This window comes from Galendromus occidentalis, unplaced genomic scaffold, assembly GCF_000255335.2.
Source record: "Galendromus occidentalis unplaced genomic scaffold, Mocc_1.1 scf7180000075780, whole genome shotgun sequence".
Lineage (NCBI taxonomy): Eukaryota > Metazoa > Arthropoda > Arachnida > Mesostigmata > Phytoseiidae > Galendromus > Galendromus occidentalis.
In genome coordinates this window covers 197,521-268,277 of record NW_003803770.1, presented here as the reverse complement: position 1 = coordinate 268,277, position 70,757 = coordinate 197,521, and the positions used below count along the sequence as shown (strand labels likewise).

Genomic DNA, 70,757 nt, shown 5'->3' with positions numbered 1-70,757 from the left:
GTCCGCCTTCCTGGTCACTAATCAAGAACCTCTGACAGTCGGCAGATGCTGAAGAAGAAAGTTCCTATGGTCTCGATGGCTGCCGGTGGATGTCGGAGCCGGTGTAGGAACTGGTGCCGGTCGCGGTGTTGTTGAACTCTCGTGCTGTCAGTGCTGGACTGACACCAGCACGCAGTCAGACATAGTACGACGAGCACGCATCCAGTGACCGTCGCTTTCCTGTCTCAATGGAAGCACCATCTGGGAGCGAGCCGCTATGTGAGGCACTTTCTCCGTGAATTCATACAATATGCGTACTATCGGAACCAATGCCCAGACTAGGGAATCCCACGGTGCGAGCATCGCAAAACGTCGATTTGGTGCCGCTCAATTCGAAGCTCCATCAACCCTTCATATCGAGCGGTCTCCGTGTAACTCGGAATTGCGGGCTGAGAGCTCTCTGAGCGGAATATGAACGCCCGGCCGGTCGCCCAGTATACATTCCCCGATGGGGCATCGAAGATGTGCCAACCACTCGATGACACGCCTTTGGTAGCAATATCAATTGATACACAGCCGATCGATGGGCAAAAAGCGAATTCCCCCGATTGAAATCTGGAAGGAATTCTACAAAACAGGATAATGAGGGCTGAAACCTTGGAGCGTGGACAGTCCCGTTTGACCATTATGCGGAGCCTGATTTGGGACTGAGCACGCGTTTCGTCGATGGATGACAGTCGTTACGCTCCGAGCCCGGTCAGATATGGAGGTTATGCCGACGAAAAAAAAGAAGAGAAACAGGAAACCGATCATCGGTTACTCCCACCTCGAACTCACGAGCTCAGCAGCCTGTTAGCTCTAGAAATATCTTTTGAGGGAGTTTCGGATGGAGAGAGAGTGACGGGAGTATTCGAAGTAGGGAGGTGGGTCGGGGACAAGTTAGACTCCGCCAATGGTTCAGCCTGTAGACAGAGTGACCCGAGCCGTCGCGTGCAGCTTGTCTTGTTTTTGCGGGACTTCCTCGTTGCGGAGCGAGAAGTCGTCGTCTTCTGTCCGTCTGTCCATCCGTCCGTTCGTCCGTCTGTTTGGTCTGATCGGTGGGTCGGTCGACCATTCCCCAGCAAGCGATGACCCGACAGTTCAGGTTGGGGGAGTTCGGTCTCCCCCGATCCTCTGGTTGCCGACACGGCGATCCAATCCAGCGGTGAAAGTTTGCTTCCTCGTGCCTGAGCTGTACCTCATTCGCGTGCCTCCAGATGGTGCTTCACACGGCTGGGTGTATGACCTACGAGAGTTTTTCTACTCCTGAGGAGCAGATACCCGGCGAAAGCCTCGACACCGGGCCGACGACGTCTGATCGAACGTATCCGTGCCGAGTCGTGCGAGTCCCTCGTCGACACACATCGGCTTCTGGTATGCAGCGAGTATTAGCCAATCGAAAAGAGCCGATCGGAGCTTCGATGATCCTTGACGTGTTCTAGAAATTCTGTCTGTAACTTTCAACGGATTTCCGAGCTCGTATTCTGGGAAACCGGAATCAGAGCAGGCCTCCGGAATTCCTTTCGTCACGTGCTTAGTTTGTCGCTTAGCAATCGTTATGATTTTGGCTCTGTGCCCGATCACCAAAGACGGCGAAGGAGGTACGCGCCAGTATCCTCACCAGATACGGTGGCCAATCGAAGGAACATAAGAGAGAGTATTGTGCCATCGCTCTAAACTTCAATGGAATCGTGGCAGCTTTCTCCTCGAGAAAGTTACTCTGCCCCAGATAAGAGCAAGCGTCGAAGCCAGCCGATCGCTTTGCGGCGAGCGGTCGGCTGGTTGGCACAGGCGTTAACTTTACCTTGGCATTGAAAACGGCCTTCGAGTACAAGAGGGAATTTCTCACTTCGCTTCTCATCCTCAAAATTTCTTTCCGACATAATCGTCCTTGACGCGAGCCTGATTTCATTGAATAGCTCGTTCGAGACCGGGTGCTCCTCTTCTTTTCCGTCTCTCCACTCTGTTTTTTTCTAGACCGGGTTCGAACTCCACATGATTATATGACTCCATCGCGCGTGGCAAGGTGAAGCACACGACCCGAGCCCGGAGGGAGGCGCACTTTGCCACCGACTGAGTCATTGTACAGTTTTCAGCAGTCTCAGAATCACCAGCAGGGGACCAGAGCTTCATCTCATGTTCGCTCTCTTTGTTATGAACGGAGAGTTTGGTTTGGGGAAGTTGAGTCATGTTCGACAGTATTGGTTTATGCCGGGAGGCTTGTCGGAGCTCGTGAGACTCCGGGCTGTCAACGAACGCGTGTGTGAGCGAGCGAGCGCGCGCGGAAAACTACGTAACCCGGAGCAGCGACCTGGAGTTCAAGGCCCAAGGACGTTCACCCAAACCTCGAGAGATGGACCGAAGGACGTCAACCCCTGGGCGATCCCAAGGACAAGTCCTCACAGAATTTTCGACGCCTGTCCTCTCAACCTCGTAGTCCACGTTCGTCGGGCAGGCATGCGATCGAAGTACACATGACAATAATTTATTTAAAGCACACGCATTGCGAAACGAGAATCGAAAACCCTTCAGCGGCGACGCATGATGAAAAGAAAAACACAATGCACAACGACAACAGCGGCGGTATCACGAGCGGATTCGTGAATTTACATGAGAGGTAATCTCCATTTTGTTTTCGAATGCCGCCGGTTAGCTCCGATTCCAATGTCGAATGATCCAAAGCCGATCTTCTAAGAAAATGCGCAGGTTTTCGCCAACCGTTCCGAGAAAGTTATCGCCCTTCTCCGATGGTCCTACGCGACCGCGGATCACCAAGGATGCCGAAAATCATTTAATAGATCGTTAAGCGGATAGATGCTTCTGTGAAAAACCGACGCTCCGATTTTCTGGACGGGACCGGCTCCTCAATGGGCGGGTGACGATGCATGGTACCCCCGGGGTTTTCGGATTAGGGGTAAGACGAGAGAGGAAGAGACTCTCGATTCTGCCGTGGAGCGAAGATGACGCATCGAAAGTTGAAAGAAAGGGTTAAGATCTTCACGAAGCAAGCGCTGGGTGATTTGACAAGATCTTAAATTTTTTTGCATCGAGACCTGAATCACAGCGGAGAAAGTTTTTCGTTTCTCTCTCGCTCGTCACCATTGCGGCCGACGGCCGTTGGCTGAGTCTCCGTAGTGGTTCGGGCGCCGTCCGTTGCTGTTCACCTGAGCAATTTTTGAATGGACACCTGCCCTGCTTGTCGCCGGAGTCTGAAACCGTTGCTTAACCTAACTTGAACCCTGGCGCAGCAGATGGCTGTTGCGAGGGATGGAGTCGAAGCTGGCCCACACTTTCGATTTTTTAAAACATTTCTCCCGCGCAGCGCGCATCCACTCTCGCTTCTCGATTATTTCTCGTGGGGGGATATTTGAACTGCGTAACATGCGATGTGCTCTCTCATTGCTCCTGGGAAGCAGCGGCGGCAGAGCCTGCATAATGCGGACAGATCATCATCGTCATCTACCGATGAGTGTGAGAGGGTTTTCAGGGGGATTCAGGTTCAAGGACCAGATGCGACCTCAGAGGTCGCGTGGGTGGCGGGTGCCTTCGAGGTGCTTTTGGGGGAGGCTGTGAAAATTTTTTGCTCATCGTCGTGACCTCACCTAATTGGCTGCTCTCTGATGCGGGCTGATGATGACTTAATCGCGGCCACAGTTCGACTCTAATCACTGATCTCGAGGCATCAGGCCAGCCGGTTGCTTGACCGACCGACCGGCCGGTCGATGTGATTTCTGGCCGAGCCACAGGCCGGCTCGATTTTGTTTCCGCGTGCCACGGGCCAGCGCGTGTTCTAAGGTCAACTGTGCAGCCTGTAGCTCGGTCGTCTGCAGCACAGTGAATTTGGAGCCACATCGCGGAAGTAGCTGCTTGCTTTTTATGAAAGATTGACCTCACCGATCCAGACCGCAGCTATTCGACGCGTGCCTCTGAGGTCGCCTGCTGGTGCCGACGACTTGTTTCGACTTGAGTGAAAGATACTCGGATGGACGGTTGACATGACCTGGGTATGCAGGAGCAACTGTCTCAGCGGTCCTGAGCGGTCCCTCGAAGGATTAGTTCCCGCGATCCTTTGGTCATTCTCATATGAGCGAGGTCATCCGGTCGGTCATCCTTGCTCCTTTCGTTTCGTAGTATTGACATCATGCATGCAAGTATTCATTCTGCCTCTTCAGGTCGATGAATCAAGGCTATTAGTTCCGTCGACCGTCTGCTGGCTCGGCTCTCCTTTTCTTCGTCTCCGGCATGAAGATCGCCATCGAATGACGGTGGCAACGGCCGCAAAAGCCGCAGCATCCAGCGGCCTTCAACGAGAATTTTCGTCCTTGGCAATGACTTTGCTTCTATCGGCCGCGACAACTGTCGACCGAATGACTCCCTGACTGAATCAACGCCCACGTCGGCGTCAGTTTTGTTGCCTCAAACGATGACGGTAGGGAGCGATTTGGGATCGTACCAGGTGAATGTTTACGTGACCGTAGGTAGAGTTCTCTACGGAGCGATAATCGTGTTTTTCAAAAGGAAGCAGCCGACAGGAGACTAAGATTTATCCGCAGAGAAATCCTCTCGGGGAGAGCCATCTCCTCCCGGGAGACTTCACGAGGCTAAAATAATAACCAGAGCAGATCCTAATTGGATGCCAGGGACAGAAAACCCAGACGGTCAATCCACGGAGACCGAACGAGCGGCTCAGAATAAGTTTCTGGTGGCCTTATCTCTATTTGTTTTCCAACTTGAGGCTAACTTGAGTGAGCTACGATTCCGAGATGGACGTTTCTGAGTGAAATCAAGGTCGCCGCAAGCGACGTGGTCGACTTCCGAAATACTCGTTTTCCAAAGAATCGCGAGGACGACCGCGTTTTCCGAGAGGACAGTCCCGCCCATCATCTCGATCTTCGCGGAGCTGTACCGACCTCACCGAATTATACATGAGCTCACTAAAATCGACATAATCGTGGCGGGGAACAGCGGCGACAACAGAAACAACATTTACGGCTAGAAGAGCGTCATCATCTTCACCCGCAACAGCAAGAGGAGAATCATCAGCTCCGAGGACAACGACCGCGTTTGAGTCGACGCCGAATCCCACGACACGGTGGAGTTTCAAGGTCTACGATCATGCATGCTGAACAATTTCGTCAGCCCGTTTTCCACTGTGCGTTCGTCTGTCCCGCCGCCGCCCGACCGACAGGCACACAGAAATAGCGCCATGCGAGCACGGGGACTGCATGGAGACCGGACTGAATTATTGCTGTCCAATACCCTCCGAAGTTCGATCCGACCTTGGAAGAGGCGTTCAACTTTCGCGATGGTTGCCTTGAGTATGATACATCCACATGAGTCGGCGCATCCGACAAGTCAGTAATTTCAACTCCTTCGGTACCCTCCTCTTTCCATGAGATCGATAAGTCCATCGAGATTCTGGAACCTAATCGGGAGCGAACATTCTGACCATGCTTTGTCAGCTTTTCGGGGTCTGCCTGAAGTTAATACGAAGACACCGAACATCGACTACTTTGTGAAGCCACGTGGTCGGCTGCCCCACGCGGTCGGGACTTCGCGCGCGCCTTTGTCGGTGACCGCGTCCAAGGTTCTAGGGGACAGAAAAAATCCGAAGAGCCCGATTGTCGCCCGATCGTCGACGACTATCACGTAATTCGCGCCTCTAGAAACCGGCTAGAAGCAAAGAGAATCAGAGAAACTAGAGGAACTCTTCCCTTTCGGCTACGGACTCCTCGCAGCCTTCCGGAGTTTTGCAAACGACGGTCAAGCGCTAGCGAGCACGAGTTACTTCACGAGAAACAATAATTCTGTTTCCCTCCATTCTGAATCGGTTTCTTCTGATCGTATTGCTCGCCTTACAGACTGTCTCAAGGGATATTCACCTAATCATCGTGGAGAGCGAGGATCGTGAGAATCTGACAGCGTCGGGCTGGTATACGGTCCCATTCCCGATGCGCGACGATGTGCCGTTTCTGCCTCTCAGCGTCGAGTTGGTTTTCCGCAGGAATCAGTTCGTGAAGCTCTAAGAACGAAAATGATGCCGCGTAGTAGATCACACCACGTACTCATTAATCATGAGTGAGGAGCTGATGAGTCATCCCCAGGATCACGTTTCATCATACCGCATTCATCGCCGCAATCGTACCGCACGTAGACGGAGAGCTGAGCTCGAGTATCGATCGACGTATCGTAGCTTTCGGCTTGAGTTGGTTTCCTGACTTCTGCCGTGAGTTTTATCGAGAAAAAAAATTGTGAAGGACGCTCTTCACGATGAACAAAACGCTACGCACATCACCGACAATAATTGGATTGCGGAAGGAGCAGAGGAGACTTCGTAAAGGGACCTTCATGACGTAATGCTCTATCAATGGCCTCGACACACGCTTCCGGTACGTCGAGTCAGCGAGCCTTGTTCAGTAGCATCGGCGTCGGGCGCCCCAACATCAGAAGTAACAGAAGAGGCAACACAACAAGAATCACGAGCAGCTCGAATACAACTCGAGGGATCGACACGAAATACAAATCGGATACAAACCGTTCGAGAGCAGCGAGTAATCCGCGCACAAGAATACGCCGTTCGAGTCTCCGTCGATGGGGATCTCTCGACGGAGCCGCTCTGAAACCCAAATCTTTTAAGAATGCCGTTCGCTCGGAGGCAGAAGGCCATCCCGAGCTTCGCTGCTGGCTATTCTCTACCACCTTCGCTGACGAGTGACTAGCTGTCGATGCAGTTGGCCGGCCGGCCGACCAGCCACCCACACGAACCGGTACACAATACATCATTCGGATCGTCCGTTCGTCCGCTTGTTGTCTCCGTCTCGCTCGTTCGCGATCCTCTCTCCAACCCGTTGACCTGGAGTTCGAGCTCTTGCGGAGGATGGTGGATGTAGACTATTACACGCTCATGTCAGCAATCTGGTGACCTCGATACATTCTCTCCGATTGATAAAATATGCGACTGCCCTATACCCTTCAAAGTTCCACTCCTCGGACCTCCGGCGGACCTCCGGCACTACCAATATGCGAGCTCTGTGATCGCACGCAGGGAGTTTCTTTTTCTCGATAACTGTCGAAGCGCGAGCGTCACGCGCGCTCTGTCGCTGGCGCATTCTATTCCCAGAACAGTTTGACTTGTTTATTGAATTGATATCGAATGCGCGTTCCTCGCGCGATATTTATGGTTATGAAGTGGAGCTAACCAAATGATCGAGGTGGATTCATTCTCCGTATACCCTGACTTCAATGCGGTCTATCCCCCTCTCTTCGTCCTACCGTCCGTCTACGGCCAGAATCTACGCACTTCTCGTAGCTGACATCGATTATTAAGCGATTCTTACGTGTTCCTCTCTCCTCCAAGGATCAAGTTTCCTGAATTTTCTCGAGATCCAACGCCTGGGGAGCCCGGTACTCGATGCGCTCTCGAACCGAGAAGGCCGGGCACGAAGTGCCGCCGTATCGACAGAGCGTTACGACCGATTGCAGCATCCTCGGACACGCGTCTCACTCGGGCGTCTATTTCACGGGTCCAGGTTCATGATTCTCGTGCACAAGCCCATCAGCGGCTGACCGGCTGAGCGACCGATCAACTTCTCCACTGATTCGATTGCTAATGTGAGTGAGCTACTATGTGTATCTGTGAGTTTCTTTGTGTACAGTCTCGTGCCGGAAAGTCTCCCACTCGATGCGTTCGTCGGAGCACCCGGCCCGGTGGGGTCAAATCCAACAGTTCCCGACCGACTGAGTAACGACTCGATGACCGCTCTCAACCTAACAAAGGTCACTAGCTTTTCACTAGCACTCCGAGACTATCGATGGAGCGAATCTTCGCTGGAAACTTCGTGTTTCATCAAAACACTTCTCGAGACCGATTCCTGCGTCTGGGACGGGTTGGGGGGATATCGAGACGGGGAAGGTCTCGTGGTGATTCTCCACTAGAGCCATCCGGATGGATGGAGGCCTGATCTCAGCCCTCGGATCGATTCCCTCTGTCCTCAAGGGCTGGGAAAAGAGCTCGCAAAGGCAACAACTTTATCGGCAGCGGAATATCATCCTCGTGTTTCGAAAAACATCTCATCCTCTAGAGAACCGTACTGTTGAGCAACCCGTTAGCGAGGAATGGGCTTCGGGTACCTCCGGCGGAGTAAAAAGCTCCTTTAGAAAAACCTAGTCGCATTTTCGCTGAGGCATCCCAACAAGGAGGAACCGGTTATCCAAATGATCGCGCGTGACCGTTAGGGGTTCGGCAGGCCGGCGGCCGGCCGACCGGGAGCTCCGGCTAACAGCAGAGCATATCAGTCGGTCCACAACGGATTTTTAAATGTCCCTCGAATCTCAGAGCAGCGATACGAAGAGCGACATTGTCGCAATCCAAAGAGTCTTTGTGAGCCGGTCAGGGGCTGAAAACAATGGCAGAGAAATGCGGTTTTACCTGACTGTCCCGGTGCAGTAATGCGACTTGAAAAGTTTCCGAGGGTCAGTTTTGTTCGAGTACGTCGTTGGGCCTCCAGAGGCCTATCGGTGCAGCCATCGATGGCAGCCTGTTTGCTGGGCCACGTGGATGGCCGGTTCGCCGTTTGTTTGCCTTTCAAGAGCATCAGGGCAAGAAATAAACTTTGGGGTGGCCAGAACAATCGAGCCAGCTCATTGCATGATCACACTAAAACACGAGCCGGCTAAGGTTGAAACTCTTGCCTTTACTTGTGGTGTCAATCGACGAGATTGACGTTGCGTCGCCTTAGGTAGATAAACGAATGACTCGATCGAATTTTCCGCGTCTCGGTCAGATGAGCCATCGAATAGATGAGAGTGAGACTCATTCGACGTATTGTGTTCTCAAGGCGTGCGCCTTCGGCTTCATTAGCGAAGAAAATCGACGTCGACATCGGAGTGTAAACATATTTGATTTACAGGATGTTTCAAAAACCAACAGACCGAACTCTTAAACAAAAAGTCGTCCGCGGTCTCCGGGACCTTCGAGATTGCGGCCGTAGGTTCGAAACTCGACGACCGCAACTCTCCTGGGAAATATCTGAGTGAGAAAGGATCGAGATGAGCGGCAAAGTCTATCGGAGCTACGTCTCCGCGACAGAGAGGTTCCACGGCGCGATAGAAGAGAGCGCTCTGACGGCAACGTGAGCTCGGCATGAATACGTTTGTCCGAACGGAATCGACGATGCGCGGATCACCCAACCTTGTTGTTGGGGATAAACCTCGTTCGAACAGACATCCGGCAGTGACTGACTGACTGACCGACCGACCGACTGATTAATTGGCTGACTGACTCTGCCCGATTGAGTCACTTTCCTCCAATTCTCTGCGGAAAATTCTTTTTCGCGAGAGTTCTCCTCGCTCCGGGCGAACGATCCGCCCGGTTTAGCGCGCTCGGCCAGGTCGTGATCCAGCTCTCACAGATGCCCGTCTCGGTCGTCACGCCCGTCGGCCGGTACTACTAGCCCGGATCGAACTCTTTGGGTCAACATGCCGTTCGAGAAGAGATCAAGCTCGAGTAATTATTGCCATCTGCAAATACGGCCGCAACACATACATATGTGTAAGCCATAAAATAAGTCGTTGCCATCGATACGCCAACTTGCTGGCGAACATCACGAGAGCGTCTCCCGGCACGCGTTCCGGAGGGAATCGTTTGACCGGCCGGCGTCGACCATGGTTAAGAGCACAAGAAATCAACGACTAGGGAGGTAGATCGCTGTGGTAAAAGATTTTCCCTGACTGAGCCTCCTAAGGGCCTCTTCCCCCTAGCCGAGAGAGCATTGCACTCCTGCCCTTGGGATGGTTCATGGACCTTTGGTCAAAGACTGCGCTGCTTCGAGCGAGCGAGTGTACGGCAACGGCTCAAGAAGAGAGGGCTGCTCGCCTTGGCCTGCCTATCTAACGGTGGGCCTAACAGCCGGTCCCTACGGCCGAAACATCCGATCCTCCCGAAACAGTGATTTTCTATCGTCTCCCTGCCCGCCCGGGAGGGTGGGGTTGCCGGGCTCTCTTCATTAAAGCCGAGCGTTGGTCGGTTGCCTCGTAGTTGTCGTCGTTATCGCCGTCGCTATCGTCATCATCGGCTTCAAGGAAACGAGCAGGATGGCGGACGGACGAGAGGCCAAAAAAGGACAAAAAAAAGAGTTCGTCCCTCGATGTTCGTTGACCCCGGACCAAGTTTCTCCAGCCTCCCAGTTGTCAAGGGGACCGAGGGAGAGGGAGGAATGCCCTTGAACTCGAAGCAGGCCATCCACCTGGTCGTGGGAGAGGGGCAGGGACAACAATTTCGGATCATGCGCAGATCCCGACCGAAAGCACGCAGAACTACAAAGCGCACGGGCGGGCAAAATTTTCATCACATCTGATTCCCAATGTACGGATTCGCTCGCACGAGACAACTTCCAACGTCGCGACGTCGAATGCGCGAATAAGTCTCCGGTATATTTGGAGACGGCGACGAGTTCAACAAACTAATGCCAGATGTTATTTCGAGAGACGCTAACCGGGCAAGGGCCCTCCGCGAGCAGAAACTGTTACGACGGCTGACGCGGTGACGGTAAAGAATATAGTGTCACAAAAAAACTGAAACTAAAGCGGTTTAAAGAAATCCGAGAGGGCCTCATCAAGGTGCTTCCGGCCGCCGCACGTCCATCATCCTGTATTGGATTCCGGATCATCTGTCATCCTGACGTTGGGGGAAAGGACGAAAACGTCGGTCCGATACGAAGTTCGTTTCTGATACGGGAGCGGAATCGTATCGTTTTCGCGACGGTCGTTTCGAAAACCTTCCCCGGGGAAGCCTTCTCGATGACCGCAGATGAATCACGCATCACCTGATGTCACTGCTCTTCGAAGCGGGGAAGCGACCGAGGTCCTAATCAATTGTGTGATTCTGGGTGCGATTCTCTACGAATCCGCAGAGTTTTCCCATCGTTTCGACGGCATTGGACTTACATGGTTCCTGGATTCCTGGAGCCGTAGATCTCGATGAGTGGACTCTCGTTCGCTGTGACATTCTTTGCCTCTCTTGGCTTTGTGATCAGATACTGAAACAAGAGCCGCCAACGAAATATCCGATTGTGGGTTGCTGGGGCCCTTTAGATAGCGAGCATTGATGACAATGACCCAAAGCCCTTCGAGATCGCTTTGCAGGTTATTGCACCGGGCAGCGTTTTTTCCCGGAATTTATGTCGCTCTTTTTCGCTGTCGGCCTCAGTCTCCAGGCGAAAAAAGTCAAATCATCCGGAGTCGTGTTTTAATTCCGAGATTAGAGTCGAGTATCGTTCGATACGCCGCTCAGCGATCCCTTCGGGAACGCAACTGATCGAGCAGAAAAATGTTTGAGCTCAACTCGAACGTAGCTCAGGATGCAGGAAGCGTTCCGAACGGGTCCTGTGAGTTGCACGACGTCGCCACCTCGGCGAGAGTGACGCGGAAGAAGCGCAACGAACGGCGACCTTCTTCGGATATCTCCCCTCCCTTCCCTTTCCGCGATCGTTTCTGGACATGTTCTGCAGGATTTTAGGCAGAATGTCCCTCCGGGAAGGAAGTCTCGCGAACCGCGAATAGCAGCTTCCTTCGAGGGAGCCGGCGGATCGTAAAGACGGTACAGGGCTCATGGCTCCTCGATGCATGCTGCATCCTTCCGAATTCGAGGAAGTCTCAGGGTCAACTCAGATGACCTGTCCAAGTTGATGAACTTAGCTCAGCCAGTAGTCCAGTAGTATCGGATCCAGCTGTGGTTTAGCGACTGCATGCGGTGGGCGAGCTCGGGTTAGATTGAGGACATGAACTCTGTCATCTCGGAGAGGAAACATCCTTCATCCTGCTGCACCCTATCCGACCAGGTAGCTGTTTGGCTTCCTCGTGCTCTACTTCGCTTCCCGTCGAGAGGCTCGAGCGCTTCGCATTATTGGAGATTCACGGCTTGGACGTTCAGGCATTTTGCCTCGAGATCGATCTTAGTCCTCGGAAGAAGAAGAATATTTTATTTAAGAAAAATTCCCCGATAAATTGTTGTGGGTCGACCAATTATGGGTCGCGAAGAGAACCCGCGTCTCGAAGAGCCGATATGCTCCAAAGAGCTTCGTCGTGAAGTCGGACCCTCGTCGAGTGCAGGCCTATCCTCGCTGCGGAAAAACGTGAATCGCAAAACGCAGATCTCCCAGTTTGAGGACACCGTCAACGGCGAACATCCCGGTGGATAATTATGAAAAATCGAGGAAGGAAGGTCGAGGGAGCGCTCCCCGTAAAAAACTTTCGAGGCCTCCCAAGAGTGATACGGGGGGCATGAGGATCGGTACCGTCAGCTGGTTCGCGACGGACCCACGTGGTTTCGTTTCGGTCCTTGCTACCGCCACAGTCGTCGCGTCGGTCGGGCCTACAGCACAAACAGCAGGGAGAAAGCGGTGGCGGCATAACATCGCTTTCTGTGTATGACTGAGTCTTAGTAAGAGTCTGTCCGTTGTTGTCGTCGACGTCTTTCTCGTGTCGGTGGTGACTGCTGCTCAAGTGACTGACTGACTGACTAACTGACTGACTGACTGCCTTGCGGGCTCGCTTTCTTGGGTACGAGTGCCCCACTGGGTCGATGAACCTGGCCTTGAAAGCTTTTCCTGCCGACAGCCAGCCCGCTCGCTCGCCCGCCGACCATCGAACGTCTCCGTCGGCAACTGCCGAGCAGTGTTGTCGGGGCCCCTAACCAGTAACACTGGTATTTTTAGTTGGAAACAGTCAAGCCTAGAAGGGAGCGGGATAGATGAATCTAATGCAAAAACCGTTGAAGTATGATCCGACGAGAGATCAATTTTCCGCGAGTCGACTCCAGCCGGGACCCGGCAATACGGAGAGCGGGTCTCGTGAGTTCACGTCGACGTCTCATTTCCGATGCCGCTGCCGGGAGCTTCCCGTTTCGATGATAATAGCGAAACGTGTAACTTTCGTTCGAGATAAGGTGCAATAAAGGTAGGATGTTTCTGTCGGTGAAGCCACCGTCGTCGACGTAGACGGCTTGTGGACGCTCACCGCCCATTCACTTCGGACCAACTTGTATGCGTGCGCGTGTGTTAGGGGATTCGTCGAGAAGAGATATCTAGGTAAGAAGCAGCCGCGGACGTCTCGAGTCCAACTAGAACATAGTGGCAGTAGCAGTAGTTTCGGTTTCAGTCAATAATCGCTTTACGACTGCGACGGGGTTAGCAGAAGAGTTCGATAGTGCGTTGTGTTCTGTCTCGTGGAGCCTGTCGGTGCCGTTCTCGTCGTTTCTCGACTCGCCTGTGGAGCATCTGGAGCCATAAACCCACACCGTCTCCTGCGGCCTGTTCGCCTGCATGCCGTTCAGCCTCCGTGCTCGACCAGAGAGCCATGTCAACCCTTCGTCGATCGGAACTATGGCTCGAGCAGATCCGCCATCGTGACCCATATTGGGTTCCGACTGCGTCAGGCCACCGCCTAATTGCCGCTAGGCTGCCGTCAGGTTGCCGTCAAGTCGCGGCCAGATTGCCGTCGGGTTCCCCCGTCGCCAGCGCTCTCTGCCTCGAAAACCATGTACGTTACGCGCTACGGAACTTCACGAGGGAGGGGATCTCGACCGGGGATTCGGGCCCCGGTCGCACCGGAGCCCGCCAGGCGTTGGATGAATAGATTCTGAGGCATGGAGTCGACTTGTCGCTCAGGTATATCCAGGGCCCTCGCCTCGCAGCGAACTCTTTCACTGTGAGACTGAACGAGAGCTTTATTTCACCGCACTACAAGATTTTAAAACGAGATACACTTGATTGTCGGAAACGAAACGCTATGCGGAGAACTTGCTTCCGCAACCCTGACCGTGAGCAGCTGCTCACTTTTCCAACTTCTGGCAGAATCCTTCCGCTCATGATCGATCCACACGATGGGACACTTGTCGCCGAGATCGCGGTCGCCACGTTCTCCCGTCAGAGAATTAATCCCGGCGAGTCTTCGCGCCATTTTTTTTTATATTCCGATTTCGGAAGTCACGTGAATTCCCGGAATTCGAAGTTACCGACCTATCAGCTGGCCGCTCTCACCGATAACGACCGCTATCTTTCTGGGCTAGGGCAGCGAATAAACTCTGAGACGGATCTTGGTTGACGATCGCTCGACGCAACAAGTTCTTTCCTCGAGAATGAATGCTAAACGTTGAATGACGCCCTCTCAAGCAGATTCTTTGATAGACGCCGCAGAGACTTGTGTAAGTTTTACATCCGGCGACCGTGTTTTTCTGTCTTTTCTGTATTTGTGGGTGTCGTGCCAGAATGAACGACGGCCTTAGTCAAAGTCAAGGTCGCTCCGTCGAACAGATAGAAGCGTCGCCGCTTTCACCCTGAACAGCCGGAAACACTGAAGCCATCAGTGCACACCGTCCGTCAGAGTAGTAGGTCTGGCATGCAGGAGGTAAACCGAAGTCGACTTGCTGGCAAACGACTCGACAAGCGAAACGGCGGTCACAATTTTCTTTTCTGGCCCAATCCCCACGATCTCCAGTGACCGCTACGCGTCGGTACGGTGAAGAGATCATATTTGGATGCGGATTGATGGGGAGAACAAGAAAATTCCTCCGATCCAAACGAGCCGGAACTCAGTTCTGGCTCTTCGAATTCTCTCAATGGAACTTCCTGGCACGGAAAAGTCAAGAATCGAAAGCGTACGCCAAGCGGACTAGGGGATTTTCAAAAGAGATTTATCGGGCTTCTGAAATTTCTCTCCACCGGCTGTTGCTCTCGGCCGCAACACCGAGACCTTCGGGGAGAAAGAACGCTCCGGCTGCGCGGTTACCAACTGCCGGTGCCCCTTCAAGGCCAGGGGCGATGCCCCCGCTGCCTGACGTTCCAGCATCGGAGCCAAGCAACCGACCGAGTGACCGCGCGTCGTCGCCAGAACCGGCGTTGGGGATGAAGTTCTCGCGATCGCGCACCTACCCAGAACCGGCGGCTTGGTAAAGTGTATTTTCTGTTTCTGTCCAACCGTGTTCTCTCTACGATCGTAGAGAGCGAGAGACGCAAGCGTGCGACCCAGGTCTGCCCTGATCGGTGCCAGTTCAAGGCTACAACGTTCGCGACGCCGCCTCGGCTGCCGCAGGGTTTAGTGAACTTTTTCCAGAGCGCGAGTTTCATCGCCAACAAGAAACGAAACAACGACAGAAACCGAGAGCCTTGAGAAAAGCAGACTCTCCGCATACATGCATTCGGAATCGCTTTTCATGGTCGACGAGCGGAATCGAAACGAATAAGCGTCACTGCTTATAGAATCGGTAGCGTAAACGGCAAGCGATAGTTGTTCGGCGGTTTAGGTTGTTGATCGGCGGCTTGGCCCGTCTGCCCGTCAGTCGGTCGCTCGCTCGCTCGGCCGAATGGCTTGTCGATGACGCTCCTACGCGGGCCCCTCAGCAAAGCAACAGCACAGCAACGGCAATGCTCGTTGGAAAAGCAGCGCTCGCATAGGCCTCTAGGGGCAACGCACTTCTGACTGCAGCCGTCCGTCCATTCGTCCCTCCGTCGGTCCGTCCGTCCGCCCGCCTGCTCGTCCGTCCGTCTGTCGGTCCGTCAGTCAGTCAGTCAGTTACTAAGCCAAGCGGCCATGCTGCTGCTTGTAAGCAAAGCAAAGCACTGCTCGGGGCTTCAGCTGGCGACGGCCGACGGAACCGTCGCCGCCAGTGGAGCCGGTCCGTAGACAGTTCGTAAGGATAGCGAGCAGAGTTCGACGCGGCTCCATCCGTTCTCCTCGTCGGCTGTCACGGGTGCCGCCCCTGTAACACTGTGGCACACTGGTCGGTCCGTTGGGCTCACGACACACAAACACACTCACGGCACTGCTCTGCAGAAGAAAAAATCGGATGTACATACAGCAGAAAAGCGCCGAATATGCTTCGAAGCCGAGACACTGGACCATATCTCGAGCTTTGATGTAATACCCGGCTCAGTGACTGATGAGTGATAGAGTGTCGATACGCGCGTGCGACTCATAGTTGTTCTAATGCGCCCTTAAATATACGTATCAGCGGACAACTCGAAACTGAATCGGTTGCTAAATCGGGTGTTTACGGCGGCGGCGGTGGAATCGACGAGCTTAAGGCATGACGCCACGGATCTACGAGTGGGGCTATGGAAAGCGACGACTCGCCTTATACATGCAATCTCCTATGACGCGGCTTCAATACGAACGCTTATCGTCTGGATATCTTCGAGCTATGCCCTCCCTGTCCTCCTCGGGAAACTGAAGCACCTGGCGTCTACGGAAAAACGGGATCGTTTTGTTTTGATTAGGCGAGGAGGCCGAGTCCGAATAGATATTTATCCACTGAGGAGATATTGAGCGACGCTTTAGGATTTTCTTCCCCATCAAACCTCGAACGATATGCAACGTCGGATTTACGTAACGAGAGATCCATTCCACATGGTCGTCATGACGCATGCTCCGGCGGAAAACAAAACAACCATCCCGACGAGCGAGCGGTCCGCGATTCTCTGTTTGGCCTAGTTCGTGACGACCGACGGACGTCTCTCAACGTCAATGCTCTACGATTCGCTTGCGCTCTCTATCCTCTTCGAGAGGGGAAATTTCAGCATTCCAGTCAGACAGCGAGTCTAGCCCATCGGAAAGTCGAATCGATCGCGCGGCATTCTACGACGCTTCTCCTGTTTCCTCAGGAAGAACGACAGAAATGGCAGCCGTCAGCGCCATAGCAGCAAAAACGGCGGCATCCTTGAACCAGGCGTTCGGCCCTGAGAGGTCGTTCCCCAACTCGAGGACGTGCTGAGCTCGCTCATTCGCCTTTCTACGGTCTGTCTGCGCGAGGAGAAGAAGCACGATATCTCGCGAGACTCTGCGTACGAATTCGATATAGGCCAAGGAGTACTTGTTGCTCTGTCCTCTTCCCTTCTCGGTTCCTGGTGGGATGGCTATCGTCTGCCCATCAAGGACGTCGATGCCGCAAGCTCAAAAACTGGGATATTCAGGATCAACGGCGCTACTGGAAACGCGGGCCGACTCCTCTCACTACCACGAGCTGCAGGTCGAGGGAATCTTTGCGGGACCAACAGCGGGCGAGCGAGCGAACGCTATCGAGGAGTCCTCCGGACAGCGAGCTCAATGAACCGTCAGTCATTCAGCTTGCGCGGATTCGCGAAAACAAAAATCAACTCCACGCCTCTCAGCAGCGTCACTGAGCCGCTGAGCTTCCCGCGCGTCTGGCCCGACCACCGCGAGCTCGTCGCGCTCGCGCTATCGCCTTACCGAAGAGCTCCTCAATCGGGACAAGGAGCGTGAATCCTGAGAGAACCGATGCGGCCTCGAAATCGAATGTTCGAACGCAAACGTAATGTTCCCTCCGTGTTCGTCGTAAACTTTTCCGTGATTTTTGAAGGTCAGTTGCATCACTCCAGCGAAGGTTCTCCCTCCTTCATTTTCTGGAGAAAACGCACCGAAAAATCTCAGCTCGTCGCGGCCGCCGAGGCAGTCAGCGAGTGAATCTGCCTCTTTCAGACGGCGCCTTGTTTCTAGGAACAGCTAAAGCCCGCTATCGGCCCGAGGGAGTTCAAGGGCAACGCCCTGAGCCGTCGTCGTGCTTCCCTAGCGGCAGAGACGGCAAAGAGCCCCCGAGAGCCTCGTACCCCGACCCGTTTTCCCGGCTGTGTTCCCCATCTCCATAAATCAGGCCCCCGTGCAATCGACCCTACGCCCGTCAGGCAGACTCGGAGATCCAACGGTGCGGCGAGCACCCCACCGACCGGCCGGCAATACACCCACCGAGCCACCCACCCCACCAGCTTCCATTGAACGCTCCCTTCCTCCCTCCCTCTCCTTTGCCTCGCTGTCGAATGATCCCCAGCAAAGCAGGACCGCTGGGCGCGGTGGGGTGGGCTGAGCGCGGCCCTGGGCCTTCGTGCACGAGCCTTCAGAGAGACAACCGGGAGGCCGTGGATAGGCGGGCGAGCGGGCGAACAGACAGACAGACGGCCGGACAGAGAGCCAAGTCGGCAAATCGATGTGGCCCTGAAACTTCGGGGGCATTGTCCTCTCCTGCCGGCTGGTCGGTGTTACCACGGCCTGCAGTCCACAACGAAGCGGGTGGATCTGTCGGGGAGATTCTAAAGATGGCAAGCAGCAAACGATTCGAGCTTGTCCTACCAGCAGCATGAACGGCGGTAGTCGCGAAAGGAGCAAAATAGGCATCGGTAGCTGAGCGACCGACCGACGGACCGACGACGCCACTCGAAGGCTCTTTGCGTGCCGTCGACCGCGATCCTCTCTCCAAGGCCAGAGTTCGACGTCCTACCCAGTGCGAAGAATCGCCGTGGGGCATTGCACTTAAAACAGGACACAGCTGCAAGGACAGCGACCTTCGACTCGTCACGCCTAGCCTTTCGCTATGTAGATCCTGGAGTAGACGCGCTTCGGCTTTATCCTCGTGGCCGATATGATGTGTAGTACGTACGATAGCTCGGTCTAGCGCAATGCCGTCGGCTTGGGAGCTTTAAACTTCCATTGGTAACTCAAGAATCCGCTCCCAATGCGAGGCTCTCAGATAATTCCATGATAAATCGTCTCGAGTTGGCCTCTGTCGATTCTTCAGAAAGCGAGCGCCCACAAAGTGGGTCGCTCGCGATCTCGAACGAAGTCACAGTGGTCCCCATGACGAAGCGTTTCCCGAGCGACCGACGGAGATATTCCCTCGAATAGTTTTCCCAGATCTCGGGGAGGAATTCCGTTCTTCGCACTCCGGATCTCCGCAGATCCTCGCGCTTCCCGACGTCGACGTCGTAGTCGTTGCCGTCGTTGTTGCTGTTGTTCTTGTTGTTGTCGTCGTCGGTCTTCAGCGGCCGATGTACTTTCACTGCGAAGACCTTGAACGGAGGCAGCCATTGAACTCGGTCATCAACCTCATGGCAGCCAGCGGCGAATCAGAGAGGCCGCCTTAGCTACGTCACGCGGCGAGCCCTTTCCACCGAGCTATAAAAGCGTTCCACTCCTCGCCTCCATGCTTACTTTCCGACAATACCGAGACGACAAGAGATCGCCGACGGTTGTTTTCATCAGACATTGTTCACGTTGTTCTCGTAGTCAGCGTAGACTTTGAGAAATCGTTCGTGGATTTCTCTCAGCGTTCACCCGAGCAACGATCAGGCAGAACACTCAGCTGCCAAGTGGTTGTCACAATCTGAATCATCAAGTGGTGCCCTCACTCGACTCCAAACTGGAGCAAAACCGAACCTAGTGCATACTCGCAAGGATAAGCAGTGAGGACTCAATGTGCTTTTGGAAATTGTGAGAGCTCCAATCAAACCAACGACGGACTTGTTGTGGTTGTCGCGCTCGACGACATCGTCATTGTTCCTCCCTTGATCGCCCATTCATCGATCGGGCTCGAGCAGCGAAAATGGTCAAGATGGTTCTGAGCGAAAGTAACGTTCAGAGGTTCAATCAGCAACAGAGACCGTCCGTGTTCGCTCACGGCTCTCGGTCGGTCGCGTCCGACACAGAGCAATCGCAAAGCCCCGTGCCCCCGAGAAGCAGGGCCCGCGCCGAGGATATTCCTCTAGGTCAGTAGTACATAGTGTGGTGCTTTTGAGATTTATCCACATGATGATGACGATCTCGGAGCGAAGTGTCCGTTGCTCGCCGCCGTCCCAGGCGCCGATAGGACGTCTATTCAGCGGTGGCGGCAAACGCGACGGCTCGCTCGATCTAGGTAGAGGGCCCGAAGGCCATGTGACGGCGAGGCCCCCAAGGCCACATACTCTGTGCTCGACCTCGGAGCCGATCAATTCAAGCTCGAGGCTGAGATCGCGCGGAGGACGTTTCCGAGTGGATTTCGTTCGGTTCGGAGTGAGGTTCCGCCTCGCCGGGAGTAGTAATCTCCACTCGAGCGAATATGGGTTATTGGGAATTCTAAGGTGACACTCTCCTCGCCGAGCGTTGAGGTTGTTGCCCTCCAGAGTGCATTGCACTCCGAGAGGAGACGTGAGCGAAAGAGTGGAATCAGTCTCTCACTAGGCCACACGAGGTTTTGAGCGTCTGGAAAGCGTTTGTCCCTGAATCGAAAGCAGGACCATTGAATGAAATCCTCGCGCACCAGAAATTTGAACTTGGGCTCAACGGGTGATCTAAACGGGTGACGACGACGACGATCAGTACAGAATCCGAGCCGGAATCGGCTGCGCGGTTCCGTTAGGGGCGTTTGAATTTTCGAGCTCGAGCGAAAGTTTTCGGAGAAGCCTTCTGGTCTGTCGGTGTTGTCAGAGTCGCGGTTCCCCGATGAGTGAACCCTTTCTCTGTTCACGGGTTCTGTTTCGGTTAACCGAAGCGCAGGCTAACGATGTTCGGAGCTTTCCGTTTCTGACGGGCGTCGTCGACGTTCGAAGTTGTCGACTTTCGGACGGATGAGAGCAGCGGAAGAAGACGACGAACTTGTTCAATTTGTCGCAGCCGATGTTTCTGGCGTCGGTGACTACAAGAGCAACTCTGTATTATGGCCCTCACAGAGCAAGCGACCACCAATAGCCGCGGCGGCAGCGGCACCATTGGGATGAAGGTCGAGGCCGCTTCCCTTGCCCTGCGCACTAGCGAAACCGATCGCTAGCCAAGTTGCATAGAACGCTACTAGCCAGCCGCCAAACTCACCCACGGTCTCACGTAGACAAGGCGATACTGGGAGAAAGCTCGTTGGCCTACTGTGATTCCGCGATGATTCTCTCGTGCTCGACGAATTTCGAAGTTTCAACGAGAGATCGCTCGTCGCCCCATTGACCTAGTGAATTGGTCCTCGTTGTTCGAAAACTTCGTGAATAAATTGTGTGCTGTGCTCTCTGGATAAATCTGTCGTTGTGTAGTGGAATTTTCCGCGTTCGTTCTCGAATTCGGTCCTGTTTCGTGTGTTTCCCGCTCGAACCCGTTTATATCGGAACGAACAATTCTGATATGACAACAGAATATTGTACAGATTTGGAAGGTGCGTGTTGGCGCGAGCTCCATGAATGAACCTGTTGTAGGGCAACGAGGATTCTTCGACCAGGTCGTCTTCTCGTCCGCGTAGCCCCTAGCCGATCACTCGAAGCGACGATTATGTATCTTACGTATGTGTGAAACCCTTTTCAGAATTCGATGGAACCACCGTGTTGTGTCGTGTATGCGGCGACAAAGCCTCCGGCTTCCACTACGGAGTCCACTCATGCGAAGGATGCAAGGTACGTACGAAAACATCTTGAGCTCGACAGCGTAGCAGCAGCAGCAGCCGCTAGTCTCAGTCAGTCAGTCAGTAGGTTTTGTTTGGCTCGGTTGAGCTCAACAGAACTTTAGGGTTGAGAGGGTTTCGCTATTGTTGTTGTAATCGCGCGACCAGGTCAAGAAAGGCACCCCCTTCGGGAATCCCTTTCGAGTCTCCTACGATCTGTCGAATGAAGGGTGATGAACTTTGAGCAACTTCTGCTCCGGGCTGGCTAGCACAGGCTGGCCGGTAAAAGTAGCCAACCGATCGGAGCCAATACCGTATGGAGCTTCTGAGAGGAGCTACAGAAGAATAGATCCATCAGCGAGCGAGAGAGAGCTTCCGAATTCCTGCTCAGGTCGAGCCAACAACCTGAAGTCGCTCAAGCTTCGGTCTTTCCGGTTGTCGAAATTTCCTTAATGGATGGACCGGGCTCGGGCCGCTGAAAAGACGCGATTCCATTGCGAGATTAACGCGGTGCGGGTCAGTGTGAGCGAGGACTCTGGAGGCGATCGTCATGAGGAGCATTCAGAGCGAGGGAGTTCCCCAGAGCTACTCGATGCGGCGGCCGATGTCTCAGGCCGCCGGCATCGTAAATTAAGGATGTCTTATCCAGGACTTCGCTCGATCGTTGAGTGTTGCCTCGAAAATAGGTACCGGGCGACAAGGGTGGCTGAGCACATCTCTGCTGAGTAACTGTATGAAGGCTGCTGAGGCCGAGGCTGAACCTACTTCAGCGCCAGCGATGCCCTCACGGCTATGAACTCAACTAAAATCGATCACGGACTCGCTCTCTGCTGGCCTAGTTTCTCCGCGGCCGCCGCTCGAGTCGACCGGCCTGCCAGCCAGCCCCCAGGTCCTCAGAGGTTCGGAGCGCGCGCGTCGGGGGAAAAGAGGACTCCTATGCGGGCCCTACATACAGTGAGAGAGGCAGGGGAGACGGTATGGGTTAGTATCAGTTATGGGAGCAGCAGCAGAGGACCTGGGGCGAAAGAGAAGCGAAAACGAAGGTTCTTTGCCTCCTCCGAACTCCTCGACCCAGATGTTGTTCTGCCCTCGTACGGAGAGGTCGACGCGCTCTTCTTGGATCAGTTGAGCTGCGACCGAGCTTAAGCGAGAATCGTCGACCGGAGGCTTTTCATCTGTTGTATGGCCGACCAGCTGATCGACCCAGTGGCAATCCGACCGACTGACTGACTGCTTGTCTGGGCGGGCAGGCGCGCTCGCTCGCTCAAGGACGATCCATTTTCTCTGGATCTTGGTTTAAACAGTGCTAACCGGACTTTTCTGTGACCATCAGGGTTTCTTCCGGCGCTCCATTCAGCAGAAGATCCAATACCGACCCTGCACCAAGAACCAGCAATGCGCCATTCTTAGGATAAACCGGAACCGTTGCCAGTACTGCCGACTGAAGAAGTGCATCGGTGTTGGGATGTCCCGAGATGGTAAGTCCGAACAACTTTGCCCAGTGCACCCTAGAATCTAGCCCACCCGTAGAAAACCGTAGCTGGGGACCGAAGATACCCTGGGACGATCGATAGAGAAATTTCCGCCGCACTATTCCGCCCGTGTGGACTTCAAGGAAGACGCCTGCCGGAAAAGCCCGGGTTTCGGTGTGAGGTCGCATTCGGGGAGTCTCAAAATTTTCGGCTCCTCCACATTCTTCTCCGCGCCCTCCCGGCAGATGCGGAGCGCCGGACAAGAGCCGCTCTCGAACGAGCACGACAACAAACGCTGGTCACAAGCTTCTCCATCATCATCTCGGCGATGAAGCCGACGATCACGACCGTCGTCAGCACGAACTCGCACCGGGATCGAATTCGAACGCATAGATGGCGCTACGGGTGCTCGGGGGAGTCCCGAGCTCGATGGAGACTGCGGGCGACAACTCCAGAGGGCGCCACTTGGTTCGCTCTCGAAATTCGGAGATCAAAGCACTCGGCGTAGTGCGCGCAAGAGTCGTCAGATGGCGTCACCGTGCCAGGATAGGATAGGACGGTGGCCAGCCACCTGACTCAGATCTAGGTCGTGATTGGTTTGCTTCTTTGAAGTTCAAGGTCAACGACAGCAACGGCGGCGGCACGGAGGAGAGAAAGTGTGCGCGCGCTGCCTCTCTGATGACGACAGCGACTAGAGAGCGAGGAGTTTCATCGGCGCTCTCTACCGCCGCCGCCGGGAGCAGCTCAACGAGAGACTTGTATCATCAAGAACAACAGCACAGCTCGAGACTGGCAGCCAAGCAGGCGGGCAGGCGGTCAGTCAGTCAGTCGCTATCGAGATCTCGAGGAGAGCGCTCGTCGCGTCCGTGTGCTCCTCAGCCGGCCAACGTGTGTCGTTTGTGATCCTGCGTGCCACCGCCTGTCGGTCTGTTTGGCGCTCTAAGCGAGCAAGGAGTCAGCTTGCTTGCCAGTAGTGACGACGACGTCGCCGCCGCCGCCTTCTACGTCAGCACCGCGGCGGCCTTCGGTGCTGCCGCCCGTTCGCCACCATCGCTGCTCACTATTGTAACTAGTCGAGAGCGAGGGTTGGTGCTCTCAGTGCGCGGCTGTCTTCCGGCCAGTGAACTTGAACCCTTGTCGTGTCGCCGTAACCGACCGTCGAGTCGGCCGTGTGAACATTCGTGTGATCGGTGGAACGTCCACCGGTGCTGTAGTTCGATATCCTTCGACGTCACAGCGGCAAATAAAATGCAGTCGGCGCAACAAGGTCCTCCGACGAACCCCCACCACGGAATACTGTACTACACACTGTGCGCGGGAAGCAGCACGATGATGAAGCACCGGAACAACCTCGCCGCGGTTGCCGGTGTCATTCAGAAAAATTCCCGTACGTTGACACTTGTTGACAGTCGCTCGACAACCCGGCCACCGAACAGCGCAGAAGACGCGTTCTCAGAAACTTCATATGACGACATGCTTCTGTGTTGTTTTTCGCAATTTTCGCTTCCGGACAGCCCGCAATCCCTCGCCCGGCGCGGCTGCGAGCTGTCATCTCTCAGCGAGTGAAAATACTCGCCGCCGGTTCCACTCAGACGATTAGGACGAATGGCAAGCCGAGTGAGTTTCTTGACTAACGTGCGTGATTTTGATGTGTTTCAGCTGTGCGTTTCGGTCGTGTCCCCAAGCGGGAAAAAGCGAAAATTCTTGCCGCCATGCAAAAGGTCAATGCCAGTTCTCAAGAGAAACAGCTGAGCGCCGAACTCGAGGACGAGATGCGTCTCTTCCAATCGGTCGTTCAAGCTCACGAGGAGACGTGTGAATTCACCAGCGATAAAATCGCCCCAATGATCGAACGTGCCCGAGTGGATCCCGTCTACGCGCGCTGTCCCTCCGGACTGGTGAGTTTACGCCTCATCTATTTAGGGAAAGCCTCCTGGATTAGCACTGGGAGCTAAATTCGTTGCTGATGCCGCTTCTGAAGCCGTCGCTACCGTCGTCGGCGTCGGTGGCGCTTGTCTAGTAGTAGTTGTAGAGTGTTACGAAGAGTACTTCCTCGGCGACAATACACTTCGTTACGACGTCGTCGACGTTGCCGCTACTGTCGTGGTCCCTTGGCAGCCCAACGGCCTTGGCAAGTCCACCACTGACAAACAGATTACGCAATGACGCGCCGACGCTCTCCGGTTGAGCGAGAGCGTCTAGCTGTGACTTGCGTGCAAGTGTGTCCTTCTATCGTTTGAGTCTGATCGCCGCCGCCGCCGCTCCGTCTGTCTGTCTGTCACGCTGTCGGACGGTCCCGATCTCCGGCCGCGCGTAACCCGCTCTTGGCATTGAACGGCGAGCGGCGAGAATCCTCCGTGGTTCGAGAATAGGTAAAGAAACCTTGACAGCCAGACGCATAGGTAGAGGAGGTTCAAGGTCAAGTTGTTTACCGACGTGTGGCGTCTGCTCTGCTCGCCTCGAGGGCCGCCTGAGTCTAGCCGCCTGCCTGCTGCCTGCTAGTCGCTCAGTCGGTCGGTCGGTCGGTCGATCATTCCCATTCTCTCAGACTCGTTTCCCTACAACGCGTGGAATCGCTTTGTTTGGAATGAAGAGATTCTCTTGTCGTTTGTGGAGGGATTTCACGGGAACTCATTGAAGATAGAGGGCAAATAAATTGAGCTTGATGTTATGACTGAGCCGCCGCCGGCTGAGCTCCTCCACGTGACGGTGCTGCCTCTTGATTAGACGGCCTTGAGCCGGCGAACACATTGCACTCCCGCCCCCACGGCTCCCCTCTGCCCCTCCCCTTCCCCTCCCCCAAACCGCTGAAGGTCGTTTGTTTCTCTTCTACGGATAGATAGATGGATGGACGGACGGATGGCTCGACAGACGGACGGGGGGGGGTCTTCCCTTTCCCGCTCCGCTCGCGAACCCACCACTCTCAGATTTCACTCTAATCAAGCCCCATCTCGCTCTTTACTTTTCCCTAAGCATCTCTCCCCCACCCCCACTGCGGATCTATATTTAGTTTGCTCAGGGGCTTAGTTCAGAAGCTCGAAGCAAATCAGACAGAAGATGGAAGGCTACAGATGAGATGACTAGCTGAGGAAGAGGAAGACGTCTCAGACATCGATTGCCATAATGTGAACGTTGTTTTTGTTTTTCTGGTCGCCTTCTAGCTAGGGTGAAATCAAGCAACGCATCAAGCGCTGACCTTCGGATTTTCTTCTTGCAGGCGTGTCCGTTGAATCCTCAGAGTCCGGATGGAACGAATCGTTTCATGGAAGACTTTTCCGAAAGATTCTCTCCGGCTATCCGAGGGGTCGTGGAGTTCGCCAAACGAATCCCAGGCTTCTCGCTGCTCGCTCAAGAAGACCAAGTCACGCTACTGAAAGCCGGAGTGTTCGAAGTTCTTCTGGTCCGGTTAGCGCGTCTGTTCGACTCGGCCACCAATCAGATGATCACGTTGAACGGTCAGGTTCTACGGAGGGATTCGTTGCATTCGTCCTCGAACGCCCGATTTCTCCTGGATTCGATGTTCGAGTTTGCCGAGCGAATGAACTCGGTTGGTCTTTCCGATCCTCAAATCGCCATCTTCAGCGCCACCGTCATCATCGCTGCCGGTAAGTTCCCGATCAGTTCATCAACCCAATCCGTCGGTTTCAAGGGAGAGAAAGAGAGAGAGAGCGGGAGACAGACAGTAAGGCAGGCAGAGAGAGAAATCCGAAGGTGCGACGGCTAAGCCGCGAGGGCGTTCGTCGATTGAGGAAAGCCTCCGACCGTCTAGCCGTTGGCTGGCCGGCAGGCCCTTCGGCCGGCCTGATTGTTAGCAAAGAGTTTCGTTGCTGTCGTCGCCGCCGCCGCCGCTGTCAAGGCCGCTTTGACATTGGCCCGATTCGAGCACTGTCTCGCGAAGAAAGCACTGGAGTAGCCTATAGTCCGCGCTAGCCTGGCAGCCGTCGCAGGCCTTCCCTATAGGCCTATAGCCTCTGCTGCTACCGCTAGGAAGGGAAAGGGCCATGCAGACCTTGACCGCGTTTTGCGCTCACTCGACGACGACTCCACTCTCAGAATAGCGTCGGTTAGTAACGTCGCTCGTGTTTCCTCGCTTACAGATCGTCCCGGACTGAGAAACAGCGAATTGGTGCACAAAATCCAGCGACGGCTGATGGAAGTTCTCCAGAAAGCCGTCTGCCCCACGGCCGAGGACAACTCTGTGTACACGGAACTGTTGAAGAAGATTCCCGACCTGCGAACGCTCAACTCGCTCCATTCGGAGAAGTTGTTGGCCTATAAAATGGAACCGCAGTCGACAACGCCGCCCTACTCGGCGCCCGAACCCTGGACCGGAGTTCAGCCCACTCCTCTGAACGTTCCCTGTGCAGCTCATGAGAGATGGTCTCCGATTGCGTCGCCGCACTCGTCGACGTCATCGCTCGACAGTGCTCTCGCCGCTCCGAAGAGTCCGGTGAGAACGAATTCGTTCAGTTCGTCAACGAGTTCGACGAGTGAGCTTACCATGGTAGTCGACAGTACGATGTACCGTCCCTTCCGCGCCGCCCGTGTCGATTCGCCCACCGACTCCGGTATCGAGTCGGGCAAGGAGCACGGCAGCTGTACTCCGACCACGTCGGTCTGTTCTTCGCCGCGATCCACCGACGAAATCGAACACGCCGCCACCGACGACGATATGCCTGTGTTGAAACGCGCGCTTCAAGCCCCTCCTCTGGTGTCGCCCAATCAGCTGATGGAGGAAGCTTATCGGCATCACAAGAAACTCCGCGCGGCCCAGGCCGTCCGAGCCCATTCGCCCCCGGCTTCGTCGACAACCGATCTCGCCACGGCGCATTCGACGCTGGTCGGAGCTCTGCAACAGGCGCCGAAGTTTCTCAACGAGCAGCAGATGAAGCGTACCGATCTCATCCATAACATCATCATGAGAAACGAGGCTCCTCTAAAGTCCTGTCCCTTCAGTCAGCAGCAGCAGCAGCTACTTCAACAACAGCCCGTGAGCTCGTCGTCTCCTTCCCCGCCGCCTCCGCAGACGTCTGTGAGTGAGTCTCCTTTGAACCTCTCGACCAAGATGGTGAAGATGGAGTCCTAAAGTCTTGATGGATCTCGACTCTGATCGTGGTGGAGGATCACTGGAAGATCGAGCTCAACAACTGCAAATCTAAGTCAAGTTCCGCTCGTCGTCATCGTTTCATCGCCGATGTCGTCCTCATGCGTCGCCTCGTGAGCCGGACCTTACCCTGGAACGGTGATCGTCGCCAGTTCTGTCGACGCCAACGATCTGCTTCAGGAAACGCGAGCGAGATTCCTGCGAAAACCCAAGTATTATCACTTCATTTGTGCAATGAGTGCAATTTGCGAGACGTTCGAAAAACCTACCAACAGTTCATTAAGCAACCGACCGAGCGAGCGACCAACAACCCCGAGCCCGCGATTCCCGCTCCCCTCCACACACACTCTGTGATAACACGTAAATACATGATATTTTGCCGTAGACTTCCGCTATCCCCGCAGTCGCCGTCGCCGCAACCGTCGCTACTCTGCCCCAGTAATCCTAGCTGCGCGGTCATTTTCGGAACTGACGCGTATTCTCAATGCATACATATACTCGGCAGCCGAGCCGTCGAAAATTAGATAGGATCGAGTCATGTAGTCACGGCAGACGGTGCGTTCTGCACCGGAATCCGAGCAAACGAAAACCCACAGTAAATCGAGTTCTCAACAAGTGGTAGCTTGGCAGAGTAAGCGGAACATGGCGGGCAGGCTGGCAGGTGGGCAGGCGGGCAGGCGATCGGACAAACGAACGGTGGAATGAAGGCGATCCCCATCGAGCGGATTCGCGTATTTCCACCTGTCGTGGTGTCCAATTGATAATTATTATTATCATCATCGTCAACAACATCATCCAGACAAAAGAAAACACTCTTCGACGAACAAACTCTTGTACAGTATACGGGTTGATCTTCGTTTAGCGCCAGTCGACGACGGCGGTGGCTTTCTGTTGGGCGTCCTTTCGCAATTGCAAGAAGCATCATGTGTTGATGTTGGTCGACGTCATCCCCTGTTGACTTTCATCGATAATTATTATTTATATCTACGACAACCATAAACCTAAGCAAAATTGTGGACAAATAGAAAGGCAGTTTCATCGAGCATTGTATTATAATAGAACCAATCAATAGATCAAGGGAGAGAATAACTATGTATTAAGTAGAGGCTCACGGCGAACTAGAGTCAGACTCCGTCGAACGCTCTTCTTTTCCTTTCTCACGGGCAGACCGCGCCTTTTCAATCGGCACGACAGTCGGACGCGGGATAGTGGACTCGACGAGCGCGAGCGTCTCCTCGGGTCCACACAACGTTGCGGCTCGTGTGCTCTTGTAAAAAAAAAACGGCGGTTTGGTCCCTCCGGTGGTCGAGAGCCGCGATCTCGAGGCGCTCGATTGGAATTGTACCATAAGATATTGTATCTCAGAACCAGTGTACCATACCTCTCGAAAGACAAACGTCGATCAGCAAACAACGTAGCCATAAGTTGCGTTATTGTGATGCTCGTGCATCAATGTCAAGTTGGCGATCCACTGTATATATAATTATATGAACCTTGAGCATGTCTCTTGCTACATCCGGAAGGGACGTCGATTCTCATCCCGAATTCAACAGACCCAAATCACCCTTGAGAAACTCAATTTCGAAAGGCGAAACCAAATCAAATATGTGAGCTCTATGGTAATGTTGTATGGAGATCGTGATTGATGGAGTGGAGAAAGTTTTAAGGAGAACAAAGCGACGAGTTCGAAGACGGAATCCTTAGAGAAAATAAAAGGAAAAACAATCCAAGGGAGATATTGAACCGAATCCGAATCTTTTTCTTTCCGCTAGACAGAAAAACCTTCCGCCCTCCGAGAAATTCCATCAATGATCAGAATAGGTTCAACGAAGTCGCGAAGTACCTCAATCTGACTGGATCGCATGGATCTCCATTCCGGCATCCTTCTTCCAGCTAAAATACATATAAGCCGGAGCCGAGCCCCTCCAAGCGGCCACAGTCCCCAAGAGCCCTGATTAGCATGTTGTCCCATCTTCCGGATTATCGACCGGGAATTACGTGTCACTTCGCCGTCCTCACAGATCGAATAAAATTTTTCGGCTGAGCTAGGGAGAAGCCGATGAACGCCGGTAATCACGCACGGAGTGTGACACTCACAGCTGCCCTCGACAGAGATTGTTCTGTGCCCACTGCCGATTGCCTTCCATCCTCCCTGATATCAACCTGAGCATCCATCATCCAGGAGCAGCCAATGGCCGTCTGACTGAGAGATCCCGAGCCAGGAACTCGCTCTGAGCGATCGTAGGTTAATCGAGGTCGCGGCCTTAATCTCGCTACAGATTCGTGGAGAGGGAACATTTCATCGTCGGGGACAAAGGAGGAAATTCAGGACGGGAATGGGACTTTATAAAATTTCAGAGGGTTGCGCGCTCGGAATCCCGAAGGAGTTCAATATCGGATCTCCCCAGAACTTGGAGAGTGGCTAGCTTCGTGAAGCTCCTTCCCGAAGTCATCCCTTCTCGTGTTGGTGTCTTTTTTCGCTTGTGATGATCTCGGCCCGAAACCCGCGTATGACATGATGGCGAGACGTATTCTCCGTGTGTTTTCAAGGAGGGCATGGGTTCCGTTGATTTCTTGTCGCTCTCCGATCCCAGAGCTGAAGACAGAAAGACAGCCGCGAAAATCTTACGCTCAGAAACCGCACACTCTCGGTTTCTCGTGAATGGGGGGCAGTGTTTACCGTTGACTGAGTGGGACTATAGTATTGGGAACTTGCGATCCCCGCCGTCGACCTCCACGGTATGTGGCGGGGACGGCTACTCATTCAGACAAGGATACGAGAAAAAGGGCAGACCACGAGACGATGGGCCTTACATTGGCCTCGGCACGCTGGACGGAAGGCATTCGCAATGCGGAAGAGGTCAGTTGCTGGCGATCGACGATATAGAAAGTTCAGTCGATCCCTTTCCTGAGCTGATCACATCTCGGTGGGATGGGGGAAAGGGGGGCATCAGGTTGCTCGTCCGTTTCTTCCCCGAAGGTAAATAAATGAAATTAAAGTGAGCTTCGATGATGCATCATTGGAGAGAATTTCCCCGAATGAGAACATCTGGAATCGGAGCGAGGCACCGACCGGACGGCGCGGCGTGGCCTTTCAACAGTTACCTCCTACTGTTGGCCGTCTTGCTCGCTCGTTTCGGAGAATCAGTTGCTCGGTCGGTCACTCGAATATTCTAATCTGCGCGGATATCGAGACAGCCTTGACGACTTAGTGAGTCATTTCTCTTGTGCACCGACATTCTTAGCTCGCCGCTGTCGAGTTTAGAAATCTCGTCGGAATTATTCGACATTTCTGGCGATCTTTCGACCGCTGAGAATTCGACACCGGGAACCCACTCACGGTGAGCTCGAAAAAATCACAGGCAGCTCCTGGCAGTCCGACCTGATGCAGACGTAAAGTCAAGATTGGAATCCAATTCTGGACACTAATTCGCTTCCTCCTCGCGAGCATTCGAAGAACACTGGCGAATTCGAGGGCGTCCGAGAGAAATAATTTTCCCGTCGGGTCGTCGAGTCACTTCTGGCTCGGCGTTACGCCGGCACGTGGGCCGGCTCGTCCAATGGCTGAGCTCGTCTGTTCGAATTTGAAACTGCTATCCGGTGCTGCTGCCTGATTCTCGGTTCCAGAGCGACCTCAAGTCTCAGCATGCGGCGAGCGACATCGAGCGTCTCGTTCGCGACTCAGCAAGTCGAGGCAAACGTCACGGTAATCCTTCTACGGAGGCCAAGGCCAGCTCTGGGCTTCAGGGTCGATTGCTCTCTTGGCAAGAGTACTCAAGTCTTGTAGGTGCACAAGACTCGACAGACGTCTGTCTGGATAGTCTACGGGGCTTTGATTGAGTCACACAACCCGAAAGAGCAAAGCGTCGGAATTTCCAACGTCGGGGTCATTTGTATCCCAAACTCGACTTTCGAGCAGCTCAATCTTCATCGCCTTCGCATGGTGTCAGTGGGCTCGTGCATTTTTCCCAATTCTCTTTCCTGCTATCCTGCTGTCCACGGAGCGGGGGACATGCGGCAAATCATTCGGAGAGGTTCATCCGACATGAAAATCGTAAGCTTGTCCAGAAGAATACCGCTGATCCTCGCAGTCTCTGAGCGATACCAAAATCGAGCTTTGTGCTTCTTTACGGTCTGAAACCTTCCTTCTGACGGCGACGTCGATCGCTTTCACGAGCCATGCAGCGCATGGCCTCGGGCACTCAACTGTTGAGGTTGCGCGATGGACTGTCAAACTTGATATTCTCATTATCGGAAGCGGACGGATGAGCAACGTTTTTACTGCTCCATGTCCGCCGCGGCTGCCATTGCAAAACATTCAATGTCACCTCGCTGAACACTTGCACAGCGGCATCGACGTCAATATGACCGACCGAAGTTCTCCTCAAGTTCGCGATTCCTATCCGTGAATGTTCCGTAAAAAGAGCGGATCCACTGTGCGGGATCCCGATCCATGTAGAATTCGAGGTTCAAGCTCGGCGAACGACGATTTCTCCGAAGCCTTAGTTAGGGCGATCGAAAGTTCGATTCGATTGAGAATTTGGTACGGTGCAGGTTGCGCCGACCAATTCTCGGTGTGGGTAATCATCGCTTGCGTTGGAGGTTCCAGTGAATGGCCACGGGGACTCGCAGCCCCGGCAAGGCTTAGAGACCAGAAGGGTTCCTGGCTGGTCAAAGCTCAAATGACACCCGAGGAGACCGAAGTTGACGTCAGACCAAGGCAATGGAAGGCTAGAAGAGTCTCATTCTCCCGTCAAACCTCATCGGGATCGCATCCGCTGTCTTGTCTCATCGTAAACTGAGCTTTCTGCGATCCAAAGAATCGAGGATTCTAAGCCTCCCGATTTCCGCTTTCCTCTCGGTTTGCTCTGAGTGAGACACTCAGATCATCCGACTGTCGTGGGCGATCCGACGCCCGGTGTTTGTCAATCACTGCGACACTGGTCTCTGGGCTCCGCAACGCTTACGGAAAGCGTTCTGGGGTTCCACGGAACAGTTCCATGTCGAGCGTGCAGCTCTCGAATCTTGAACTGTCTTTGAATTTCAGCGATCTCCTGATCGAACGGCATTCAGATGGCTACCACGATTGCGTACGGAGCTTGTCGGGCTCGTTATTCTCTGTTTTCGAATCTCGCATGAGGTATCGGTCTCGTGCAGGGGAGTAAAGCCGACGAATCGATACATTTATCAGCTTATTGAGGATAGTTATTTCTCAGAGAGCCTTGGTGAAGGGACTAAATTGTGTCAAGGTGGCCTCAACGATTGTTCCTGCATTTGCCTAAGCTCTCGGAATCTTTATTCGAGGGATGACATGTGTTTTCGTACGGATGAAACTGTTCAGTATCAAATATCGATTTTGAGGGATTCAAATTCGGACCACGGATCGTTCTAGATACCCCGCACTGGGTTAGGGGAGGGGGACCGTATCGGCTGAGAACTCATTTTTTATTCCTCGAATCGCCCCTGATTGACGTCGTGGAACGATGTTGACTAGTCAGATCGCGTGGGGAGCTGGAAGCAAGTATGTACCCAAGAGAAGCTTGCCGCGGAGCCTGGAGATACTGTCTGGCATCCACGAAGCCGCGAAACGGATACAAAGGACACCGTTCGACAGCGAGGAAAGTCGTGAGGAAACGGAAAGATACATCCGAGAACACGGAAAATTAGTTTCAAGTCGCGGCGAGAAGCCTTGGAAGCAAAATGCAAGAAAGCGTTTCTAGCCAGTGTGAAAAGTATGCACCGAATGCCAACTAATCATTCCGGTCGCCTACGTCCTTGTGTTTGGCCGTGAGTCGATCCCTCGGTCTGTTGGACCGTCTGCTCGTGTATCCGCACGTCGGGTTGGACATTCGCTGATCCGTTAAGTTCTGCCAGCATCTCCGAGACGCACTATGCTCTCTAGAGACCCTTGGGATATTTTTCTGGTTTTCAAAGATATGTCTACCAGAATAATAAGTATGGTAGCTCGGATAAACGCAATAAGGCCTCTCGCTCACGGATCATTCAGACTTCGAGTTTCCCCCCGCGCGGGAACACCGCGGATATTTCGGCGGTACTTTCGGGAATTATCCTTGAAATCCCCCAGAGGTTGCAATGGAAGATTCCCTGAAGCTTCATATCGAAGAGAGAATACTCGAATGAAATAAAAATTTCTGCAGCTAATATTCAGGTATCAATGTGTTAATGTCCCAGAAGACAGCCCGGAGAAGCGAGCAGACAGTCGACTGTCACGATCTATGCGTCGAATGCGGTGTAAATCGTGAACGTCTGACCGACCGACAGGCCGGCAGGCACACATTCTCTCGTTCATTCGTTCCTCCGCTCGGCTCCTTTTCCGGAAGTCGGGGAGACAGACAGAAAGCGGGCTATCCAGCAAGCGAGCCGGCCGCTTCAAACTTCCGTCCCTAGGTCGAACTTCTGTTCTCATGATATTCACCTCTGCAGCTAGGCGAGCCGTTCCGTTCCTAGCTCTCGTCATTCGTCCTCCAGAACTAGGTGGCCTACTTTCGGCTTTTGGGGAAAGGTTCCAATCCCGTTAGGCACCTCGGAATGCACCACTGCTAGGATGCAAGGCTCCGCGCGCTTTCGTAATCTCCGTTAGCTCTTTGACCGGGGATATGGGCGCCGGTCGAATCCTGACTCGGATCGCGTGGTTTCATAGCAGACTCGAATTCCTGGAAATTCACCAAATCCTTTGATACATCCGTTGACTACGAGCGTCGCTTGATCGTCGGAATTGTGTTATCGTAAGCGTTTGCGTTGTTGGCTCTATGACGAATTCTCCGTCTCTCCTTCGCTTCCGTTTAGCGGAAGTTGGAGACGAATTCCCGACTTTCCCCGAACAAATCCTTGGCCGCGAAAACAAGTCGCGCAACCCTGGCATTGAACTACAAATACTCGGACGGCGGACAGAAACGGTAGCTGCGCTTGGCTTGACGCGGCTTTAACTGATGCTTCGAATGAGCTGGCGGGCAGGCTGGTCGCCTGCGCCGTTCGAGGATACGGGTTTGTCGCTGTACACTCATACATTCTGTCACCGACGGCTCGATCGCCGGAATCGTTCGTCCGTCAGTCGGAGTCTCCGGCTGTCCATCGGAGATTCCTATTAGAAAACATGAGCGCTTGGCGTCGGAAGCGGCCGGATACAGTGTCGAGCAGAGCACGGCCTGTACATTGGAGCCGATCCACCTAACTCACAATATTCGAATTTCAAGGACAATTATGTTTTCCCCTTCGCAGTCAAGTGATCGACATGTGGGGAAAAAAATACGACTGGAGCATCCTCGCGGTGAGAGCGAGAGCCCTCGACGTAGCACTGGGAAAATGCGCCGCAGCAACATGCCCACGTATGATGTAGTTTGTAGTATATCAGTCCACCAGCTATGAGAGGAGCGGGAGTGAGCCGAGGGTCTACGGCGTATACGTCTAACACAATGTCTCCTCAAATTTCGAGCCGTTATTGTCTGACCACTCGCTGTCTCTCGGTCTATCTCTGAGTCTACGACGGCCGAGGCCACGTGACGCTCACATATGTACGCATAATGCCTGGATCCTGGAATACCTACTCAATGCTTCAGAGTTCCCGGATGAAATCTGTTAGAGCCGATCTCTTCTACGAGCTAGTAGCCCCTGATCCCAAAGCTCGATTAGGTTTTCTGAAGGAATTCGTCATTTATGCAAAGCTTTCATCGAATCGGATGACTCACTCGGACTGTAAATGATCGGTGGGCGATCAAAAAAATCGGTAGCGGCTTTTGCTCTCCGTCGATACTCGTCGAAGGTCTGTGTGGTAATTCGCGTCTGTGTGCGGTTCCGTGACGAAATCTGATGCACACCGCTACGTGCTTTTGAGTCGAATCCGCCAAGTGCGATTCTAAGTTCACCGCTCGCTCGCTCACTCACTCGACATTTAGGGAACCGGCCTTGAGACGTTTGAATAACATCCTGCTTCTGCTATAACTGCTTGCCCGCCAGCCGACCACAGAGTGTCGGGGCAGTTTTTGTCGTTTCTCGCCCCTCGTTCCGGAGCACCGGTTCAGTCGGACTCGAACCGGCAGAGGTCTGAGCGGTCGGAAGGAATCGAAGCCGGCTAGGCGGAGACCGACGCTTACGCTCCTTTTTAATTGAGAAGCGCGTCAAAACAAGGGTGGAACGCGCTTTGAACTTTCGACACCCTGGAGAAGTGCCTACGCACTCTAAGGAAGAGCTCCCGTACTGAAGAACACAAATTGGTTGCTGACTGTCGCTCGCACCAGGAAGCGGTAACAAACCGGCGCGGCGCTTCTAGCTTGCGCGGTCAAAGTCAAGGACGCCAGGGAGGTCATTGGATGATTGAATGCGACTGGGTTCGGTAAAAGCGGAAACATGGAATGATCTTCTATTTTCTACTTGTCGAATCGCTCATGCGCTTCAAAGGCTGCGGTCACCGAGGAGGATAATCCTCAGCTTCTCGAGGCCTAACCTCGCCTCCAGAGCCGATGACGTCATGTGGTGAATCCCAGAGTAAAGTCTCGAATCGCATCTTATCGAATGATACCGAAGCATCGGTGGATCAATGGATCGATGAAGAGGGAAAATACGATTCGCCTACGATCCCCGGCGGTTTCCGCGAGCTCCAAGGTCCGCATTGACGCGAAGTCAGATACGTACACGTACGGGTACTTTCAATCTATTGACGGAGAAGATTTTAAGTGCTGCCCTAACTCTAATGAATGCTTCGTACGCAAATGGACTGGGTCAGACAGGATGTGGGGCCGACCGCTGGGTATTATGCGTTCGAGGTTATCGTTGTCGTCCTCAGTCTCACGTCTGTTGCCACTGAGAGTCGTCTCCGTCTGCGCAGACGTCTGTCTGCGGTCCGTTGGGGAAATTCAGACTCGGGAAGTACCCGGCTAACTCGTTTTATTGCCGGGCCATAATAATAATGATGATAACTTTTCATTGCCATGCTAAGTGTGCTGAAATATATTTTATTGAAATGTGCGGCGATCGGTCAAGTTCGATATTTTTTCCCGAGCTCTCGACATCGGAATGCCGCTATTACTGAGCTTCAACTTAGACGACAGGAACAACGATCATGATGACCTAATCAATACGGGACGGCGACGCAGGAATTTAGTGGAACCCTCGGAGCAGCGGCGAAACAGTTAACAAAAACACTCGCGACAAATCCTCAGGAATTGACACTTGTTCTTTCCGATGCGAATCATCAAAATGCCCGACAAGCTCCCGGAGACTGAAGAGCGCCGTGAGTAGATAAGAAGAGCATTTTCCAAGGCTCGATTTTGCGACGAAACATCGGCAGATTACGATCTCTGCAAGCGACAATTCTCCTGACGCTCATGTCGCCGGCGACGTCAGCGAAACAACAACAGCAGCCCGCAAGCAAATGAGCACCTGATACCTTCCCTAAGGGATGGATGAATGCCCGTCGGGCCGTTTGCCTGCCGGCCGTCGCAGCGGCCGGCCAGCGAGCCGGCTGCCTTAGCTGTCAGCCAGAACGTCACAAGATTTCAAGGTCGCAACCTTGGGCTCGGATCCTCTACACTCTACACCCTTGGAACGCAATGGCTGCGAACTGCGATTATTCGATGCACACGAGTTCATGTTTTTTTCCTTTCCGTCGACGCCGCGCGACCGTCGCCGGTGCTGTTGTTGTTCGAATCCAATCCGTGAACGACGGACTTTCGCCCATTAGACGAAGTGCAAAGTTGTAAACAAAGAGCCGTACACTATGCGTCGTCGGTGATTGTTGGGAAAATTCTAAAGGCTGATTTCCCTCCTCTGGCCCTCTGCAACACGCAAGGATGGAATCCTTCCCATCGAGCTGCTTGCTCCGCCTCGCCAAATGGAGGATTTTGATTGATACCACGAAGCACTAGGCTCGGATCGGAATCACTCAGCTAGGAACCTCAGCAAGCAACGCCGACGTTCCGATTACCTGTGGAACACCGACAAGGGTCAGAGTCTGAGGGGTAATAGGAACCGTCCTCTCCCGATCCAGCACCGGGAAGTCACTCACGCGCATATCGAAGCTCGTCCAACAAACAGGAAATCGACGTCACATTTGCTCCGTGTTCGGCTATTCGACTCCGCGGCTCGTCTACGGCTGCGCTCGTCCACAGCTTGAGGATTTTTTCTGACGAAAAACCACCATACACGACCATGGCCAATGCATGGAGCTCACGATCCCGAAGCTTTGAGATCATTCTCGATGGGACGTCATAGCCTTTTTACGCCACTGAATCCCATCAACAACTGTTGTCCAATTAGATCGAATGCGGATGACGTATTCCGGTACCTAATCATGAAACTGTGAACATTTATTCAAGATACCCATGGACGTGATTCCGACTCACTGCCTGACCGCCTACGTGAGGTAGGGTGAGCTGAGTAGCGATGCCCTCGGAACAGCCCTGACAGTGAACTGGGAAGGTCGGGTTGCCAGTGTGAACGGCCTGCCTGCCTGACTGACTGACTAAGTGACTTCTTTACCGTCTGCTCGCCCGCGCGACCCTCGTCGCCTGCCCAGAATAGTTGGAATATCTCGCACTGCTCATGGAACAACAGCAGTGGCCGCGGCATGTCTTATCGAAAAAGAAAAAAATGTCCTTCAGGTCACGATATAGGAACTTAATCGCTGCTCACTGTTCTTCATGAGTCGGTAGCGGGCCTCCATTCGGAGGGAGACAGTGGTGATTCGAAGGTCGTCCATCAATAAGAGACACCGGAAACTCGAGACAATCGTGAAGTGAAGACGTATCGCGCCTCCGCGTCGTCACTCGATTGGCCAACCGGTAGACTCGCCCTGGTATTCAGAATTGTAGAGGGAGAGCATTTCCAGCGTCCGATTCTCAGGGAAGCGAGTTCGAGAAACTGAGACTTCACTTCCTCGAAGGCATAGGAAATACCTGCTCGGGGACGGGACCGTTCGCGATCAGTCGGCAAGGAATGTCGAGAAATTTTCGGAAAACACGTGGCAATAATTCTGGCGTCTCATAGAGGGCAATCGGAAACTCGTAGCACTTGGTCGCGTCGAGTTTCCGCCTGAGATGTCAAGAATGTTATCGTGTGAAACGGACTTTGTGATGATGTAATCCATATATCTTCTCTTGAAAGCCTTCATGCGCATCCCAGGCCGCTGTATGCAATCGAAACTGTTTATTCGACATTTGCCTATTCAATGACAATCTCAACGGAAGCAATGGTGTCGTTTGCACGTGTTTCGTTGTCGGATAAAGAGCAACCGAACGGCGAATAGAATTATTAATAATTATCTTGTAAGCGTGGCATTATTGGGGCGACCTTGCGGTTATATCGCGGTGTTCCTGACGGCGATTCGTAATCGTCGTCAACAGAACCGCTTCGACTATTTCGGAGCGAATTCAGTCGAAGCAGTGTTCCTGCGATGACGTTCCGACTTCGGGAGATATCGAACAATTTCGGATACCAAAGGTAACTTATTGCCGCTTGACCGGGAGCCACGTGCTGACGAATCCATCGCCGGCTGCTCCAAGGCTGTGCTCGGAATATATACACCCTCTTGAAATCGTTGCTCTGGCTGCGTTCGCAGACGTCCTGCCTGACTAGGATGTATGGCGTCAGACGAGCGCCTGCCCGTACTCTCGGAATCTCTCAAATATTGTCTTGCATTAGCATGGGAGGTCAACATTCTTCGATCCGTCGACGGATCTCTCAGACCATCGAAGAGGGCCAATCTCTGGCGAGGGGAATCGAATCGCGTCGCAGTAGACACGTCGAATATACGGAGCACGTCCGACGCCATTGGAGCAATGGATCACCGATCAGGAATAGACGAATCTCCGCGAATTCCGAAGAACTCCCAAAAGTCCAATGACCTCATATGTACTTCGACCACGGTCGCAGAGGTGAACCCTTACAGGAAACTCGTGGAGGTCCGCCGAACGCGTGGCGGAGGCGTCGCCGTCGTGACCGTTTCCGATCCGCAATATGTCGGAACAAACTCGAACTCACGTACGCAAATCTGAAAATCTAAATTTAGAAACCCACTGACGTCTGAACCTGTTCAACTTCCAGACGAAGTTAGTTATGTAAGCTCGTAACGTACGAGTTTGCGTGCTGACGATGTAGGCACGCTTGTCCCGTTCCCTCGACGATCGCTCCGGTCGGTCGTTCGGTAGTTCGGTCGGTCAAGTAGACGGCCGCTGTTACAGCCGCCGCCCTACCACCACCTGCAACGATCTCTGTCCGAATGATTAGTTTACTTCGCGCTACGGATTTGCGTCATGCGACGGTGACAGCGAAAGAAGGTGCCATTATCCTCTTGGATTTGGAACTCCCGATCTCCAGGGGACCTTGAAGCTCGACACGAGCCGGACGCAATTGCGGTCGTGGCGTGACATCTGAATGTCATCATTTCATGTTGCTCGATCGAAATAGTGAGTGCGCCGCTCTAAGGGTTCGTGGGAAGCCTCTCTCGCTGTCTCGCGCGGACGGTCTTATTCTGCTCTTCTCTCTGGCGTTCAAGTACCCGCGGCTCAGATTGCAAGTTATCCCATTCTGAAGACTCGGTTTCCATGACTTCGCGAACGCTCCAGAATAATCTCCGAGATTTTCCTAATCTTCTTGACGCATCCTCCGCTCTCTCTGAAGGCTGTTTCTTCGACTTTTCGGTCGTGGGAGTTCTACCGATAGCGAGCAATCGAGCATGATACGTCGATTGACGTCTTGCTATTTCGGTGCCCCGCTATACTATATACCTACTTCAAAGCAGAAGCGTTTCATAATATCGACAATCAGAATCCATGCGGAAGCTCTTTGTTGTGCGGTTATGATGATCCCGTATTCTTGGTGTCATGCTCCATAGCGATATCTGGTTACGCAACTGGACGCCGCGCCGGAAGCGCCTCGAGACGGGATCGCAGAGCATGGAGATTATCACCGCCGGTCCTTCAGCTCCTCCCTCCTTCCTCGTGGCTCACTGAATCGCGGGGAGGCGTCTGCTTCTGCGGATATGATGCCTTGCCATCTTCCTGACTCGGTCACCGCGGGAATCGGTCCTGAACACGGCTTTTCCCGACAAAAAAGGAGGAGAATTAGAATACACAGGTATCCCGCTAGCTACTGGGGTCTCAGTGCTTCGCGGGATGCGCTAGCCGTTCCGCATGCTTCTCTCCACAGAATCGTTCCTCGCAAGGTTCTCTGACATCTAACCGACGGAAACAAATAACCGATCGTCATGGAGTAGGATCCGTTTCGTAACAGGGGGTCCAGTCTCCTGGAAATAATAATAAAGGGATTGGTTGAACCCGACCCTTCTCCGATAATTATTCATCGTCCCACGTACGCAGATTGAGTTCTCCGCACGACATGATCGGTCGGCACGGCGCGGCCGAGATACCTAAGCTTGGGAGCGAGATCGCTCGAGAGTGGATCGAAGTTCATGATCCGCGGCGCGCGCTGCAGGGATGAACTCGACGATGCCTCGCTGTACCCGTGAGGTATAATTCTCGAACACATGACCTGAATGGCGATTTCAACAATAATAATTCATCGAGCCAGATCAGATGCGCCCCATTCGAGTAACATAGAACTCCCCAGCTCCTACTTCCCTCCGCTCTGCCGACCGCGGTGCTGATAGGAGAAATTCTCCTGACTCATCGACTGGGATTCTGCGATTCATCGGATTCCATGATCCATGATTGTGATATTGCTGCTCGCATAGTTATTTTATTCCACGCGAAAATTCCCAGCAAACCTCGAGAGTTCCGCCGAGACTTTTTTGTAGGGCAGGTCTCGCATACGGCCGCTCGGGGAGCGAGCTGTCATTCTGCTCCGAGCAGAACATCGTGATATCACGTTAAGATTCCTTCGTGCCGCACCACCGCTCTCAAACTGTCGTTGAAAAATGAAAGACTCCGAAGTACGTCGGAACTTCCAACAGGCTTGATGGACCGGTAAACGATTCCAGTCTAGCCTGACAGGATGTAGGAACATCTTTCAAGGTCGGCTTGCTCTCCGCGGGCCAGCGGCCGTCTGGTCAAAGACCGCCGTAGAGGCATCGCTCACTGATAGCGAGCTTTAACGCGGTACCGAGCTATCACGACGGATACGTAATTGTTTCCAGCTGTAGAGGAACCTGGAATTTCGCTAACCATGAACCAGTACACCTCGGTTATCGAGTCTATTCTCCCGGGGGAGAGACGTCGTTGTCAAGCAACCGAGATATCGATTAAACCAGAGGAGATGATAAGAGGGCGGATGGGCTATTCTCGCTGCTCGCTAATCCCTTGGTTACTGTGTCGCAAGCGATCCCCTGATAGTTTGGTAACTCTAACGCGTCCTCGGCCGTGACGATTTCCGAGAATTTTTGAAAACGATATTCAACGCTCCATTTACGCTCCGAGTCTTGCCCTCTCATCCTCCCGCACTCGAATTCAACGGGATGCTGGTCCGGAGGACATCGAAATCTTCGAGGAGATATCCCTTCAGAGGGGTTGCCGCAAACTATCGCTACGGTGGTCCATCATGGAATCCTCCTGGTGCGTGTTGCGGAGTAAGCCCCCGGAGCGTTCCGATCTAAAATGATTCTTTCGCCCTATTCCACGCGCAGCCCGTATCTCTGATACCCGGAGCGTGACGTTATTTCAGGAGAGCCGGGAGGACGAAGTGGGAAACAGGCGACCTTGAAACTTCTTCATGTGTACAGCCAGAGTGCGGCAGCCTGCTAGGCAGCCAGGCTTTTCAAGGTCGATCTGGTCTTCCCTCTCAGCAGTCCCTGGAAGCTTTCCTCTCTTTCGAACCAAGCATAATTCAGTTTGCGAACTTGGTCGATTGCTCTCTAAATATTTTCTAAGCTGCTCATCTGCCGCGCGTGCGTCGTCCCGTGATTTCTTCGATTGTGCAATTATTGGAATACGAGAGTAGTATAAATGTTTATACGGCATAGCATGATCTTGGAGTGAAGGGACTCGAGGAGTACACCCGCCGGAGGGCTTTGGGCGAGAGAGAAACGAGACAGCTGTCCTTCGATTGGGAAGTTCTGGGAAGTAAAGAGCACGCTCAGTCAGTGATATTCTAGCCGAACGCCATGAACCACGGGTCCCTACGCAGTTGGGAATCTCATTGAATGGCTCCGCAATCTCCGAGAGCCTGGCGACCGATTCGCGAGGGAGCAGACATTCACGAAATTCCCCTCTGAGTGGTTTCGAGGGTATTTTGGAACTTTTAATCCCCAGGACTCGCTGGAGTTCACTTGAAGCTTCAGGACGAGGAATCGCGAGAACTCAATTCCATCGATCCATTGAAAGGAGGCCCTGCTCGATCGGACACAGAAACAAGGAGGAAAAACTCCCAAAAGTCACATTCCGAGGGGAGGGCTAAACGGCGATTGAGCATGGTTCGTGTTCCGATTCTCGACGAGGGTTTTTCTCGAGTGCGCCCGAGTCTAGGGATCCCATCATGGACTTCGCTGGTGGAAGCTCCCTTCCGGACTTTGAGATCATCGCCCGGTATTCCAGGCCCACTAGCTCAGTCGGTTAGAGCGTCGTGCTAATAACGCGAAGGTCATAGGTTCGATCCCTGTGTGGGCCATAAGTTTTTTTTCAAACAATAATGTCTCAATCGATCTTGTCAGACGAATCGGAATGATCTTGCTTCCGCAGCTTGACACGAGGCGCAGAAGAGCGCCCTTCTCCTGTTGACGCGAGCTCATTCGGCCAGAGCTATCGCAGAGAACTCACTGCAGAGCAACACACAATGGTCAATGTCTCTCGGGTGACGCAGAGCTGTTCAGCCAGATCGGACTCCTTCGGCCGCCTTCTAGAACTCTCCGAGGATCTCTGTTTTCGCGCGCATTCGGAATCAAATAGACGAGCGCGGATACCTGATACTGGCTGCTCTCTGGCGTCGTCGCTTGCCGTTCGAAAGATCCGTGCCGCGCGCCTGTATGACTCAACGTTCAAAACAAGCGTATCGTGTGGCTGCTCTGGAATTCCTCTCATTCGGAAATCTCTATTCCGTCATATTCGACAAAAACACTCGCATCGACATGTCCGCCCCCGGAAGACCTTAAGAAGCTAAACCCCCTCGATTCTTGGATTCGGGTTTTGTCGGCGCAGACCGACTCGGAGGACGTCGTACGCTGCTTTCGTCGATCAACAACCGGGAAATTCAATATTCTCGCCATTTTCACTCCTCGGAATCGGAAGCCGTGAGCCCTATATTATGGATTCCTCGGGCTCGGCTGCTGTTAGAGGGAGATTCGTTCTGAAACATGGCCCATGTTCGAGGTAGAGAGCTGCGATCTTCAGCTCCTTTCCTCCATCTGGGATGGAGAAGGATCGTCATGACCATGGGATTGGAGATCAGGCAACACGAATTGTTCTCAATCATCGCAGAGGGAAGCGATACGGTGAATACCACTCGTTTTCGCTCGGTGGTGGGGACAACAGTTGGCCGAGTTGGAGTTCCTTCGATCGCCAGTGGCAAGGATGTCAAGGCCCTCTGAGACGATTCCGACACAAGGCGCCCCCGTGAGCCCTGAGTGTGCCAATGACCGAGTGGCAAGTTGTGACCTCGTTCGAGGCTGGTGACCCACTTAAACGACTGATGTCCTCACTTACGGAGAGCTCGGGGGACTTTTTCGTAGCGTCCACGATCTTGGTCGGGGGCCATGTTCCGACCAACAAAGACGACATGGTTCCTGAAAATGCTGCCTTAGGCGTCGTCAGCCCGAGCGACCTCGGGCTTTGCAGAAGAATTCAACAAGAGTTCGCCGATCGATATATTACGATTTTGTGCAGGGAAAAACTCAGATCCAGTGAGTGAGTCCGATGGTCGACGAAACACGGAAAGCGAAGATTCCGGTTGTGCCAGGAGTAAACAGTGTCGGATCGATGAGCAAGAATATGGTTGCATTAACACAGTCAATAACACTCTATCAGGGCGCCTCATATTCAAGATCAGTCGTCGTGATTTTTCGGAAGTCTAGAATAGAGTCACTCCAAGCGAGCGACAGGGCTTCTCTGTTCGTCTGTGTAGGAATGTCTATCTTGCGCGAACGGGGTCCGAACGACCACGATTCTTGACCATCGGGTAGTCCCCGTGAGAAGTTTGGAGAACCGCCCGTGAAAAGAACCCCCATTAGCACTGCGTAGCGATGTGTGACCCCGAGCCGGGGTGAAATGTTCTCCGATTCCTCGCCATGGGAGATCTTGCTTCTTCCCACGGTAAGGACCATTGAGATCCCAGCAATTGGAATCTCGGAATATTTCCCTTAAGCGACATGTGCAGTTTCGCCCAAGTCAGTCGAATCACTGGAATAATCATCGATACACCATCCCATCAGTGAGCTCCTCCTATACCTAGCTCGGTTTCTTACGAAATAAATGTTTTCACCACTTCCCCCCACGTCATCACCTTCGAAAAGCTCCCATCCTTCAGGCCTGATCTCGTAGACCATCTATGTGCTCAGGACCTGGTGTGTGCTCTACATATCCGTCCATCCATCGTTTCAATGATTGAATTCACTCCACAAACCCTCCCCGGCTCGGCCTAGAAACCGTGCGGATACCATGGGAAAGCTCCCCCCCCGCATGAACAACTGATTTGGCCGGCCGTCTTACTTCCTAGAACCGAAGGCTCGTAGCTGCCTGCAACGATGAACTTCAATCCCATCGACAGGCTCCGGTGGGGTGTGGGCTCTCATCAAGGCGGAAGCTTCGAGTTGGTAATTCCTCTCCGAATTTCCTAGTCTTTATTTTTTTTGAAGAAAGGTGCCATTCAGCATGGGTTTCCAGCGCTCCCAAGGCCTCGAAAACGCATCCTCTAATGGAAGACAGCTCTCCGCTCGGCGGACTGCCTGTAAACACGAGTCCCAGATTTTCGAATCTCCGATAAGCATCTCGACTCTTTCAGCAAGCCTATTCACTCGTACCGGATCGAATTTCATGTGGTCGCAAAAGTTGAAGGACCTTCAGCGGCTCGTATCTACCAGCTGTGGAAGTCGTTCTGGCGATATTCCACCCAGAGGCGCGTGGACACTCAGATGCTCGGGGAAGTTCTTCTCTCCCCCGTTTGCGATCTCTCGCGAATCCGCCAACGCGGACAGTTCCTTGTCCTTGTCTCTGGATCGAAATAGTAAGGGGACGAAAAGCCCCGTTGAACACAGGCCCCCGGTGAGGGAGTCATGAAGTCAGTTCCGCACGCCCGCGTACTTCGACGACGCTGTGGAGAGAAGCCGAACGGGGAACTGTGGAGGAGAAAGCCACAAGTCTCCAGCTCCAGCCCGAGGAGAGCCGCGGTTTCGATTCTGCGAGGGTGCTGGGTTCGAGCTCGTTCGCAGCATCGGTTTTAGAGATCCTTTCGGCTCGTTCACAGAGTCGAGCTTTCCAGCGAAAGTCTAGCTCGGTGGAGAGGACCACCGAACTGCGTAACTTTCCTTCCTCGCTCAGCCCGCCCCCATCGCCCCCATCCACGGGCCGCGCACGGAGGCAGTCGAGTTCGCAAGCGGGCTTGGTCGCTCGCTACCTCCATGACGTCACGTGTGGCCTTGTGCAGCTGTATTGCAAATCCAACCTTGGGAAAGCTGAGCTCGACAGGTTCAGCGCAAATACGTTCGCACACAAGCAGCGAACAACCCACGTACGAGTCCGGGATCAGTCGCGCCTCGTGAATGATTCGGAATATTTCAATCATTCTCCTCAATCGAGCCTTTACCTCAAACAGTCGGACGCTCGTTTCCCGCGGGATCTTTCGCGCTGATGGAGGACACAGATCCGAGAAATTCCGCAGCTCGTGAAACTTGCATGCCGCTCCATGCATGATTTAGCTCACTAGCCAGGTGGCACTCACCGGATCCAAGTTTGACGACGAGTCGATATGTTGGCCTGCACTCCAGGTTGTGGACCGCTCGAGCCCTCCGTCCGGAGAATGTCGGCTCCTAAGCCGGGTATTTCGCAAAGTCTCGTTTCTCAATCGTATCACGGTATTCAGACGCGATTGAGTCTTTGACTCCGGCTCTGAATTCACCTAGAAACCCGACTACCCGATCGACATCCTTCACCAGATGCATTGTCGCTCCAAAATCTTCCGATCATCGGTAGTCCCCCGAAGCATCAAGCACGCTTAAGCTGTATCAGCCAAGCTTAGTCGACGGTTTTCGAAATTGAGTAACCGTCCGGAGAAAATATTTTTGTGCGCAGCAATGACATCATCTTGGCTTGGCCTACCGTAGCCAGCCAAACCATTCGCTGCGGTAAGCGTTATGAGAACTTGGGGAGCGCCCACGGGAGACCTTGTTGAAACCTTTACCTACTTCTTACACAAAAAGACGATTCCTGCGAGTCCACTCCTCCTCAGAGATTCCGCAGAAAACAGCTGAACAGATTTACGCTGCCAGCCGTGAATTGAACAGAAATTTTTAGTCGGCGGAGCCAAGTCGAGTTCCGTCTACCGGCGGCGACGATGTCCTTGCGGCGATTCCGTTGTTGGCGCTCGGTACGACGCGCTATTCGCAAACGGAAATCTTCGAGGTCACCTTCACTGCGGCTTCCGCTTCGGATGTACGTGAAAGTCCTCTTAATTACGTCGATTCGCTGCGATATCGTCCATTCACGGGCTCCATCATGGATTCATCGCCGCGTAGACAAGAGGGAAGGAGATCCGGATGCCGCGGAACGGAGCGTCGCATTCACTCCGTGCGTCGCCAAACATCGGCTCCGAGTATTCTATTCCAATGTCAACGCGGTCGAGCTGAGCCTGACTGACACGAATAAGTGAAAACGAGATGCATCGACGCACTCTCTGCACTTCTGCGGCAAGGCTATCCACGTGACCTCCCAATGGCTAAGGGGTTAAAGCTCGGCACCGATGTGGGTCATGGCGCTCGAGATCTCGGGTTACGGCTCGTTACGTCCCATCGGTTACGAATATCTTGTCGAAAAATCAATTTTCGCTGCATGTCGTGCAATTTATCCGGTATTGCTCGCGAGCGAACTCGGTGCAAATGTGTCGAGCTTGCTAGGATGTCGCAACAGGTACCGCGGGCGGCGCGGCGTCGATCTCACCTCACCGTAGAAGAATAATTTATCAACGAGGCCTTTCTCCCGGCTGTCCACGAGGGCTTTTCGCTTTCCACTTTTTCAATACTACTCAGGTCTTCCACTACAGGATTTCCCCTGCTCTACAATCGTCACGCGATGTTGCGTAGATAATGGAATTCGCATTCAATCGAGTCGATAAAGTTCCCTCCCTCAATCCCTCCATCCTCGGGAGTGATCGCTCGATTTTCGCCTCCATAAGCTCTACGTCTGTTGACATCAACGTCAATCTCACCGGAGTTTTTCCTCGAGCTGCTCCACAGACTGTCATGCTAGGTTTGGCTTGGAAAGCAAACACGTTCTTCGAACTCATGATTCAACAGCTCGAAAATGTCGCGCGATCGTTTTGTGGAAGGAACGAAAGCCGATAGGCAACTCGCTCACATTCTCTTATTAAGATCCTTCAGACCGGAATCGACAATGCGATGAGCGTTGTGAGATCAGCAGCTTCCAAGGTCTGAGATCCGATCCGATTGATGGCTGTGGAAGCTCAAAGATCGCTCGTCACGATTTCTGCATGCGCACGACCGTCTGTGCGTTTATTCTTCTCTCGCTCACTCTCCAAGCTTAATGGGTCGATCGGCACAGACGAGCGCTTCATGATAGCCTGTTGGATTTCCGAGCTGATTTGTGGCATCCATCGCGGGGTAACGAACGAATGAATAGGAACACTTGAAGTGGCGGGTGCATTCGAGCTGAGAGATAAAGGCATCATCAAATGTGGAGTCTATCGAGTTCAGCCTCCGACTACTATAAACTCCGATATGGACTCAAGATTTTTTTGGCTTTTTCAGCTTGGAGCGGTATTCGGTCAATGCCCCGCGTGCAGGACGCCGCCAATGAAACGCCGCATCGGGTCCTAGGGCGTTTCATTCTCGGAAGCAAATCGGAGTTGATCAATGGATGATCTCGACTTTCGTTCCCTAACGGGATTCTGGCGCCCGAGATGAATCCTTCCCTAAAATGCTTTCCGTTCGTGACTCCGTGATGGACGACTTCCTCAGAATACAGGTACTATTTCCGTAAGCCGCCTCAACTGGTTGTGAGTTGCTGCAATACTTCCACCCGATTCGCTTCAGGCTGCACTATTCGCTTCCTGACACGTTTAGTCAGTCTTCAAGCTCACGTTGACGCTGGAATTTATCTAAATTGATATTATGGAATTACCGTTGGTGAGTGGTCGATGATTCGACAAGAACCTTCCTTAGTGGCTACTCCGGTGTCCTACATATGTGCCTTATGCCGAAAGGCGACAATCCTCACCATGCTGGCTCAATAGGCAGGTTATTTCTGCAGATAGATGTTTTTTCTTTTTATACTGAGGAGATTCATCCTAAGATCTATGAGCATTACAAGCAGCTGTTCGCCAGAGGCCTATCGGTCCGTTGGTACGGCCGCGCCGAGAAATGCATCGACAGTACAAGTGATATGTTGTTAAGGGGGGTCGGATGAGGTCTCAAGCTGGACTAACACAGTCCCATGGGATTGTCCGGCTAATTGATGCTTCGCACACTCGCATTCGATCCGTCCTGCTATTTATGAAGTCGCGAAGGGCATCCAAGAGGAATTTCTCGATCGCTTTCAGCCCCCTGCTCCTGCCTGCGTATCTCAGACTCTCAGCCACTGCATATTAGGTATGTGCTGTACCCGAGATCCCGGTTCGCGTGGCTTAGAACCTGGCTTCGGATAAGTAGCGCGAGTCAATGGGAACCATTCGAACTTCCGAACCAGTTCTTTCTCTGTCCAATCTCCCGACCATGGCGTCAAACGGAGCCGAGCAGGGGAATAATTGTCAGCAGGTGATTGCATCAAAGTTAGGAGAGCGGATCCCCGTGTCACTATGAATCGCTGTGGAGAGAGACTTAGGGTCTGTGAAAGGTAAGATATGTTCGCGGTCTATCGCAGATGCTTTGCGCTCAATCTCATTGATACCCTGGAGGAATACATTTCCAGATTACAGACGACGGATTTCGTTCTCTTCCACTGCTTTACAAGTACGGAGTTTTTGGTGGATCGGCCTTCACCACTCGATGCACGGTTCTTACGCCGCAGACATGCAGCGCTGCATGACCTTTAACGCACCGTACTTTGAACTTTGGGAGCGCGGTTGGCTCTTTCCGATTTAGATAGCTTGCTTTCCCTAGTTCCCCGCCGTTAACCTCTCAAAACCCTTGAAGACGCTCGAACATAAATCATGAGCGGTCATTTCTGGAGGGCTGATGGAGGATCCAAAGCCGAGACCTGATAGATTCGAGTCTCCTCCACAACGAGGGGTCACATCATCAACTCATGTTCCGACGATTTCATCGATTCCCATATAATCGAACGCTTAAACCTGAGCCTTTTTCTTCGAGGTCTCGCTCATTCCGCAGAGCCTACTCTGTTCCCGGATTGCCGAAATGTGGACTCCCCCGCAACGTCAGAAGAAGGAATGGAAAACATTTCAATTCGGAGGACGCAATCCACGTCAGGGGTGTCAGTCTTCCAGATCGCTCTCGAGCCATCCAATGCCATCCAATGCGAGTCGCTACGACTCGAAACCGATCCGCGCACTCCGAGCCATCCAAATGTCCCATGGTCCAGGAAGGCCACAGGCAGTCCAAAAATAGAGGAACCGTATCCCAAGCGTACCCTTTCCCCAGTTTCCAGGCACAAGTCGGCAGAGACTCGTTCTAAACGGGAGGTTCTGTCTCTCTCCCGAAACCTACCCTCGCCCGCCCCGCGAGTCCCCCCACACGGTTCCTCTCGGGGGAGTTACCCTTGAACCTACATGACCTTGACGCCAAGGTCGATGCTCTGACGTCCCCGTCCCGTTTGTCTCTCCTTGCAGCCCTCACCCCAGCCTCTTCTTGACAACAAGCTGGCTCTGATGTCAAGGACGTCGAGCGGAGACCGGCCGGATCGATGCGCAACGGGGGTCAAGGAGGTAGAGAGACCGTCTGTTCCCCTGCCCCGGTCTCTTTTCGGGTCTGGACGGGTATTTGCGTGTCTTGAACACGAGACTATCCGACATCGGGGGTTGATTCGACGTTGCAAGACCAACCGACCGAACGGCCGTTCGGAAGGCTGATTCCGGCCACCGCAGACATATCATGCCAGACCGATCTATCGATAATTCGACGATTCGGGATATTGCGGAAGATCTCGGCTTATCGATTGCATACAATCGCCTTGAGGAAGCCAGGGGCTCCATGGGATCCGTTCGTTCAAAGCCGAGGAGGAACTTTCTGATTCGCCGCGTAATAACGTTAAGCAACGTCAGCCTCGACGTTCCGGCATCCGTCGTCTGCGGGAAGCTCTCGTGCCCCGCCTAGGTTCCTATAAGCTGAGGGTCCCTCCAATAGTTCAGTCGCGGGAAATTCCGTTACGTTCCGAGACCAGACCTACAGGGCGATATTCCATCGAGGAAAGTCCACGTGGTTTGCGGACCTCCATACAAGATAGCTTGCCCTTGGAAATTGCCTCTACACGGCGGTTAAGCTGTTCTGCTGGGATATGTACTAGGCAGGTAGTTGAGAGAAGAGAAGATACTCGAGCCGATAGAGATTTGTGCTTGTCAAATCAAGCCACGCTGCCGTGACCTTTGCGCCGCGCCATCGCTCGGTCGGCTGCTCACTGACTACTCTGCCCTGTCCGCAAGCCTTCGATCGCAAGTGCAGTCTTGCCCTGGACTGTTCGCAGAATGTCGTGAGTAGGCGTGGAGAAGCTCTCTGGCGCGGTACTATTCTTAGAATGTGACGCACGCTCTTCGAGCCTGTGGAACCCTTCCCTCGCGTCCAGGATCGTTGTGACGCTTCCAGGAATAACCGAGAGAGCATAGACGAGATCGATACTTTGATGACACACTCACGCGCTTCTGGGATCGAGACGTACACGCTTCAGCTTTTAACCAATTCCCTCCCGGAGCCCCCCGTCGCCGGCACTTCCAAGTCGCGGACACCCAGAGGACGGCCGCATAGCGACTAGCGCTGGCGTTCGCGCATCCCTGATCTTGAGCCGGAGTCTGTTCACAGGCTCGAACACATGTGTCTCCAGCTCAACCCGAAAGAGACACCGTAGGTCGTATCTGTCTTGACTCCGTACAATCACATCGGTTCAAAGATCAATCCGGCGAACGTTCCGCACTTCATCGTTGGTCGCCAAGATATTTCTGACGTTCCGTCGTCCCAATACTTATGCTTCCCGAACTTGAGAGTCGGGGGCTTGAATCGACCCTGGACTTGACTCGCATCCGCCCGAGGTCATCAACGCAGATGTCGCGCGAGCCTGAAGCTGTTGGAAACTCTTGCTGGCTGAGTTCGCCCGGACAGCTGAGACGTCCCTGACGTGGTCGCAAGTTGAAACGCAGACAATGTAGTCTGAAGGAGGCTCCACGTGGCTGCGGAAAAGTTCGCTCAGCCGCAGAATACCCATGGAGTGGAGACCTGTTGCCGACATCAGACGCCGCGGCTGGAACCTCGATTCAAAAAAGGAGGGGTGACATACTCCGAACTCGATACAATAGCGACATTAAATTCCGCGAGGCGGGTAACCGTCGCGTGCTGGGCCCCGCAATGCCCAACGAACGATAGAGATGCGTCAACGGATCCTCGTGCGGCTTCTGTCATGTTCTCATTCTTCTGGTAGACACCCCCTGTAGATTAAAATCGCTATGTCTGTCCGTCGCCGAGGCAGTTTTAGGCGCTTTCCTCCCCGAACAGACTTCACACTCTTTCAATCGATGCCCAGTCTCCTCAGTGAAGTTAAGATATACTTTTCAAGCTGCTCAGACGCATTCTCTCCGCGAGATTCCCACTTTATTCTCCAATTATCCTAATTCTTCAGCAAACCTGAAGCTTTTCTACCTTGATGTCATCGCAGCTCTACTAGCCGCCAAGCGCCCTCACTGCTCGTAATGACTCAAATCCATCGCCATATTCAAACCAATCATGGCGGAAGACTTCACCCGGGAATCGACATATCTGTGGGCCGGACTGACCTTTCGGGAGGAGATGAACCCTGAACGTCTCGAGAGGAGCGAGGGCTCGAGCGGTGTCGGCGAGGGAAAGGAGTCGGAAATTCCGTGATGATACTATTCGTGCGCATGACACTCAAGGTCTGGATGAAATCGATCTCGATGATCAAATTCTGGCCGACCTTTTGCCCGCTCGAATTTTACGGCACTGAGGGCATCGCGTTAGATTCCAGAGAGCGATCAGGTTCTCGATTAGGTATTATTCTCGTTTTCGGAGCTCCGATCAAAGTGAGCAAGGGCTGCAACAGCAGCAGCGGCCGATAATGGAAGCGTAAATGCAGGGACTTGTTGCCAATAACAAGGAGGACAAACACATTACGAGTCAAGGATCCCACGGATCTGGACCCCTTGAAGTACTGCTGGATAAATGTCTCGCTGTAATTAGGCCCCCGTCCGACCACCTGTAAACGCTCACGATGATATAAGGATAATGACAAACATTCAGCGCACCATGAGCTATGTTGCTCTGCACGTTATGTATCCTTGCTCAGGCTTGTCGAACGAGCAGATCGACAGAGCCCGACTTATGTCGGCCTTCACATCGGGGTTGTTATTTTATGTACATACGATCTGTTGCCGTCGACATCCTGGTGCGGATTTGGATCTGATAAACAACATTGCGAGCATTTTTTTTTGGGGAGGGATGCTCGAATTCATCCATCATCCACGTGGCTCCCCTTCCCTACGATCTCATCTCCTCCGAGCCGAACTCGCGTGATTAGGAGTCGGGCCGTAGGCTCTTGGAATATTGTAGGAAAGGCGTCGCATCGTCGATGTGACTGCCTCAACGCTTTCCGCGCGGGCTCCCGATCCTGGAAGAACTAGGGCTCAGGAGCTGAATATCTGACGTCGACTACAGTTAAGCTCAAGGAGAAAACTTCCAGAGTGGACTTCCAGGGCCCATGTCCAAGAGCTGCTCGTGGCAGAGTTCCGCAGCTATTCCCGGAGCGAGCGGAGAACGAGTCCGGAGGAGCGGATATAATTTTTCTGCACTCTGCGAGATTCCCCCGTGTTCTGCGAAGATCATGCCTCTCAGAAGTCTCGGTGTGTAGGACGAGCGATGCTTGGGAGCGCTAGTCTTCTCGATCCTTCAGACGACATTTCTCGTCGACTATTACCGTGGTGAACATCGAGAGCCGCCAATCCTGGAAGTTGGCGCACAGATTCGAAGAGTCGCAGCTCCGCCTCCTCCAGGAACAGAGCAGTTTCTGGCGGAGCGAGAGGGCTCTCGGGTCTCCTTCACTATAACCTTCCTTTCCGAACAAGCAGCCGGCTAGACCGGCAAGCACTTCTTTCCTCCCCCTCTTCCACCTGGAGTGTAGTCCAGGCAGCGGAGTTCGCTGCGCATGCCAGCCTGGAAACGGGGAGGAACAAGAATTCAGATCAAGGTCATTGGCTCGGATCTCCAAGGTGGGACATCGGGCGAAGGACGTGGACAACTGGGTCGCTCACTGCGAGATCGGCCAAGGCCAAGGTCAAGGCTCGAATTCCCTGGGAAATCTCTGTCAGACAGCGGACTCCTTCCGCAGGGAAAGAGGACAGGAAATGAACGGAAAAGATATATTTGCGGAATGAAATCGAAACAATACCCCCGTTGAACTGGGAAACGAGCGCGACTTTCCCTCTGATGACGGGTAGCGCTCATTCTATCGACGAGCCTGGATCAGGCTCTGGGTTTCCCCATTTGCGCATCAAGTTTTTGTGACCTCGTGGCGTCGGGAACACGAACACGACTAGTGGAGAGCAGAGCCGCCAACAACATGCGTGTCGGAATCGTATTTTGATTCTGCGGAATCGTCGGTCACGTGCGCGGGACAGCTCATTTTTTCGATGGAATCGTTTCGCGACCCGCGTGATGTGTTCGAGCTGGCAACTCGCGGAGTTCTCTGAGCGGTCTGTTTACGCCGAATCCAACATCCAACCGTTTCGACACTCGGAGCCGGGCAACTTGGAGACGTCGGATTTCGACATCGGCGACTCGCGCATTTGCATCAGTTCCATTGCTCGGCTGAGAACTTTTCTCAAAGCTCCTCGAACGTCCTCCTTGTGTGCGGAACTTGGAACCTATGATTGTGCTCGCTCCCGTGCAACGTGTGGGGTTCTGGCTCTGAGTCCGGAGATGAATAAGCTTTAGAAAGTTTTGCAAGTCGCTCCCCGCCGGTCCCAAGTCGGCCGAGCGGCGCGGCGTAGGCTTTGTGTGCGGCTCGTATCTGGGTCATCCGGCTCGTCGGTCAGAGTAGCTGAAATTACTCAGGGAGAGAACACAGGTCAAGTCGTCGTCAGGGCTGCGAAATACTCTAGGGGCGACCTCTCACTCCACCGTGGCCGAGCAGAGCAACAGGAGGGGAGAACATAGCCTCCAACAGGTGGCGGAATTCTTTAGATGATCAGATTCTTCGCGCTCAACGATCTCATACCACTTAGCCGGTAGACGATTCAGTGCACTGGGAATCTCCGATTCGGAAAACCAACAAACATCCCATGCAGACTTTCCGCCGAGGATCTTCTCCGAGGCGATCCAAAAAAAATCACAACAGATTCTCCGGTCGTGCTGTGGAGGTCGGAAGTCGTTGACTAAACAATTCGAGCGAGAAACGCGGGCAGGTTGTTCGGAAATGTGTATTTTGTTCGTAGGGGCTCTCTTTTTGTAGGGGGTATCGAATTCCGAAATTCGCCCTTCTCAACTCATGAAAATAGAGCAAGATGGAGCTCGGAAAGATCTCATGGCTGTTGATTCTCACAGATATGCAGGGATTCCAGTTCTGAACCAGAGCATTCCAATAGTCCAGATAACTCTCGCTGGAGCAACGATCTAACGTAACAGCTAATGCTCGCGGGTGGGAAGACGGGCGGAACTTCGCCCCAAGGTCTCTCGCGTCATCCTTCGTTCTACGTGTCCTGTCGTCATCCTCATGCAAGATCGAGAGGAGCTTAGCGAGTTGAATTCAAGGGCTTACGACGTAGAGTACGTGGAAAAAGTCCGGCTGACCACAATGGGCGCGATCGAACACAGCTCCGCTAGTTTTTTCCCAACGAGACGAGTAGGATGCGCTCATCGCGGGTTCTGGAGAGATTTCGACAGGGTTCGTGGTACCACGAAAAATACACCGTTCTGTGGAAGCGGCCGACCGTGCTAGTAAATCCGGATTCCTTCCTTACGCATAGTGATTTCGAGTGGGGAGAAGAGAATTCAGAAGAGCCCAATGGGCGGATTTCATCTCGACTGCGTAAGTTCGGTGAGACGGCTCATACGAACTTCGAATAGCATGCACAACGCTTCGATTCAAGAGCGGTTTCATATAACGAGTTGGAGCACCAGGCAACCAAGGCTATCGGAGCTGCGAGGGATGAATCACCTTTAGGGTTTTTCTTCTCCATTCAAAACAAATTCAGTTGGCACGTGGAGCTTCATGGCCTTTTAGGACGCGGCGCACAAGGCCGTGCTTTCATCGATTCGAAGGTCGAGCGGGGGAGTCTTCTAGCGCTGATCCTCGGCTACTCTACCCGATGACTCATTGGAAATTGTGGTCCAGCCTTGAAATCGAGGCTCAGAGAATGGTTCTCTTTTCCTAGTAGCTTCGTTGTGAGCTTGTTTTATCGCTCGAACAATCCATTCTCATCTTCCGAGAATGCGTGTAATGTCGAGCGACTCACACAGCTCGCCATCCTAAGTCGTAATTTTGAGCCCGTTCCTGTTGGCAGTCAGAGAGACATCCAAGCGATGCTGAAGTTGAGACGCGGCGTAGACTTCTGAAAATTTTCGTTTATCCGTTGAGAGCTGCAGCGAGATTTTTGACGCTTTCGAAGAAGAATCAGTCCCTTATCATCTGGAACGTGTCGACTCGAGCAGCATTTTATTTGTTTTCGCGGCGCTCCGAAAAATAAGCCATCGCAAGATTGACAGCCGAATACTCTCAATCGAAGCTACCCCGAGAGATTTAGGGCAAAAGCTTGTGAAGGTGTTTATGAGCGTAAATGAGCTCACATTGACTATCGTCAGGTAGTTTCCGCTATGTCCCATTGAAGCTCGCTTTCGACACATCCAATCCTCTGAGCATCGGTGACCGATCGTCTCTTGGTCTGAATCTTATCTTAGAAGTATCTTGCCGGAAGGTAAACTCGAATATGCAGCTGGAAAAGGGGACAGCATGAGGAGAATGTCCATCCGCTTGCCACAGGCTCGTAAACAACGATTAGATGGAGTTTTCTTAAGAGTCCACACAAAAGCAAGCGCATCGGCCACTCGATAACGGCAGCTGACAAGGAGTCCTACACGGTATCGTTGACGTAATAGGTTTGCAGGAAATAAACGGCACAAACCCGGAGACCTACTAACACAGAGACGGCTTATTGAGATCTGTCTCACATAACCAGCTGTTTTGCCTTGGCTCAACGGGTGTTCGGCACTTGGACCGTCTTCCGATTCACTTACATATGTTGTTTTGTATTAGTTATGGGATGGAAGGACCCTTTCGTAACATAATTGCGAGTCGGTAAACGAGAGACAGGGAGCCTTCCTTCCGGTTTCCCGTGCATGTTATGATTGCGGGCCGTGTTTAACACAGCGTTAAAATAGACAGGAACTTCTACGCGGGATTCAGATCGATCATCAATCCGCGGGCACTAGATCTAGGGGGGATTTTTGGAGGACGAAATGCGTCGGCCGAATCGATTTCCATTCATGCTCATCGCAGGCGGCTGAGATTGTTCTGCAAAAGAGTCCGATCAGCTAACTCAGAAAATTGACCTTGATCGATGATTGGGGCGATTCGATCCGAGAGTCTCGCCGGTATCGACATACAGAGTGGGCGTCGAGCGCTAGGGAGAGATGACGATACCAAGGCTACGCGTCGAGATCGCGTTTAAAGCGGCTGCTATCTTTCTGGCGTAGACGTTCCGCGCCCCGGACCGAGTGATGTCTGTCGAGATATCTATTCATGTTGTCGAGTGTGTCGAAAACTGCTCGAGCTGACGTCACACACACGTCACGGCCTTGGCCTTCACGTCGAGGTCGCACGTGGTTTGAGTACAGCGGCCGCCAGCCACCGAAGACGCCCCTCCATTGTTGCTGATGAGGGTCTGTGATACGAACAAATGTACGCCTGATTAAGTACCTCGCACCCGGACCTGCATATCGACGCATTGAGTAAGATGCTCGTGATTTCCGCTCGGATGCATCACACCGGATCCCGACACGGAGTAGCAGGAGGAGAACTCCACGAACAACTAGGGAAATTTCTCCGGGACAATAGACGAACCGTAATGTTTATTCCGCAGTGGATGAGCTTCTAATTCATATTTCTGGAATTAAGTTCGCTCTCCTCACTGATGACTCCCAGAGTCGCAGAGTTGGCTCCTGAGTCATCATATAACAGAAGCTTGCACTATCGCGATATATCGTACCGGTTGAAATAGAGAAAATCTCGGAAATAGAGCAGGGGAGTTTCCTAGTCTCGGAGACGTTGGCCGTCACTAATTTGGCCTTGGTAATTTTGCCACGATGGATTGGATTAATGGATGGATGCATGTCACCCGATAGCGTGAGACGACGGGAAATGCCGAATCATCGATGATCCTGGCTCAAGATACGGATAAGACAAGAGAGATTACGTCTGAATTAATGCAGCTCCTTCAGTCGTCTTTCCACATCATACATGCTCTGCTATTCACAAGACATTGGGAGAGTCATTGCCGGCGGGAATCTCTTGGAATCGACGCTGCCAATCTCGCGGCATTGGTACCCACTAAGTTTGGGAGAAAAAGCTTCTGGTACAGAAGCATACCCGGAGATGGCTCGCGCGAGGAATGACTCCGACTTCCTCGGGCCGATGCCTCGCGTGTACCGTAGGCGATTCTCCCCGTTTGAGAAAAAAAATTGCGAACGACCGCCCTGCTTGAAATCACTCAGGGTACCTACGTGTACAATAGGAAAAAGTATAAGGAAGTATCAAGAAGACTCTGGGCTGTCGGGGTAACGGGGACTGAATCGATGGGCTCCGGGAAAAATAAATCAAGCGAAATGGAAAAATAATCCGCCTGCCCCGGGTGAGGATCGAACTCACGACCTTCAGATTATGAGACTGACGCGCTACCTACTGCGCTACCGAGGCGGATATCTGTAAGTGCACGGCGAAGCGAGAGAAGGATATCAAGTCGAAGCCCTTGATTCGAGCTCTCGTCAGGATTCTTGACTCCTCTCATGCTACCGGCATGACGACCTGGACTCCGAATGAGCAACGAGGAGATCGAACGCTGCGCGGATCCTCAGACGGATAAGCGAGGTTTCAAGAAAGCTCTCCGCGGCGATGATTCCTGAGAGGAATGTGATGTACGATATCTCTCATCGGGACTGCGTTCCTTCTCGGGGACTCGAGCCACATCGAGTCCATCCATGCACTTCGAAGATAACACCGATCGACTCCTCGTGATTATCGGAAATTGCTATATCTCAGTCCGTGGAGACGATAGAATAGTGGCGGAGAATCCTATCATCTAGCAACTTCAATCCCGTTCTGGGGAGAACCCTATGTAACGAGCGCTCTCAAGGTCGGTATCGAACCCTTTGGGGCCGGTCTACTGCGTCGACAGCAACAGCCGCTGCTGTGTCGCCGAACCATAACCTTGACTGACGGGACTTCGTAGACGCGAATCCGAGCCCGGTCTCATCTATTACATAATGAATTGGTCGTCGCGAAATATAAAAAAAAACTGTTCAAAAACTCCGCCAAGCAAATCGACAAAAACAAGAGCCACAGGAGGTGATCTCGGATCACCTGCTGTAGAGTGTCGAGAATGCTGATGCTTGTTGCCCTCGCGATTTCGTAAGGGGAGGCATCTACGTGATCATCCCCATCGAGATTCGGGATGATTTCTTTGAGCTTCTGTTTGCGGAACACCCAGGCGGAAAGATTGGGATCGCGGATGTTGGAAACTATACCTAGATTTGAAGCCTTCCGTCCGAGTTGGAAGACAGTGAGATTTATTAGTACCGACTCATCTCTCCCTGCAGCCAAATTAGAAACCGAACCGAAATTCGAGTCGATGGCAGAATGAGGTGATCTGTCATTGTTTTTTTTCATTTTTTTCAGTCTATTTTCCATTTTGGCATGATGGTCAAGCTCCCCATTGTCGCGACAGTATTTCTAACGACGGAGATTGCCGATTCCAAGGTTAATGTGTTTGGTGCATCGCGACGAGAATTGAGGAAGAGAGACGAGCGCGCTTTCCGAAAAAAGGCTCAAGGCTACCTAATGCGCTTTGGAGATCTTGAATGCGGAGCCCCCGGATCTCAAGGCTGAGAAAAGAGAGGCGAAACAGGACAGTCTAGCCTGCCGCGAACAACTTAAGCTCCCCTCCGTTGAAGCAAATGAACGGAATGATCTCATTCTCTTCTGTATCCGGGGTGTTGTATCTTTCCAACACTGTGATGATGATGTTTACACACGCATTACTCTGTGGTTTTCTCCGAGACAAACCCAGTACATACGCGGTGCCAACGTCAACGACTTCTCGACTTAGTTGCAGCATACACGCCCCTGATCGCACCGCGTGTCGGGTCGTTGTTTGCGAGTTTCTCTCCCGCTTTCCTCAATTCAAGCGAATCATCTACAAAATTCTGATTGAGGCTCCCGAATGCTCTGTATGGAACTTTAATAAGCAAAATACACAGACGCTACTACAGATAGGTTCCAACGAATCTATCGAGAGTCTCCGGGGAGAATACGGTCGCTCTGAAAATAGCTCCGTCAATAAGAGCTTATTTGAGAACGCGATAATTCAGAATAGGCGTAAGTCTGCGGTCATCACCGGCGATTCCGAGGATCAAACGCTCGGGTCGGCAGTCCGTTCCGATGATACTGTTCAGGGAGCGATTCGTCATCGCTAGCAACCGGTCAAACTCCAAAGCGGCACTCGGAGCGAGGCGACTCCCAAGCCAGCGACATATTTGCTTTGCGAGGTCAACTGGCTCGTAGCTCAGACCTCTTCTCTCTCCCGCCGCGCTGCTGGCCAGCCCAATTCTGAAGCAGTCGATGGGAGTCTCGACCAAAGCAACGGGACCACTTCCTGGGATTCATGTGAAGTGTTCGAGATTTACAACAACAGGTTGAGTCCAGACTGGACTACCGCTTCAAGGTCGGTTTATTTTGGTGAGAACCTTGCAGCGCGCGAGAACATTCTTCAAATTGGAGAGGCCACACCGGCTATCAACGGCATCATCAGAAGCAATCGATTACTGACCGAGACAAAAAGCATCGCGCCGATAACTCCGAAGCAAGAATCATCGGGAAAGTGATGCCTTTGACTTTTTCCTATATTCAGGGGGAACATGGCATTATTCAAGGATTGAACACGAATGCCGTGCTTCTCCCAGGTGGGACAAGGACCTCATTTGAGGATTCTGCTATCTTTGATGATCGTCATCATGTCGTTCACGAGCCGTGCCGGCGGAAGGATAGATAGCGAAATAGACTAGGGCTGTCGACGAGACCGAATTTTTTCGAGCTGCGAGAAGGATCCCGGCAGACCGCGTACGCGTAGAATTCGCTTACACAAACAGATGAGTGAGCATAACATAATCTAATAGGAGCCTGCCCGAGGCTGTGGACACCGGACGACGGGAACTTCTCGGACTGTCCGTTGTGGCGTGTGGGAAATTAGGAGCTGTTTCCTCTCGAACCGCACTATGGACCCGGGTCGGGCCCAATCAAAAATCGCTCACATTCTCGATTCGAGCGCAAGGTGACCGGATGTCAGAATTTTGGTTTTTTTAGGTCTGGGATCGCGATTTCGAAGCAAGGCGGACGAGGTCAGGATGTTTTGCAGCTCCGCATGGGAGTTCATATTGCTCTCTTCCGAAGTGCCTCAAAAACAGTGAAGTCAAGCTAAGCGGAAAATTGGCTTTGGTCTCGCACGGACGTCTGCTGATGACAGGATGACCATCTTTCCCAAAATCTACCGAGGCTCCGGATGTAGCTCAGCATTATTCGCTCTTGACACCGAGCAACGGAACTTCCAATTCCGCTCTCTCATTTATGGCAAGTCGAGATCCTCCTTTCGAGGAATCCAGAGAAGCCTGGAGTGGTGTTCAAACGCGGCTCAGAATCGGGCATCATTACAGTCATCCCTCGTTTATCGCGGTTGATCGGTTCCGGATTCCGTACCCGACCGCGATAAACAAATTTCCGCGATATGCGATCTCGATTCCGGAGGTTCATATGTCTCGCGTCAGTAGTAAATTCTTGGTAATGAGAGAAAAAGAGATTTAGGCGTCATCCGGTCCAAGTTATCGGCAGACGGAATCGAACAGATATTCCCATCCCGGAGAGCCGCGATACTGGAGTTGCGGTAAACGAGGAATGGGGGCACGTACTGGATCTCGAGAAAGATACGGTATATAAATTAGGTATAGGGAGAACCGCGATATTGGTGTCGCGGTGAGCGAGGAATGGGGGTACAAACCAGATTCCGAGAAATCGCGATATAGGGAGGTCGCGATAAACGAGGGATGACTGTATTAAAACCCGGAGGTCCCGCGTCATTAGTGGGTAGGCGATCTTGCACCCGGCACCCATTCGGACGAAGCCGCTCCAAGTCGAAGGCTCCCTGAGAAGTACTGCATTCGCCGAAGTCGCCCCTGCCCTCCGCATCGTTTGCTCTCGGCGAAAGCTTACCGAACAATAGTCGGAGAAATCGTCCCTTCAAACCAGCGCGCGAAGGTCCGCCGCCCCCCCATCAAGGCGGACACGAGGCTGGCCACCAACATGGATGCTCAAGAAGAATCGCTTCATCGTGTTTTCCCTGGATTACCCCAGCTCCTCCATGACCCGACCTGAAGAGGAGGGCGAGTTTCTCAGCCGATGTGACTCTTCCGGCAGCACAGAGCTCGACTCCGGCGCAAATTTCCTCTGTGCGATTCCATAGAGCCGGAGCTTTGACTGTGAAAATAGGGACAGCATCGTTAGCTGAATCCATTCCGCCCAACAAACACGAATTCTTCATCCTCTATAGGTGATCAGCCGTTCCCGACAGCGGAGATCCGTCCTCTCCCCGCAGGTTGAGGTATAAAGCCTCGGCTGTCCGAGAGCAAATTATGTAGGTCCGAGGGCAGAATCACTATACATCCGGTGGATAATATTCAGTCTGATATGGATCGGGAGCTACAGGAACCTGACGGGTGTCTTCACCAAAGAACCTTCTGCCGTCCGAGCGGCACCCTCGCGGTAGTGTACGTTCTTCTCACCGAATGGAGGCTGAGCGTCCGAACACATTCGGCGTTCAATCGATTCCATCCGTACAGAAGGTGGAAGCGTTTCCTGGTCGTATCCTGCTGTCTTTCGGGAGGGAGGTGCCGCAATCTATCTATTTCCTCATCTTACCACCATTCTCGCGCAAGGTCATTGCATTCTCGTCCGAATCAGATGAGTTCATGGCGGCAGCCTATGAGAGATGCGGCTTTCTAAGGATTTTCAGGCTTCTCGCTCGATTTCGAGGTGGGGAGGAAGTTCGAATGCGCCGTTAATCGATGGTGAATAAGAAACAGTACGTAAAGGCTCCGGATTTCTGCGGTTGGGATCTAGTTCATCGGCGACTCCTGCTCCTCCGCTGACGCTGATTGCCTGACAGGCTCAAGGAGGACATCCGTTGGTCAAGCGGCTCCGGTCGCATCGACGCGTCGCATTCGTTAAGACATCTTTTGGGCAGGATGGGTGCCGTCACAAGGGACCATGCTGCAGGATTCCCCCAATGAATTATCCCGACTGCCGGGAGAACGCATGCCTGCCTGAAAGTTGGACGCTCCCCGGTCACGAGCCCTCCGAGATCGTGCCTCGAGGAAAGTCTTCTGGGAAAGTTCCGAACTGTTTCCGAGCGCTTCGGCACTACCTTCCCCATGTGATACATAAGGAGCGTTCCCTCGTAGCTCATCAGCCGATAGTCAGGTGGTGGGAGAGTCCGCTCATCCCGTCAGAGCGGGGCGATCATTGGTGCACTGTAGGCTGTTGGCAAAAGTTTTGTTGACCTCGCAAAAGCACCACTGAGATCGCCAGCTGAGATGGTTCTTCAGGACCCGTGCCATGCTCCGGAGTACGATGCTGGGTCTGCTGAGAACAGAGAAGCTTTCCGGATTCTCAGGCGTCAAATGCTAGAGGAAGGAGATTCTCAAGCGCAGCATTCTGGGAAAAACCAAAGACGTCTATTCTAAAGACTGCTCGTCATGCGGTACTCACTCTTTCGGTAGGAGCTGACGCAAGCGTCAAAGACGTCCGCCCGCTTCGTCGGAGGATTTCGACAAAACGAGGTGAGGGCCAATGGCGATCGGGTCGCCAGAGCGCTCCGTGTCGAATCCGGGAAGGTACTGAGGAATGATTACTGAGAGGATAGAACGATCTAAAGCGGTCGGGAGTCGGAAGGGAGCGCGATCGATTCTGACGAGAATCGAAGAAATGCGCAAGTAAGGAGAGCTGGGGTCTGTGCGACGCCCATTCTAATTTTTTTCGAGGACAGGCTCAGTCAATCATTTGACGATCAGTCTCCCCCAGACCGGGTCCATATGAGGCCGGCATCGAACCCTCATCTCGTCTGAGACCCATCGTCTCGCTTGTATGCGAAATCTTAATTAGCGTGCGGCGTCTCACGGGGTCGAGCCAGGGTGTGAGGGGTCAATCTGCACACAGACAGCAAGCGGCGCGCTAACGACCATCTCGACGGTCCATTGAGTGCCGCGACGACTCTCGATACGAGGCAGGAGCGGTATCTCCCGCTGGAATTCGGAAGGAGTGAACGATCCGCAATCATTTCATCGCACGGAGTATCTGACCCGGGGAGTCTCGCCGCACCTCAGAGCTCTGCGACAGACTGTCGCGGTGGGTATTCGCGGGATGCACTTCGTGGGCTCCTCTCGCCCTGCAAGAGGACGTGCATCTTTTCTGCTATCCTTTGCGAACTTCTGACCGAAACTACCGCCGCGCCGATTACCGTTGGGTATCGAGCTACATACTATAGCGATCGATGCGGGAGAATGAGATCCTGAAAGGCTTAGCTAGACCGGCGATAGAGATCACGATAGAATGCTCTGTCTCGAATCAGATGGGTCGGCGATCTTACCGAGCCCCTCCGATTTCACGTAAGCGGCAAATCGAGTCGGAACGAGAATACTTACATTTTTCGTCGCAAATCTCTCGTGCGAGCTTTCTGCCGACTCATATTCAACGGCTCCGAGAGATCGATCTATCGAGAGATCGTGGTATCTTCGCTTTATCTCGATTCCGACGATGCAAACCACCTCAATGCCGGTGGGTGACTTGAGCGAATACGACCTCCTAATGACTCTGATTTGGCGCTCGAGTAATCACGTGTGAGTATATATATGTGCGGGGCGTCACCTCACAACTTCCGAATGTGCTCGCTCTAGAGCCCGGGATATGCCTCTCTCACATTGGACTGCCTCGCGAAGGGTACTGACCGCATGGAGTTTTCGCCGCGCTCCTCTCAATCACCATTCCCTTCCGGTGCAGTGCGGGACGATATGATCCAGGAATGTCGATCTCGATCATTGGTACCGGACATTCCGAGAGTCGATATTACAGAATTCCGTTGGAGGCTATCTCGAACTCGCGAGAAAGTCATTCATCGAGTCCCGCACCCTTGATCGACAGCTGTGTTTCACGCCGTCTCGTGCGTCTCTGGCCCCTTTGAGATTATTACTGATTTTGGCGCAGAACTTCTGGTGGAAACTAGAATAAATCGCGGAAACTCTCTGTTCTGTTTCCCGGGCGTTTGCTGTCCTCGGTGTAGATTTTCCCCGGCGATGAGTCGAAGGCTGATCATTTGACTTCTTCCTTCAACAGCTCGGACTCGTCTCGACGGGAATGTTTCACATTCGTCCGTCGGCACATCGATTAGCCGGTGAGACTTCCAACTGTCCCTGGCGCATCCTGCAAAATCTAATCCACCCCTAGAATCCCGCGGCTCTAATAGATGAGCATTCTGATTCCGTATCGCCTCTAGACTGTGGCGCTCTCCAGAGAGCTATCTTCGCAAGCTCCCGTGCTTCAAACCCACCGTTTCGGGCTCCGAAGCGAAGCTCCGAAAGCGGACTATACGCAATCTAAGGGTAGATTTCCCGGATGTCGGATCGGAACCCGTGGGTCTGATTTTCGGCTGACCCACAAACTAAAGAAACGCTCGCGACTGTGTTTCCTTGGACGAGTATCAAACCACCTCAATACGCGGGAGAGGAGTCGGCCTTCCGTCATCGCTTCGAGGCTCTGAGTCCGATGACGAGGAAAATGAAAATTTCCTTATCTAACGACGGAACACCATGGATTTTATTTACAAATATATCTTCATTCTCATTCAAAGTACAAAGGCAGCCATCGCAGGTAGTCATTTCCAACTCAACTTTCTCACACAGGATTCCATGAATTAAAACGACAGGTTACGCTTACTCCGCCACTGATTTTTGTTGAGTAGATTCTCCCCGAGGAGGCTTGGGTTGCCGGACTGTCCTGCTTCAGTCCCCGATTTCCCCGATGGCGGATCGTTTCCCTGGTCTCGTTTTGAGCTTCACATTCCACTTCACACCGCGTAATTCATTAGAACCTAGCAAACCACGATCGAGGCTCTTTTCACCATCGTTTCTTGTGCTCATCCATGCTCACACCACCGGGTCCAAGAGATACAATCATCAGGAGTCCACCGATTACGGACATCGTTTGGAAAAAGTCGTACTTGAGGAAGTCTCGCATCGGCTTATTGGACGGAATCATCCAGAATGCGTTGAAGTACATGTTGATGATAAATAACCAGACCACGAGCACAAGAGCACTGAGTTTGGTTTTGAAACCAACTGTCACAAGAACCATCATGACTGAGGCGACGATGTTCTGCAATGCTTGGAAGAAGCTGAACTCCATGCGGAGCATTGTGATGAACATGAACACGACCAAGATTCGGCCGGTGAGTTGCATATAGGACTTGGGCTTATTATCTCCGAGCGTCGGAACGCCTGCGAATAAACTCTTCGCTTCGCTGTGTCCTTCGGCGAAAAGTAGCAGGAGCGATCCGGCTAAGGATAACGAGCGTAACAGGAAGGCTCCGTCCCACAAAATAGAGTAAGCAAATGTCTGGAGGACCACAATGAAGCCCAGGAGTGCACACGCCGGTTTCACCTGATAGCGCGCCAGTATCATCAGAGATCCGATCAGCTGTCCCAACAGGTTGATGAGAACGAAGAGCGATGCCAGGATGTAGCCACAATTCCAGGTATGGTTCATGTAGTCACGTTGGTCGCCCCACTGATACCACATACGGAGTCCATCCTCGAGGAATGTTGATACGAGGCAGAAGCGAGCCAGGTGGGGTAGTACGTGTTTGCTCTTGCGGTACACCGTATCAGCCACATCCTCCGCCTTGCTCAGCAGCTCGTTCTGCTGCATCGTTGACGCTAAATTGTGGCGTACGGCCTTCCAAGGACAGCGAACAACTCCTCAGCAGATGTCAAACAACCCCGCGGCCGCCACTCAGTCAGTCAGTGGAACACGTATACAGATGCCGCCGACAACCACCGTGTGTGTGCTGCTGCCAGGAGGATGGAAGCATGCGCAAATCGTCAATCTGGATCGGCCCTATCCACTAGGGCGTGCAGCGAAACTTGTCTACCTTAGCACAATTTTCTCGAACTGGCTGGACCGAGAGTCGAAGAGAAAGTCTCTCTGGGAGCTCTGATTCCGATCGTCACTGAGAAAGCTTCACCCCAGGAGCTCGGTCCGATGTCGACGAGGACTTCCGAAACTGTGAATCGCGGCACGCTCGGTCGAGCAACTTATGCGCGCGACTGTGATCTTTGCTCGCACACGGCGGCGCACCTGGCGCGAGATTCAAAAACCGGCTGTTCCTCAGCTGATCGGTCGGACCCGCCGCTCGTCAGCGACCGGCCACGGCTGCCAGATGATAGAGAATCGAATACGCTGACGTCGGCGTCGCGCGGGCTTGGCGTGCTTTTGCGATGGAACACGTGAACGTTCTCGATGCGGTTCGAGTATCCAGGGATGTTAGTCGATTGCCGCATGCCCGGGTGCTTGATTTGATTCACCCGCAATCGTGATCCTCAAATTCGACGCTCGATTGAAGACGAAATCAGCGCTTGGCATTAACGGGCCAAGCACTTCCCGGGATCTTCATTCCCCGAAATCGACGGCAACATTGGAACCGTAAAGCAATGCAACCGAGCCATAATTTGTGAGGATGGACTTTATTCTTTCAGCAAGAAATTCTGCTCCCCGTCATGAAGGCTGAGATTGACTCTCGTTTGGCTCGACTCGGAACATCACGGATATCCGCCTCTCTCGGGGAACAGGGCGCTCGCGGAGATAAGATTCTTTATCTCCCAGAATGGCGTGGGTGTAATCGTATCGCGCCACTCCTGACATGACGTACAAACTTCTCCGTGGAAGCAGAATTTTCACCCATTTCGAAGGATCTTTCTCTAGAGCTAATTTCATGACTGCGGTAGAAATCAGGGACAAGCCTGCAAAGAGGGAGAACGAGCTGAGCCAGCGTGATTGGAAAGCTTCATATCGTTTTTGCTCAGTGGAATGATATAAGGTACGAGATCCCTATTCACCTGCCAGCGTGTCTCCGCAGAATCGAACTGCGTCTACATGTGGTAAGATTTCGCCATCCTTCGCGACATCCAAACAATGGACCATTGGTAGGTGCTTGGCGTCTGACGCGAAAGAAGTCTCTCGGACGCGATTCAGAATCTGGAACGATTTTTCGCTGAGCTATGACCGATCGATTCGGAAGTGGTGTACCCTGCCGGGAGGGATCGCTTCATAGGGCTTGGATATCGCAAGAATCGCTCGCGGCGAATGGATTGATCGGAATCACACAACTAGAAGATTTTTCTCAGGGCAGCCTTCCTCGATTTCTGAGGAACTGCTCTCGACGAAATAATTGTTTAAGCCGAGAAATGCGTAAGCCCGGTGTAGATTGAGAAGCGATATGACTCGTTTCTGGACCTACCATTTGACAGTCTTCTGACCATTTCTTCCGCTCCACCTCGCGATAGCCGACGATGGCCCCATCCCAATGATTATGCTCGTATCGCAATCGTTTGAAATGAGGTTCGATTTCAGACAAAAGTCTGGCTTCTTCGTCTTCGGTGACGAAGTTTTGTGTAACTCTGAAAAACGGCGCGATGGAGTTTAAGGTAGTTCCATCGGACGCTTCGAAAAGGTTTTCCGGAATTGAGCAGAATTTGCGCGTAAGGACGCGCAGCCTAATCCCCGTTGACAGGAGTCGCCTCATTCCCTGCGGAGGACAAGGTCAGCTCCAGATCAGATACTCTTGATTTTCATTCGATTACCCATTACCAGGAAACTCGCGAACTCGTGAGTCCTCTCGAGTGAGGGCCGAGAAATCTTCGCCCACATTGCGAGGGGAGGGATGGCTTCCTGAAGTCTACTGCAGCAAGCAGTGACTCGGGCCCTTGAGTCTCACAAGAACTCACTTTCGGTGCTGCTGGTTGGACGAGGCTTTGACATTCAAGACACGACTTCCCGATGCTCCTCTGGACCCTGGCGCTGCTCACGAAGGCGGGATTGAAGAATATCCTCGCGAGAATTTTGGAAACCACCGCTGACGCATGTTTTCTGTCCTCTGTCCCTACAGCTGCAAATCGCGCACCTCGTGGGTGGCGCATGCATGACCAGCTGATCGTGTTGGACAACATAGCAGATGACAGCGGCGGCATACCTATGGAACACCTCGAGACAGCTCCTACGATGCCCTCCCGACTTTCGTTCGGGTGCTTAGAGAAGTTCATTGGGGATCAGAGGTGGTGTCCTTGAGCAATCAAACCCAAGCGGCGGGATGGTCGACCAGTGAGAGCGACGGGTGGAGAAGAATCGAATCACAGCGAAGTTCTCCCAGCGGTAGGCCGCAGGCTCGTACTCCGCGGCTCGCAATCATGACTTATCTTGCGTATTCAAAGGGGGATGCTCATACGCGTGAGCAATATTCCCCTAGGTCAATGGCTTGTCGGAGGGGATTTGATTCGGGCATGTTCGGCGATCGGGTTCGGTTCTCGCGAAGCCTCCTCCTTCAGGTACAGATCTTGTGGCACCGGTGGAGGCAGCTGTCGAGTACCGAGCTGCTCGCACGAGTCCTGCGGCGTAGTTAGGGCGCTAAACGAAGAGCTCGGAACACAAATCGGGCTGCTGACATCAGTTTTTATTTCCTCCTTTTTGGAACGCTAAGGGGACATTGCCAAAAGCTGTCCCGACCCGAGTTCTCAAATGCCGTAGCAGCCCTTCCGCGGTCTCTCACGCAGGATTCGAGAGAGCGGGGCGGCTATAGACGGAGTAGGCCTGCCTGCCGCGCAGAGTTATATTTTGAGTTTGGAGGTCGCAGGCGGTGCATCAAGAGACAAGCAAACTCTTCTGGTGAAAGCCGGGGAAATTCAAATCATCTTTATCAGACCCGCTTCCTATGACGTTCAGCTCATTGAAAGGGGATCCGAGCTGCTTTACGGTGGGAGTTCGACCGAGAATCAGTCTTAAGCAGTCGCCGTTACTCTCCATACGGCGGGGAAATGAGCGCCATCGTGTACACCATCTACAGCTATCCGCTGCACATTCCGATATCAGCGAAAGAAAGCGTGGTGACCGATTGGCATCGACAAAAGCAGAAAAGGAGCCGGTAATGGACCTGAATCCAAGAATAAAATGGAATGGCAACTAAATTGCTCGCCCGCTCGGAGCACCGCAGCAATCTGGAGTCCAGGGCGTCGGCCGAATAGGTATACAAAATGAATATCTGAAACTCCACGCAAAGCCATCAATCTCCGAGAAGACCGGGGGATCGTTCAATCTTTTTCGAGTAGAAAAGC

General features: G+C 53.1%; 3 protein-coding genes and 2 non-coding genes across 5 annotated transcripts; 2 read left to right on the top strand and 3 right to left on the bottom strand.

The window, feature by feature from the left end:
• The first annotated feature begins 19,411 nt into the window (after positions 1 to 19,411).
• On the top strand, positions 19,412 to 27,754 carry Eip75B (Ecdysone-induced protein 75B). Its single transcript, XM_003738101.1, has 6 exons — positions 19,412 to 19,565; positions 21,121 to 21,209; positions 22,530 to 22,674; positions 24,328 to 24,566; positions 25,886 to 26,273; positions 26,766 to 27,754. Exons 1-6 carry the CDS (start codon positions 19,412 to 19,414, stop codon positions 27,752 to 27,754), a joined length of 2,004 nt encoding a protein of 667 aa, XP_003738149.1.
• A 15,517-nt stretch (positions 27,755 to 43,271) lies between these two features.
• Positions 43,272 to 43,345, top strand: TRNAI-AAU (transfer RNA isoleucine (anticodon AAU)). The gene has a single exon. It is a non-coding gene; the product is annotated as a tRNA-Ile (tRNA).
• Positions 43,346 to 58,904: 15,559 nt separating this feature from the next.
• Positions 58,905 to 58,977, bottom strand: TRNAM-CAU (transfer RNA methionine (anticodon CAU)). Its single transcript has one exon. It is a non-coding gene; the product is annotated as a tRNA-Met (tRNA).
• Positions 58,978 to 66,175: 7,198 nt separating this feature from the next.
• Positions 66,176 to 67,432, bottom strand: Surf4 (Surfeit locus protein 4). The gene has a single exon (XM_018641541.1). It carries the CDS (start codon positions 67,300 to 67,302, stop codon positions 66,493 to 66,495), a length of 810 nt encoding a protein of 269 aa, XP_018497057.1. The 5' UTR covers positions 67,303 to 67,432; the 3' UTR covers positions 66,176 to 66,492.
• A 716-nt stretch (positions 67,433 to 68,148) lies between these two features.
• On the bottom strand, positions 68,149 to 69,872 carry LOC108864974 (alpha-ketoglutarate-dependent dioxygenase alkB homolog 7, mitochondrial). Its single transcript, XM_018641538.1, is given in 5 exon segments — positions 68,149 to 68,393; positions 68,490 to 68,628; positions 68,891 to 69,178; positions 69,378 to 69,579; positions 69,784 to 69,872. Coding segments are annotated over 5 exon segments (963 nt in total).
• Between the last annotated feature and the right edge of the window lie 885 nt (positions 69,873 to 70,757).

Excerpts from the sequence above, each read along its gene's own strand:
- Eip75B (XM_003738101.1), top strand. The coding sequence starts at position 19,412 with ATGGTTCTGAGCGAAAGTAACGTTCAGAGGTTCAATCAGCAACAGAGA. Across the intron at positions 21,210-22,529 it reads ACTCATGCGAAGGATGCAAG|GGTTTCTTCCGGCGCTCCAT; the intron begins GTACGTACGAAA and ends TGTGACCATCAG. Across the intron at positions 24,567-25,885 it reads CGCGCTGTCCCTCCGGACTG|GCGTGTCCGTTGAATCCTCA; the intron begins GTGAGTTTACGC and ends TTCTTCTTGCAG.
- Surf4 (XM_018641541.1), bottom strand. The coding sequence starts at position 67,302 with ATGCAGCAGAACGAGCTGCTGAGCAAGGCGGAGGATGTGGCTGATACG.